General features: G+C 42.4%; 3 protein-coding genes across 3 annotated transcripts; 2 read left to right on the top strand and 1 right to left on the bottom strand.

Annotated features, from left to right (window-relative positions):
- Positions 1-21,954: 21,954 nt before the first annotated feature.
- On the bottom strand, positions 21,955-28,253 carry LOC131333991 (E3 ubiquitin-protein ligase UPL6-like). Its single transcript, XM_058368854.1, has 8 exons — positions 28,146-28,253; positions 27,623-28,007; positions 27,120-27,160; positions 24,502-24,641; positions 24,306-24,402; positions 23,860-24,003; positions 22,879-22,976; positions 21,955-22,192 (listed from the first exon to the last, which is right to left on the bottom strand). Exons 2-8 carry the CDS (start codon positions 27,702-27,704, stop codon positions 22,189-22,191), a joined length of 606 nt encoding a protein of 201 aa, XP_058224837.1. The 5' UTR covers positions 27,705-28,007; positions 28,146-28,253; the 3' UTR covers positions 21,955-22,188.
- Positions 28,254-46,843: 18,590 nt separating this feature from the next.
- LOC131332816 (uncharacterized) lies at positions 46,844-47,735 on the top strand. Its single transcript, XM_058367115.1, has 2 exons — positions 46,844-47,623; positions 47,688-47,735. The coding sequence occupies exons 1-2, from the start codon at positions 46,844-46,846 to the stop codon at positions 47,733-47,735; spliced, it is 828 nt and encodes a 275-aa protein (XP_058223098.1).
- An 11,743-nt stretch (positions 47,736-59,478) lies between these two features.
- Positions 59,479-61,013, top strand: LOC131332815 (uncharacterized). The gene is made up of 2 exons (XM_058367114.1): positions 59,479-60,267; positions 60,360-61,013. Exons 1-2 carry the CDS (start codon positions 59,479-59,481, stop codon positions 61,011-61,013), a joined length of 1,443 nt encoding a protein of 480 aa, XP_058223097.1.
- The last annotated feature ends 11,076 nt before the right edge of the window (positions 61,014-72,089 follow it).

Here is a 72,089-nt window from a genome sequence, read left to right as displayed (position 1 = left end):
TCGATTGTAATCATCAGGGGACTGTAGCCTACGTCAGGGTGGCCACAAAAGTCTTGAGCACGTGGTTGAATAGTGATGATTTGACCGGCTTTGACTGGCATACGCCAACTTTGTACCTGCATGCGCCGGTAAGAGCTGAGTCAACGGTCGATGACTGACACGTGGCAGTTGACCGACGCACGCCAGAAAAGTACCAGCGCAAGCAAGTATGGTTTTTTGAGGCCTTTTGGTTCTGGCTTGAATGGTCTGGACAGGGCTTGACAAAGGTTTTGAGTGAGGTTCAGGACGCTCAAAGCTCAAACACACCATTAGCCTCGGGGTGTTCTTGACCGTAATAATCATTGGGGAATCAAAAGACTGTAAATAAGCTGGTTTGGACAATCCAAAATAGGGTGTCTACAGTAGCCCCCCTTTGACGGCACTTGAAACACCATTGATTTGGTACAAGTAACGTCAAAGGTTTCCTAGACACCCTCTTCCAGGCTATCCAGAACAAGACAAAGAAGACATAAATGTTTAAAGAACCTGAGTAATTAAGCTTGGCCGAGCGAATCACTGAGAAAAGTCGCCGTTACTGGGGATAATATAGATGGGTGGACCGCCGCTTATTTGCATTGAAAGGGCAGCACAGGGCTCTATAAAAAGGCGGACTTTTCCCGGGGAGAAGCCCTCTGCAAGAGCATCGACTCTGTTGGGGAAAGAAGATATTTGGACGGATGGACCGTCGTTGATTTGAATTTGGACGGATGGACCGTCATTGATTTGAAATTGGACGGATAGATCGTCGTTGATTTAAAATTGGACGGATGGATCGTCGTTGATTTGAAATTGGACAGATAGATCATCGTTGATTTGAAATTGGACGGATGGACAGTCGTTGATTTGAATGTGGACGGATGGATCGTCGTTGATTTGAAATTGGACGGATAGATCGTCGTTCATTTGAAATTGGACGGATAGATCGTCGTTGATTTGAAATTGGACGGATAGATGGTCGTTGATTTGAAATTGGACAGATGGACCGTCGTTGATTTGAAATTGGACGGATGGACCGTCGTTGATTTGAAATTGGACGGATAGATCGTCGTTGATTTGAAATTGGATGGATGGATCGTCGTTGATTTGAAATTGGACGGACTCTGCTTGGGGAAAATTTCCCCACGGGTTTTAAGACAGTCCAGGGCGACTTGGGCCCTTCTTTTGATCATGAGCTTCAACGCAAGGCATAAATTGGGCCTGAGGCCCAGAAATTACAGGCGTGCGGCACCCCGTGACTGGCGTACGTCATGTTTTGAAAAGATCCGAGCCCAGATCTGGCCCAGATCCGGCCTAGTTACTTCCCCACGTCGTATAGACTTCCAAAACATGAAGGGAAATGTCACTCTTCGGTTTCAAACTTTCGAAGCTCAAAGATCTCTCTCAAATCCCTCCACCTTACTCCTATTCTTCCATTCCTCTTAAAACCCACCTACCCACATTCATCCATGGCGAAATCCGAAAGCGGCGACGGTGGCGGTGGTGACGAGGCTCGGTCGAGGAGTGGAGCCGAGACCATGGGCGCTCAAATCGACGATCCATCGTCTGCAGAGGCTTCGTCGGCCATCGGTGCAGCGGTTACAGGTGTGGCTGGTGGTGGCGACAGCCATGCAACGGTGGTGATTGGCGACGGTGACGGGCGTACGCCAAGAGAGATGGGGCGTACGCTTGTAATGGTGGGATCAGAGGGCCCGCGGGTAAGCCGACTGGACTTCCAAAGCGGTGTAGAAGGCTTGGTAGTCACTGGTTTGGGCTTGGTTGGGGCCGGCGGCAGCGGCAGCGGCAGCAGTGTTAAGGGCGGTGATGACCGACCGGAGACACCACCGAGAGACCCGGCAAGGGGTAAGGACCCGATGGTTGAGGAAGGGATATCCAGGGAGGTACCAGTAGAGGAGGTTGAGTTTAGGCCTATAGTGGGGTCTTCGACGCACATCCCTGTTACGCGCGGAGACTTTGTAGAGTTTGTGACTGAGGAGGAGCTTGGCCGTTTGCTCCGAGAGAACCACGGGGTTGTGACTGCAGTGATAGCAGCGCGAGAGGATCGACAAAGACAGGTTGAGATGGCCCAGGAGGAGGAGCGCTTGAGGGCGGAGACTGAGAGAGCCAGGGCCGAGGAGGAGGCCTTTGCGCGCGAGACCGAGTTAGCCGAGGAGGCTCAGGGGGAGGTATGGTCCTTTGAGCATGCAGTGACACTTGCTGAGTCCTTACGACAGGCACCCCGTGCTAGGTTTGTCGTGGACACGTATGTTTTGCCAGAGCCGCACTTGTTCATACCATCCGGGGTTGAGAGCCTCGCACCTCTGCGGGATAACTACGATGCAGAGCTCATATTGAGAGACCCACAGAGACACCTATCCGTGGATTGGGAGCAGGTATATTTTTGGACTTACTTCGATATTCATGTTTTGTCATTGTAACAGTACGTAGCTTGAACTGGCATAGCATAGCTTGCAATGCACGTAGGTTAAAACCTTGAACTGTAACTCGACTTAGAAAGTAGAATTTGGGTGGTATACCTCGACTTTGGAACTTGATTTGACTGATAAAACACTCGACATAGCTGAATTGACATGCAGAGCACCAATAACTTCGACGAAAACTGCTAAGGCCAAGCTTGAATCAATCATAAGCTGCCTCGACCGATAACATAGTCCTTTGAATCGACTAGGTAGACCGCCATGACATGATAAGTGCCAGGATAGTGTGCCCACTAGTTTGAATCGGTCGGTTGATAAACAGAATACCTTTGAAATCGACTGAGAAGTGTACCCTGACGAAAGTAACGCCTCCTAGTCCGGGGCTTGACTGAAAGATGCCTTTGATTTGATTCGACCGATAGCAGAATTGGATAAAGTAATACGAGCACCGAGTAGCTTTGATCGACCTCTGTAATGCTTGTTTCGACCGTAGAGTTACTTTTGAGACTCTGAATTAGACTGACTATTGGACTTGAGTTGCATTTGCTGATGAATCTCTTTTGGTTGTCTGTCTTTGTATATAGAGAGCAACAGTCAGCACTCGGGGTCACGGCAGTCCTGCGAGCTCGCTTGAGTTGTATAGAGGGCTATTGGAGCGAGTCAGGTCTTTGGTAGATGCTGCAGGGTTTTGGCCGTTCATCCTCACGTTAACGGCAGTGAAAAGTGATCATGCCCTGCTTACTGCACTGGCTGAGAGGTGGTGGGATTCCTCAGATACCTTCCACTTTCCGATCAGGGAGATGACAGTGACTCCGTCAGACTTTGCAGCTCTCATTGGCTTGAGGGTAGGAGGAGAGCCTATCCCGTTTGACTCAGAGATTTATAGAGATACCGGGGCACTGGAGTGGTTCTTAGGGCAGGCACTGGTAGGCGAAGCGGAGACCATCGATTACGACCAGTTCAAGCGGTATTTGCAGGGGAGGGCACCAGACTCAGAGCAGATGGCGAGGGCCTACTTGTTGTACTTGTTTGGGGCTACACTGTACCAGAACAAGCGATCCATAGTGCACCTGTCTTACTTGCCGGCCCTCCGCGACTTACGCACAGCTTCGCACTTTGACAGGGGAGGAGCAGCTTTGGGAACGTGCTATGGCTTTATGGGGGAGTTCTCGCGGGGGAAGAAGGCGACTGCCAGTTACTGGAGAGTGTGGGAGGTAAGAAACGAAGCTTGCAATTCATTTCCTATTTTCCTTTCTTGCACTTGTCTTTGATTTGCATATGAACTGTATCTTGATGCTTTGATTGTCTGAAAACTTACAGCTATGGGCCTACGAAGTGCTGAAGATGTACCCGCCAAAGAATAAGTGCCCAAACTTGAGGATACTCCCACGTGCCATGATCTGGGGGCCTTTGCACAGAGGAAAGAAGAAAGTCAAGATGGAGCCTCCTAGCCTTCAGGTCATACCTTGACGAGCTGTCAGGTACTCAGGTAAGCATCACGCCAAATTGACCATTCTGCTCTTAGAACTGCTTTAATGTTGTCGCTGATGCCCATCTGACTCTGAATCTTTGCACTTGTTTCGCAAGTGGAGTGGGACCCATGGAGTAATGCAGAGCCTGAGCCTGAGTACTTGGCGAGGAGCAGAGTGGTGACAGCGAGTCGGGTGCTATTGGAGTCAGCCTTTGGGTGGTGGTGGTATTTAGGTGACCAGGTGACACGACAGTCACTGGGCTTTCTTGAGTACCAGGTTCCTGGGCCACTTCCACCTCACGCTTCACATACGGACAGGTACATTCTGGCTGAGCTGCGACACTTCACTGTTCCGGCTGGCCTTGCTGCTTTCATGAGGCCTGAGCGTGACTATGTAGTTTACCGGAGACAATGCCTGGCGAGGCCACTTGGGGTTTTGGAGCACATTGCCGTGCAGGGCGAGGCACTAGAGGCTGGCGAGGAGAGGTGGAGCCGGGGGAGCAGGGCAGCTCGCTCGAGAGAGAGGAGCGACTACGCCACAGCGACTGGGCTACCTCGGCTTTATTGGACCCTAGCAGTGCGGGACGCGCAGGGGGATGCTGCCACAGTTCGGTTTGAGCCTGCCAGGACAAAGCCAGCGGCTATCACAGGACCGGTATGATTTGCTTTCTGCTATGCTTGTTATCCTCATACTATGCTTGAACTGCTTTCGAAACTGACTTGATCTTGGTTTCCAAAATGAAACACAGGCGCCAATGGAATGGGTGCGAGAAGCCGTTCGCCTGATGCTGGCCATGGAGAAGGAATTCCACAAGATAGCAGGCAGCGCTTCTCTGCAGTTGCACTATCCACCGACGGATCCGACTCCTGCTATACAACCCCAGGTATATCCCAAATTCAGCTCTGTCTTGCTTTCGGTATTTAGATAGATAATACACCTGATAGAGCTTTGCTTTCTGATATTTCCTGCATTTAGCATTTCAATATACACAATATGCACAATGTATGCTAATCATTTAACGACTATGACCATGCAGGGACAAGCTAGGGCGGCTCCTAGGAGAAAGAGCGTGCGGCCTCTTCCACAGAAGAAGACAGCTGGATCCTCCTTCGCTCCTGCCACTACACTCAGGCAGGCCAGCTCTACATGGCCAGGGACTAAAGGAGTCGAGATTGCTTCTGGGAGCGACGAGCCATAGTTCCACAGAGAGCTGAGGAAGAGGCCTGCAGAGAAGAGGCCAGCCGAGGGGCCATCACAGAAGAGAAGAAGAGAAGAGGAGGAAGAGGAAGAGGAGGAGTCACCCTTCAGCAGCGGCTCTGACGACACTGTCGATGATCCTGGGTTCAGGATAGACCCGAGAGAGAGAGATGACGACAAGGAGGACGACGACGACGAGGACCTCTTCGACGACTGAGGGCTACCACTGAGCTTCAGTTACTTTGTTGTCTTTTGACTTTGATATTTTGATACCTTATTTTGGAGATGGGGGCCTGTGTGCCTTTTGACTTTCGGGCGGATGTGCCTAGTTCATATTAGCTCTGCTTTGCTTGGGCCGTTGTGCTGTTTCAGTACATTCCCACCTTTTGCTTTGTAGATATCAGCTTACTAGTATATAATAACTGCGTTTTCCGTTTATTGATCTCCTTTTGATGGGCATTTGGCAGAAGAAAGACTAAACAATCCACTAACACCTAACATGCATTGATAAATGATCTGAATCAACATAAAGACACTCGCACACGCACATGATTGACCTAGCTCGAAAGAAAAAGGATGGGAAAGCCTTAGGATACGACACGTATCCTAAAACACACGAAAGACACGAAAACTTGGACCTTAACGGGCCAAAACTCAAAATGCTCCCGAAATAGGGCAAATGATACTTTGATGAGACTCTATAGGTGCCCCATGACTGGCACGAATTGACAAAACCGGCTAGGATGCTCCGAGGCGAGGGATACGCCGAAAAAAAATGCTAAAAATGTCACAAAAACGGACATAAGACACAAGAGATGACTCAATTTAGTCCGGGACCAAAATCGACACCCCCGTACAGTCACATTAGACTCACATGACACGCACGGCATGACAAGACTCGGCAAAAGCCCCTGGAATGGATTTTGGCTTCCCGAAACCTTGATCTGAGCTTGAAACGAGCCGCTGGACGCCCGAAATCTTTGTTGGACTCAACGTTTGGTATCAGGCTCTTTGACATAGTCCCATATGCCATTCTTGACTTGTGTGAGCCACCAAACTTGCAAAACAGACCCTGGAATCGAAAATGCACACTCGACGACAGTAGCTGCTTTAGCACCTGTTTCTGGTACTTTGACTGGCGTGCGCCACAATATGAATGGCGTACGCCAAGATCGAGGGACACGTATACGCCAGTAAATAACTGGAGTGCGCTGGTCAGGTCTAAAGCAGATCCACTTGTCTAACCAACTGTCCTTTTTCTGGGAGGCCCTTGTCTTCATTTCCACACGTTTTGAACACGGTTTCTGGGCTTTCAGGAGGCAGAGTCCTTGCTTGTAAGGATGTTTAAACCTTTAGTGGTTGGCTTTGAATATGTCACAGGAAACAAGATGATTCATTGGCCAATAAAGAGGAAATGAACGCATTGCCCCATCTTCATACCATTTTCATTTCAACACTCTGCAACCCATTACATTTCCAACATGGAAAACCCACTCCCAACCTTGCTCAGGCTTTAGCTAGCACAATTTTTGAGCATTGACTGGCTAAACTTCCAATACCACGGCCTAGCCTCGTTTCGGTATCTTCGACACGTACCACTATGGCCAGCACTTCTGAGGGCTGCTCTCTGGTTCTGGGACCCTGACGTCCATGTCTTACGAGGCCGGCAAGGCTAAGAAGGCATTTGGAGGGCCATATGGCTGTCTGGGATCGTCGGGTGCCAATACAAGGCCAAAACCTGGAGGCTACGGGAAAACGAGGCGGTATCAATAGGGGCATGTTTGCCGTATCGATACCATAAGGAAACAGAGCAGTTGGAAGGGATACGTAGTGATGCTGTATCGATACGGGTATTTTTGCCGTATTGATACGAGTGCTTTTCCGTAGATCTTTTCTGCTTTTTGGACTTTCCATTTCTGGAATGTTTTTTATTTTTGGGATATTTTCAAATATTTGGCTGAGAGAGGGAGGTCACCTTGTATAAATAGCTCCACCCTCTATCTTCCTTAAGGATATTCAATACACCTTTAAGGCTTTTAATTTCCTAGCTTCCTCCATTAAAGCTCTTTAAGCTTTCCAAGCTAATTTCTTTCAAGAACACCTTAAGGTATTTGTTGTTTATTGTTTTCCCGTTTATTAAAGTTGCTTGTATGGACTAGATCCTTCTTAATATCAAGTTTATTTTCATTTTCATCGGTTAAAAGTCATGTCTCATTTTTATGCTTTCTTTTGTGCTTTAGCTATAAGTGAGTAGTTGCTTGGGTAAGTCTTAGGGTAATCTTTCTAGAGGACTTAGGTGGTTATTTGGTTCTCAAACTTTTGGGCTTAAAATTATGATTTTCGGAATCGAACTAACCTAGCACTTTCGGTGTAAGCAAGGGGTGCTAACTCATTAGTATGTCGTTTAGTTAAGCGATCTTGGCAAGTGACATGCTGAGGGCTCGCGGCCGCCTCCTACATGTTAGATACATTAGTAAAAATAGGTTGGTTTAGTTCTGTTTAATCACATCTTTCGATAAACGTAGTCTGTAAAGATAAATCTTTCGAGCATGAGCACGCGGTCGTGACTCTCGTTTGAGTTATAATCGAGAACTAGTAACAGCCTTTGTCATGGGATAGACAATCCTTAGACTTACCTTTTTTAAGTTCAAAGCTCATTTCTAATCTTTCTAATTAGCACTTCCACCGGTTAAAACAAAACAAAGTTGGCCGTCTTAAATGCCAAAATCCATCTTACAAAACCTACAATCTGATTAAGCTATATTCAATTCTCTATGGGTACGATCCCGGACTTCCGAAAATTTTGCTATCGACGATCTAGGCTTACGCTTGGGGTTTTCAACCTTATATTGAAGGCAAAGGTCTTTTTGGTTTAAGCATTTGGCGCCGTTGCTGAGGATTTTTTATATAGCTTATTTGAAGGATCGACAAACCATTGTAAGTATTCCATTTGTTTTCTTCTTTGTGTAATCTGAACTCAGCTTAGCGGATACCTCTAACTGAGCCACCAATTTGACTTGAGGTTTAACGACTCTAATTTGAGTATCAATTGCCTTTTTATTGCTTTTATAGCCGTAGAGGTGGCATAACCCCACGAGACTGTGTTGAGAACAAGGTGGCGGCATAGCCCCTCTAGTCTGTTAACTAGATTTGTGCAGGTCGTATGCTCAACGTGTATCGTAGCCCTTTTTGAAATCGGCGGCATAGGTCTGCTTCTCCTTCGAGGGTACGTAGTATCATTCAGGCCTATTCTCCACCGCACAAGTTATCTCCTCTTTTGAGGCCAATGGCAGATCTACCGGTTCAAGCTTTACGAGATTATCTAACTCCGGAAAGGGCTCCGCACGTTTCACCGATAGTAGTTTCAAACACCACAGCTGCCAATGCATTTGCTTTCAAGCTAGAATATCACCGAGTCATACCTAAGTTTCGGGGGCGTGAACTTAAGGATCCTTATGCTCATATTCGGGAATTCGAGACTATTGTTGGTACATTTGTTATTGGCCCGGGGCAGTTAGATCAAGCATGGCTAAAGTTGTTCCCTTTCTTGCTCAAAGATAAGGCCAAGCAATGGTTCCATTCTTTGAAGCCCTGATCTTTGAGAAACTTGGAGGGAAGTCCAGGATGTGTTTACCACGAAGTTTTTCCCGGTCAGCCGAACAAAGCTTCTCATGGACCAAATTTAGAATTTTAAACAATGGGATGAGGAGGCCTTTTACAAGTATTGGAAACGCTACAAGCATTTACTTGCAACTATTCCACATCATAATTTCCCCATGTCCCATTTGATTAACTATTTCTATTTGGGTTGCTCTAGAGACAGCAAGCAGCTCCTTGACACGATGGGAGGTGGTGATTTTATGGGAAAGAATCCCGATGATGCGTGGGAGTTCTTGGACTCTTTGGCAGAGAGAACTTAGACTTGGCAATACATAGACCCGGGTGAGCAATTAATGAGAAACCAAGGCCTGAGTGGCTCCAGGAAGTTCTCGGTGAGCGAGCATAATGTTTTTGAGACGAAGTTGGAAGAGTTGTCGTCAAAGTTGGACAAGATGAAGTTGGACGCAGTCCAAGTGAAAAAGGTCAAGGAAGTGCAACAAGTGGAGGAAATGTGTGTGATTTGTGAAACGGTGGGTCATTCGACCGACAATTGCCTTACTATTCCCTCCCTCCGGCACCGCTTTAGTCAACTTCCCGCGGAAGAGGTATGTGCATTGAACCTACTTACAATCCAGGGTTGCGTTCCAATCTTCATTCATTTGGAATAATCAAAATGAGGTAGGAGGCTTGTCGGCTTCGCAAGCTCCTCCCGTTCAAAATCAGACTTGGCGGCAACCTCTGCTTCAAGGTTCACCACGTTTCCCAGTAATTCAAGGACCGCCGGGATTTATTCCATCTGGTCAGTTTCAAGGGCAAAATTAGTTTCAGCAACAACAAGCACCACCTCCACGACGATCTTTGGAGGACACTATGAATGCGTTTTGCCAAATGCAAGCCACTACCAATGAGTAGACTGCTCAAGCTATGAACGATATTAGAAATCAAGTGGGCAAATTGACTACTGCAATTGGTGTCTTGCAACAAGAGAAAGGGAAGTTCCCATCTCAACCTTAACCAAACCCACAAGGTCAACATTTGATTGGTAGCTCTTCGGTGACTATCCCCAAGCAAGCCAAGGAAATTATATCTTTGAGAAGCGGGAAGACGATTGACAATGCTCAAGTGGAGCCGCCAGTTACGCCAATCTTGCTACCATTTCCAGCATCGTCACAACCATCTATACCAAATGGGGAATCTCCCAAGCAAGCTCCTACGGAATAGGAGAAAGGAAAGTCAAAGGGAAGAGACTCTCCACAAGTATTCACTATTCCCGCACCATACCCTAACCATTTAAGGATGCGGGCTAAACCAAATTTGAACACCAACATCTATGAAATGCTCAAGCAAGTGACAGTTAACCTTCCCTTGCTCGATGCTATCAAACAGATTCTGTCATATGCCAAATTTTTTAAGGACTTGTGTCCTCATAAACGTAAGCTCCAAGTTCAAAAGAAGGTGTTCTTGATCGAGCAAGTGAGCTCCCTCTTTCAGTCGGCCCTACCGCCCAAGTATAACGATCCGGGGTGTCCTACCATATCCATCACTATTGGGGGCAAGGTCGTGGAAAAAGCTCTTATTGATTTGGGAGCAAGCGTGAATCTCCTACCGTTCTCGGTGTATGAGCAACTTGGCTTGGGAGAGATGAAGCCAACCAGAGTGACACTACAATTGGCGGACAGGAGTATTTGAGTTCCTAAGGGGATGGTTGAAGATGTACTTGTTCAAGTCGGCAATTTGTATATCCGGTTGACTTTGTGGTTTTTTTTTTTTTTTGGTAATTTAGCTTGAAATTAAAAAAAGGTTAATCGAATATACAGCCTACAAGGGGCATACCCCAGGAGAAAAAAAAAAGAACAAGAAGAAGAATGAAAAAAGTGCAATAATCCATGCACAACCCGCAGAGAGAGTAGAGTAGAGTAATGTAACCTAACAACATGCAATGTGATTTGGTATCCTACCCCCGTTGCACTGTCCTCCTAAGAAGTCAGATAGAGTAACGGGGGTGTAGGACACAGGATGATACAATTGTGCATTGTAATGCAAATAATAACAAATAGTGATAGCAACCTATTACTTGGCACATCCTACCAGACTAGGATATAACATAAATAGTCTCGGTCTGAAACGACCATATAATGAACCATCATGGAGGAAAAGCAGAACATAGCAGCTTGGCATCAAGGGAAGGTTGAACAGGTACAACAGAGGAACATGGCACTGAAAAGAGGCTCAAACCTGAGACGTCAACATTCGACAAGAGGCCCTGCCCTGCACACCACGTCCAATCTGTCCAGACTACTACTCCTTCAACCAAATTCCCTAGGCTCGACTGAAAACAACCCGCTCACAACCAACTACCAAACAGCATAAACTCCTAAGATGGGATATACAAACCAAGATACTAATAATCCAACCAAACCCAGAGTAACAAGCATAATACTCACTTCTAGTAGAACAGCCACTACAGAGGGACAAGGCACTGAGAAGAGGCTCGAAATGGAGATGACGGCATCTGACAAGGCTACCCTCCCAAGTACCCTACACACCACGCCCATTCCATCTAGACTACTACACCCTCAACCTAATCCCCTAGGCTCGCTATAATCTAAAAGAGAGACAGTTCAAGCACCAATAAGAGTGAAACCATCAAATTGTGGCCACTCAAACCGCAGGTGAAACTAAGCTGCCCTTTTCAATCCGCGCACAACCACCAATCTAATCAATGACAGCCTCCGAAGCTACCTTTTTTAAACAGTGAATGCACCAATCTAATCAATGATAGCCCTCAAAGCTACCTCTTTCGACTAATGCACGACCACCAATCTAGTCGACAATAGCCCCAGTCATACCACACTACGCTAAAGAACCAAGCTAGAGAATCTGTAGAGACCCGTAATTTATTTAATTACTGAAAATGATAAATTATATGCCTAATCGAGAAAATATGGATTAGTTGGTGGATATTTGGATTGAGGACTAGAGTGAAGGAATAGAGAATTGAGGGAGTGTGGTGTAATAAAAAGATACATGAGTATATATAGGGGTGTGTGAGGAGTAGGAGAACATTTTTTATCTCCATTCTCTCTCTCTCATCCGTTCTCCCTCTCTCTCCACTAGCTATCTCTCTCTCTCCTCTCCTCTCCTCTCACTCAAAACTCCACTCAATCTCGCAAAATCTTCAAGAATCAACCTCCTTTAAGCCTTCCATTCGCGTTCTTGAGGTCGGAGATCCGTGGGTCAAGCTTGAAACGAAGTTTCGGAGTTTTAAAGGTTAGGGCTCGTTCAAATATGTTTGAATCTCAACATTGTAGTGAGGTAGGGACTTCTTTACCTCTTCTATGTGTTTATATGTTGATTTGGTGAAGATTCGTGCCTTGGGTTGTTGGATTTTGGTTATTGAGCATGCCTTGAAAATCTGTTGAAATCGCTACCCGAAGCCCCATGGTATCGATACGGATTATGTGGCATATCGATACAGTAAGCTTATCTTTTTGGACAGTTAGTGTTGTATCGATACGGATTATGCGCGTATCGATACCAGGAGCTTAACTCCAGTTTTACTCTTGCTACTCTTCCGTCGATTGTTTTGACCCCCAATCACTTCTAAATCCTTTTGGACACCTCCTAACCTATCTTAAGCTTGTCTAATTGACTTCCTTTGTCTTCTCGATGTGATCCTTGTTCCGTTGGTCTTCCCGTTAATAAGAACCGAATGAGGAATTTATTTAGTTAATACATCGTTAAAGTGTATTTTGTACATTGTTGGCATTTGTGATCGTTCTTGGTGCATTTATGATGACGTTAGTATAACGTAAGATGTTTCATCTATGAATGTGTTCATGGGGAAGTCCTAGCTTGCATATTGTATTGGACTATAGCTGATTGGGGTCGGAAGTAGATTTAGGGAGACCCGTAAAACAATGGGTGGTAATACAGAGACTTCGAGGGGTGGTAATACAATAACCCGAGTTGTTGGGGATCATCGTGACGCAAGGGGTGGTATCACGGTAATCCTTGTGGAGTGATGCGGTAACGCAAGGGGTGGAAATACCGATGGTGGGAGTTTGGGTTAGTGAGTTGAGTTGGGATTGTTGGAGTCATCATGTCATGTGACTTACGCACTTAATCTAGATAAAGGTTCATTGACAAATTGATTGGTCATTATCTGTCGAACTGCATTTCCTTATCCTCTTTCATTTGCACTTATCAACATATTAGCATATAGAGTTGGTAAAGGTTTTCCTACTGGGCTAGTGTAGCTCAACAAAATCCTTCTTTTCAGGTTCAAATGCTGGACAATAGATTGCATGCTATGGTGTGCTTGGACATGAAGATTTGTTTTGGAAGCTAATTTCATTTAGTTACTTATTCATCTTTGTAACAGACTTGCTTTTGACCAAAGATGGCTTTGTAACTAATTTGCTCTTGAATTATCTTTTGACTAAAGTTTGTAACATTCTGAACATGTCATATTGTATCTAAGTTAATTTGGGCCGTGGTGCCAAGGTTGTATTCCTTTAATCATGGGGACTTGTTTGTAAATTAAACAGGTGGGAAACTCTTTTGGGTAATATGTATGATACGTGAGGTTCCTTTATCAAAAAGTATTATTTATTTATGTTGAAAATCGAGGGCATGACAAATTGGTGTCAGAGCATCTAGGTTTGAATACTTTGAGACCGTGGGGAGACTTCCAATCTCATGGGTTCAAAATGTCACGCCTTTTGCATAACATATGTGTGCTTGTGTGCATTGATATGACATGACTTATGTGGCTTTACGTTTTGATATAATAAAGTGGCGTGGAGTTGTTTTAACCCGTGATGGGATAGTTCGGGGCTTAAACCTCATGAAATGATGTTGTCATTGATGAACCTTCTCTTTCTTATAACTTGTAGTAAGATGCCTCCGAGAATGCGTGCTAGGGTAGGTGAGGCCGAAAGTAGGGGTGGTCGTGGCCATGGCTGAGGTCGTGGTCGTGGCCGAGAAGCGCTAGTCGAGGATGAGGTTAGCCATCAATGGGAATCCGAGGGAAGGGACCGGACACGGTCAGGGAGAAGAGGTACCAATTGTTCAAAATCCTTTTGCTAGAGATTTCGTTGCGGCTCTTGCGGCTGCAAACCTTTTAAATCCTGCTCCTAGGGAAAGCGCGGATAGTCGTGCTATGATAGCAATGAGGGAGTTCAGCCGTAGAAATCCACCTACGTTTGATGGGTCGAGCAGTGACCCTCTTGTGGCCGATCATTGGCTAGCTCAAATTTGAAAACTTTTCAGGGCTCTTCAGATAATGGAGGATGACTTGCGGGTGAATATCGTAGCCATTCAGCTTACCGGGGAAGCAAATGAGTGGTGGGAGTTAGTCTTAGAATCAAGGAAAGACGCAAGGAGAGCAGCAAGGACCGTGGCTCAAGTGAATGAGTCAGATGTTGAGAACTTAACTTGGGCAGAGTTTGAGATGCTCTTCGAGGAGCAATACTTTTCGGAAATGAGTCGTGACCACTTGAGAGACGAGTTTGAGAAACTAGGGCAAGGGGATATTACCGTATCGGAATATGCATTGAAGTTTCAATCTTTGTCCCATTTTGCACCGGAATTGGTGGCCACCGAAGAGAGAAAATGTAGGCGGTTTGAAAGAGACTTGCACGATGCCGTGAAGAAGTTTGTTATGGCACAACGCAAAGGGAGATTCTCTGAAGTTGTTGAGTGTGCAAGAAGCATCGAGACACCGAGGGAGGCACCCAAAAATACTAGGGTTTGGGAACCAAGGCAACCAATGTGGGGTATGAGCTCTTCGTCGGGAAGTTTCGGCAGTCAAGGGAGAAAGAGACAAAGAGATCAAATGTTGACTTCGCAGGGTCCGTCAAACTTTAGGCCTCCACCATCGTCTTTGTTCGGGACTCAGGGAGTCTCCAATAGACCTCTGATCTTATGCCATGAGTGTGGTCAAGCAGGGCACATTCGTGCCCAGTGTTCACGACTTTTGGGGACGTGCTTCACTTGTGGGAAAGGTGGTCACTTTGCTAGAAATTATCCGCGTGGGGATGGGGCACGTAGCGAATCTGGTTCAGTGCAGCAGCCGACGGGTGGACAGGGTTCTAGTCGGCAATCGTTTCGGGGTTCACAAAGGCAGCAACAGCCTCACTTCCATCAGACCATTTTAGTTCAGGGATCTCAGGTTGAGAGAGGAGCTAGTTCGTCCATGCCAACGCAGGGCTCCGGTCATCGGGGTGGACATGCTCAGGGTCAGACTACTCAAGGGAGGGTTTTTGCTATCACTTCTGCTTTTCCGCCTCCACCACCTCCTGTTACTTCTCAGGCCCCGGAGACTTCGGTTGTGAGGGGTACATTTCTCTTGTTTAACTCTTTCGCTAGAGTATTATTTGATTCTGAAGCATCGCATTCATTCATTGCTGCATCTTTTGCTTGTGCTTTGGAATTGGAAATTGAGAGTATCAGTCCTCCATTGTTTGTTGACACACCTATAGAAGGTAGATCGCCATTAGATCGCATTTGCCGGGATTGTGAGCTTATTATTCAAGATTGTCGTTTTACTTTTGACTTTATCATGCTGAATATGTCGGGGTTCGACCTTATTTTGGGAATGGATTGGCTATCGACGTTCCATGCTACTATAGATTGCTTCAAGCGTCGGGTCCGTATTTGTCCGCCTGGGGGTTCTTGTTTCAAGTTCTTCGGGGAGCGTCGGGAACCGATAGAACCATATATGTGTGAGTCTCAGGAGCGTGAGTCAATGTATGCCTTATTAGCGAGTTTGGCGTTAGATGAGGATGTGTCCATGCGTGGGGAGCTACCTTTTGTTGTTTGTGATTTTCTAGACGTATTTCCAAAGGAGTTACCCGATTTACCACCCGAGAGAGAGATTGAATTCACTATTGACTTACTTCCTGGTACCGCTCCTATCTCCATACCTCCTTATCGCTTTTCACCCACCGAATTGAGGGAATTGAAGGTTCAGTTGCAAGAATTGGAGGATTTGGGGTTTATTCGTCCGAGTACGAAACCATGGGGAGCACCGGCTTTGTTCGCTCAAAAGAAGGATGGGTCGCTTCGTTTATGTATCGATTACCGTAAGTTAAACCGCATAACCGTTAAGAACAAGTATCCAATGCCTAGAATCGACGACTTGTTTGACCAACTTCGAGGCGCCACTTGTTTTTCCAAGATCGATTTGAGGTTCGGTTACCACCAGTTGAGGGTTCGGAGGGAAGACATTCCAAAGACCGCTTGTCCTACCCGGTATGGCCACTACGAGTTCGTTGTTATGCCCTTTGGGTTGACGAATGCACCTGCAACCTTCATGGATCTGATGAACCGTATCTTTCGTGCCTATCTTGACAGTTTCGTTGTTGTTTTCGTGGAACATCCTTATTTATTCGTCTTCGGAGGAGGAACACCAATCTCACCTATCTATTGTTCTTGAACTCTTGAGAGAGCACCATTTATATGCTAAGCTTAGTAAGTGCGAATTTTGGTTATCCGAAGTCAAATTTTTGGGTCACATTGTGTCAAGGGATGGGGTGTCCGTTGATCCGGGAAAGATAGAGTCCGTAATGAATTGGCAACGACCGAAGAATGTATTCGAGATTCGTAGTTTCTTGGGCTTTGCCGGGTATTATCGTCGTTTCGTACTTGATTTCTCTCGCCTAGCGGCTCTATTGACTAAATTGACTCGTAAGGGGACTCGTTTCGTTTGGAGTGACGTGTGTGAGAAAGCCTTTGAAGAATTGAAGAGAAGATTGACTACCGCGCCCGTTCTGATCGTGCCCGAACGGGGAGTTGGCTACTCCGTGTATTGCGATGCTTCGAAAGAGGGGTTGGGGTGTGTTTTGATGCAGTTGGGGCGAGTGGTAGCATATGGATCGCGGCAATTAAAGACTCACGAGCGGAACTACCCTATGCATGACTTAGAACTTGCGGCCGTCGTCTTTGCATTAAAGAGTTGGCGTCACTATCTTTACGGTGAGAGGTTCGAAGTCTTTTCTGATCATAAGAGTCTAAAATACTTGTTCTATCAAAAGAAGCTTAATTTGCGACAACGCCGATGGATGGAACATCTAGAAGACTACGATTTTGAGTTGCAATATCATTCGAGAAAGGCGAACGTGGTAGCAGACACGTTAAGTAGAAAATCAACGCACCTTGCAAGTTTAGCCATCCATGAGTGGAAAACGATGAATGACTTAGGCCCGTATGCATTGCATTTTGAGGAAGTTCAGGATGGAGTCACTTTGTGCAATTTAACCGTTCAATCGACTTTATCGACTCGAGTGGTTGAGGCCCAACAGCATGATGAAGAAGCGGAGGAGTTTCGTACCAAGTTTCTTAGTGGAGATGCTCAAGAAGGATGGATGATTCATGCCGATCAAGGTTTGCGATACCAAGGAAAATTGTTCGTACCCATTTCGTGTCGGGAGGAAGTTTTGATAGAATTTCACCAGTCGCCGTTAGCCGTGCATCCGGGGGGAAGAAAAATGTATCACGACTTGCGTAGACAGTTTTGGTGGCCGGGAATGAAGAGGGATGTCGTTATCTTCGTGTCCAGGTGCCTTACGTGCCAACAGGTGAAAGCCGAACATCAACGACGCATAGGGGAGTTACAACCATTGCCAGTGGCCGAATGGAAGTGGGAGAACGTGACAATGGATTTCATTACCGGTTTACCGCGATCGCCGAGGGGGCACGATGCCATTTGGGTGATAGTCGATCGATTGACCAAGTCTGCGCATTTCTTACCGATTCTGGTTATCGATTCGATTGATACGCTTAGTCGTTTGTACATCCGCGAGATTATCCGTCTTCGTGGGATACCCATTTCTATCGTGTCAGATCGAGATCCAAGGTTTACCGCGCACTTTTGGCAGAGCCTGCAGGCCGCTCTTGGCACCAACTTGTTGTTTAGAACCGCGTATCACCCTCAAACAGATGGACAATCCGAGAGAACGATCCAAATTCTAGAAGACATGCTTCGGGCTTGCGTTATGGACTTTCGGGGTAATTGGGAGGATCACCTACCGTTAGTCGAATTCGTGTACAACAATAGTTACCAGTCTAGTATCGAGATGGCACCGTATGAAGCTTTGTATGGGAGACCGTGTCGATCACCCGTTTGTTGGACCGAGTTGGGCGAGGCTACGTTGGTCGGGCCGGAATTGATCCAAGAAACTTCTGAGAGCATGAAAGCGATACGTCGACGTCTTCTTGAAGCACAAAGGAGAACCACCGAGCAAGTTAAATTGATTCGCCAACGGTTGATAACCGCGCAAAGTATACAAAAGAGTTATGCCGACCATCGTCGCCGACCGTTATCATTTCAAGTGGGGGATCACGTGTTTCTTAAGGTGTCGCCGCGTCAGGAACTATCTCGTTTTGGGCAAAAGGGAAAACTTTCACCGCGTATCGACTAGGTCTTGTCAAAAATTGCCACTTCGCCATTTCTGTCAGAGCCCATGTTTAGTTTTTCCGTTTACTGTGATACAATCCTTCTATTTACTCTGAACTATATCCAATTTGTCTTGTATCACATTAATCTTGTTGGTTGTAACTTGAATAGCTTTCAAATGTAATTGATTGCTTTTACTTCTTAGACTTCCTTTCAATATGCAGTAGTTTAATAGCTTTCTTCATATAGAACTTCACGTAATATCGCTTCAACGATATTCTGATAACTTCCAGAATCCGTATAGTATACTTCGGCTGCTTATCAATAGGAATGGCAGCGGGGCAGGGCGGGTTTATGCGTACCCTGACCCCGCCCCAAAAATTATTACACGGACCCAACCCTGCCCGGGTATTTTTTGGGTACTCCCATTCTTGCTCCGATCGGGGAACGTGTTTACCTGCCCCACTCTGTAAGAAATTAAAAATTTTAATAACCTAAAAACAAAATAAAACAAAATAATTATAAATAAATTGATGCGCCCCACTCCATAAGAAATTAAAAAATTTAATAACCTAAAAACAAAACAAAATAATTATAAATAAATTGATATTTTAGTATAATGGTGAAATATAAAGGTAAGAATAGAAGGTTTTTTTTAGTAAAATGATAAAAATATGAGGGTAAAAATATAAAAAAATTAGTATAGTAATTACTTTCACCCCGAATCCTACCCAAACCCGGCCGGGTTTTTGATTTTTTACCCTGACCCCAACCCTATACCCGAAAATGAGGTGAAAACCCTGCCATGAATGGGGCAGGGAGGAGCAGGTCCAATTGCCAAGCCTACTTATCAATTTGAAAATAAAGAATAGTTTTGAATTCCAGAGAAGTTCCCACAATATATCGCATCTAGGCCATAATTTAAAAATAAATCTCAGAGCTCCATCCCGATAAGTAAAGAATAAATAGATTCGGTAGACCATTGTCGATCACTCAAACAAGATCATCTCAGATAAAGTAAGATTGATTTGTCCATAGCGATATGTTCCTTCCTTTACTCTGTTTCATTCTGTAATTACCCTAACCCTAGTTATGGTTTAAACTTTGTATTTTAGTTAAACTACATTAATTGTGCTTGAATAACCTTAAAAAGGCTTGTTTTATAAAAGGGAGTTACATGACAACATGGGGACATGCACACACTGAATAATCTTCCTTGTGCCTAACAAAACAAAAGAGGGGAAATCGTTCTTCCCTGTCATTCTTATCGTTTCCACCGTTTCAACAAGAGAACGACACACACACACAAATCAGCAAAGAGAGAAAGAGGGAGAGATAGACAAAGAACACTGGAGAAATCTAGAGGAGGAAGAAGAAGAATTGGGGGAAGCTTACTTGGAGTAAAATTGAAGCCTTACCTGGTAAGTGTTGCAATCCTTCATCCTTAGAACTCCTGATTGGGTTTGAGGGCGTTCATGGGATACTCAAATCGGTGGATGGCTCTAGATAGCTGTTAAGCAACGAAGCAGTAAATCCAGATCTCGGTTGTTACGTTACCATTGTGGGTCAATACTCGCCATCAGAGTTCTCACCACGATGCACGGGGAGAACTGCTTGTGTGGGTAGAGTTCTGCGTAGGTGATGCGCCGGCCACGCTAAGGAGTTTATCCTCAGATCTGTTGGTGTCAACGGTCGTTCTGGGCTCGTACTTCAGTTGGGCATTCAGCTGTTGCATCGCAAACTGTTGGGATTTGTCTCACATCGATTAATTATCTCCTCCAAAACTAGTATATGAGCATGGCCGGCCTCTTCACTCTTTGCCAATTGGTTTGGAGTTGGATGCTTTAACATGGTATCAGAGCTAGGCTTACGGAGGCTTTTTCCCTTTGTTTGTGCCATAGTTGCACTTTGTTTTATTGTGATCCGTGTGTTCCGGATCCTGTGTTGACATCTCCACGTGCGAATCGAGGTCGCAGGTGCGGGGGAGTGTTTGGATTTATCCCACATCGGTTAATTATCTCCTCCAAAACTAGTATATGAGCTTGGGCAGCATCTTCACTCTTTGCCAATTGATTTGGAGTTGAATGCTTTAACACAAAGTGATAACTCCATGGCTCGAGTACTGTGTTACCCTTGTGGTCCAATGCTCACTTTTTCATAATTGCTTGAGTAGGTGTTTGGTTCTATGTGTGAGGGAGATGCAGTGGTTAAGCTTCGAGATGATATATTTGTGGGTCAGATTCAGTATCCAAAATTGTCCAAAAAGAAGAAGTGGGATACCCCACGCTGCTCCTTAATCATGAAGGTAATTGCATTTCAATTATTAGAATATTCAATCTAGTTTGCTGACTTGGCATTTCAAAGCTGAATTTTGAAATGCCTTTGACATATAAATCCAACGTGAGAAACTCGAATGGGCAATCATTGTTTGGACTGAGATTGGATTAATCGGTTTGGATCTATTTCATTAATACTTGTATTAGCTAGATGTTCCAGGTGTCGCCGGTACTATTGGTTGCCTAATTCTAGAGCTAAGGTTTTAGCATTTATGTTGGGCTTGTTCACAATCCAAGTTTCTTTGCTTCTTTGGACCGTATGTTCTAGTGTAGTATGGCTGTGACCATGCCTATCCTTATTAGATTAGTGGTGATGCACTGATTGAAAGGGATTGTTTATGGTTCCTTCTGCAATTTTGTGTGCCTCAGTTTGTGACCAGATGATTCAGTGGTAATGCATTGTTGATGGGTTGCCAGATGATTTGGTGGTAATGCACTGTTAATGGCGGACAGATTCGAAGCCCTTGTACTGTCCCTCTTTTAGGTTATAGTGAGCCTTGTGTACTAGGTTGAGGGAGTATTAGACCAGTTAGAATGAGCATGGTGTACAAGGTACTTGGGGAGGTAGCCTTGTCGGATGTCGTCATCTCTGGTTCGAACCTCTTCTCGAAGCCTGTTCCTCTGTAGTAACTGTTCCTTAGAAGTGGGTACTATGCTTGATGCTACTGTGTTAGGATGGAGTATTAGAATCTTGGTCTGCTTATCCCATCTATGGAGACTAGTGGCTATGGGTTTTGGCTGAGGGCGGGTTTTTTTTTGGGTGAGCATTGAGACTTTGGATGAGAGTGTATTAGACTAGATGGAATGGGTGTGGTGTGCAGGGTTGGGCCTCCTATCGGATGCCATCATCTCTGGATCGAGCCTCTTCTCGGTGCCTAGTTCCTCTGTAGTAGCAGTTCAACCTCCCTTTGATGCCAAGGTGCTATGTAGCTGCAATTATTCAGTGATGGTTCAGCATCCACTACAACAAAAAACACATTCGGTGACATGTAAAAATGTCACCAAAAGTCCAAATTTTGTCACCTATTATCTTTGGTGACACAAGAAGAGGTGTCATTGTATCCATGACACTGAAAGTCAAGGGTGACAAAATTGTGTAGCTGTCACGGAATGTTGACAACAGTGACAAAAATTTGATGTCACAGAAGACAGATTTTCCGTGCACAATTGTCACCGAAAGTAACAGTGACAACAATATGGTGTCACGAAAGAGAGATTTTCTAAAACAAAGGTGATTATGTCACAGAAAGTAACGATAGCACCATGTTGTCACAAAAGAGAGATTTTTCTGTGACAAAGGTTGTCACCAAAAATACCTACCATGATAACCAATTGTGTGTCACCAATAACCTATCGTAGTGGTAGTACACACAGCCGTGACAATCTCTTTTGTCACCAAAAATAAGAATATTGTTTTCACCTGCTTACAAAGTTTGAGATTTTTTTGTATCTTATGATTCAACTTAGAAAAACTTAAATTACGAAGAAGCAAAATATCATTCAAATCAAATATCCAATAAGTCAACATTCATCATCCAACTTTACACCCCTTCAAAACATTCATCCTACAACAATAACCACTTCAAACTTAACAGCATTACCGAAACTACAAAACATCCATAGCCATAGTGTGTCCAATGACAAAAAGAACTCAAAACAAGTGTTCCATTTAACTACCAAAAAGTCTTCAACTCCATCTTGGTAAATTGCCAAAAAGCAACTCCATCTCCTTACCTGTACAAATTGCAAAAAAAAAATAAAGAAGCAATTATGTAACATGTCAAGCCTACGAAAGGTTCTAAAAAAGAATGTGATTTTGCTCCAAGTTGTTATATAACAAATTATGGCATGACTCATGAGTGACTAAGCGAGCTACCCAACCTAGATTTTGATGTCATTCTACATAATATCGATGATATGCAACCTACGTAGCAGCAAAACTTTGCTAGAATCGAAGTGTCGGTGTCGGAAACGTATAAGACATGGACAAGCTCCGGACACACTTTAGACGCGTATCTGACACATGAACAACATTAATTCAAGCTTTATCACACTTTCAAAACTATCAGAAAATTCAATGGTAGCATCCAGCCAGCTTAGGCCGGGTCATTCTCTTTTACAAAAATTAAGCACATGGAGAATATACCTTCTCATTTCTTCATTTCATGTGACATCTGTCCCAGTTCATGGAAAATGCAAGAAACTAGTAACGTGACAGCTATTGAAGAATGTTCTACTTGTACTGCATTATCACAATAGGTACTGGCCAAAAGGTAAATGAAGAAAAGGAAGCTTAATCATGAAAACCATAATTTAAGACAAAAGTCAGTTCATGAAGGTGACATTGCAATTGTTCTATAATTTTTGTGATGTAGCATTCTAGGTAAATAGTAGATAGAAGGGGAAATTCCACTCTGTACCTTTGCAAGAACAGTTCCAAGAAATGAAAATACTGGAGATGATGTTCATGCACCATCAGTGATCCAGGATTGGGGTAGAGCAGGTGGTTCATTGTCTCCTAGATTATCAGGTCAAGCATATTCAGTAAAACATAAAGTAGGCAAAAGGAGATAGCAAGGAAGGTTAAGTATACCTACCTAACTATAGCAAGTGCTAAACGAATACTTTAGAGAGAAAAACAACAGCATTTCCTTCACAATAAGAGCTAATCATATGCATATTATCAGTTTGCACTTTGCAATAGTACAAATAAGGTGTGAACCAAATACCATAAGAAGATCCCTTTCCACCACCCATAACTTTAACCAGTCTATTTCCTAGGTACCCAGATAGCCTCAATTAAAACTGTTCTGGATTGAGGCCAAACTGTTGTTACAAGGATCGTGATAAGATGCAACTTGCTGTTATGCACATATTATAACCAAAAAAGATTCATAGTACATACTACAGACAAGCACAAACCCAACCTTGGATTACTATAGACTGCCCTCAAATGGTATAGATTGGCCCCAAAAACTTTATCCAATTATCACCCACTCAATCTAATTCCTACTTATTTATTTTTTCAATAACCGAAAAAAAAAATCGTTAACTTGTTAAACCCTTGACAATGTTTTGAAAACCCAGCAAGCTGCTAACTTTTAATATCAAAAGAAAATCTTTCCTTCAAAAACAAACCTGACAGCTATTCATTTTCAAACATTAATATCTTAGCTCTTCTGTTGATTCACATAATAACCCACCACAAACCACTTGTAGGAAGCCTAGGGTCAAGGTTCATTAGTTGTTCTACATAATGGGCAAGGGAGTTAGTGAACCAATAACTGTTATACTGTCTAGCGGCTTCATAGATTTAAAAAAAAAATCCATTTTTTTTGCTAAGCAAGCAATACTCCATCTATGAAAAGCAAACCAACAATTACCAGGATGAGATCATATACCTGTGATAGAAGATCGGAAGCTACAATACTAACTCTATGCTGAAAAAATTCAAGGGGGTGCCTCTTAAGAGAAAAGACATTAGCAGTAGACTTGGATACATTTGGGGAAGCAACAGGATTCACCCACAGGAGCTGCCATAAGGCCTACAGAAATGAGCTACCAAAATGTTAAATGGCAACTGGACATCCATCTTTATAGCCCGTCAGGAAATAAAAATGCCACTGAGCATAATGTAAACTTCACTGGTGATATACTACCAACAAATGATCAACAGTATAGGTCAAAAACTCCTCAGATGAGAAATAACAATAGTACAATGCTTTCTTTTTCACCTTGCCATGATATATAGTGACCTAAATCTTCGGGGAAAGAACTATCAAATACTGCAGAGAGCCATTTTCTCTAAAATACATTGACCTAAAGATTCTACAACTACAAATATTACCTGTCTTAAGATAACAATCAAGCATTTGACATCTTTTAAAGACAGTGGCTTCTCTTGCTCGTCGAACTCCCCATTAACAACTATCATAAGCATATGCCTGGTCCATAAAAAAAGGATGTTCATACACATACCAAATCAATTTAGACGACTACATGAAAATCAAGATAAAGAATATTCGTTGAAGCAAAGTTCTTACTTATATACAGGGCAGAAAACTGTCAAAGGTAATAGCCAGCCAGGTGCATCTGCCGGCAGATATGTTAAATGCCCAGACAAGGCTGACCACTTCTGATTCTCGTGGCATTGCTTCATAAATTTCCATAGTACAGGAACAAGCTCTGGTAATATGCAAAAGACAGCAAACATAACTGCTTGAGTAGTAGACATATCTCTGGTAATATGCAAAAGACAGCAAATGGGACAAATCACCAACATGGTTTACAACTAGACTAGAAAAAACTAAAGTTTTACATCAATCTAGTGGTTAAACAGCCCCGAGTTGCTACCAGCTGAAGAACGACACCACCAAATGGGACTGAAAGTAACATGGAGCAAAGACCAAAAAATGAACATAATGAACACACTTTTTAAGGAGTAAACCATGCACAAAATGGAGCAAAGTAGACTGAAAAAGTAACTCCAAGTCTCCTACACATATCAGATGGGGGCACACTTGGAACCAGAAACAACATAATAGGTGGAGGCACACTTAGAACCAAAACCATTCTGAAATATGGACGCGACATCAACAATATTCGTAGTATACTTGATAGTACACAGTAAAACCATTCCAAAATGACACACACCCCAACAAACATCACAGCTGGTACCCCTAATGGTATAAAATATAGACACAGCAGCAACAACAATTCATCATCAGCAAACAATGTCAATATCCAGACATCCAATGTCATAAATGAAAAACAAGATATGGAAAAATCAAGCGAAATAGAAAAATCAATCTGTAGAAGATGCACCTTAGGTCTGAAAGGTTCCCTTATGTGGAAAAGATGGACACAACAGCAGCTGCAAAACAGCATATCACATGGAGGCACACTTGGAACTAGAAACAACATATCAGGTCGAGGCATACTTAGATCCAAAACCATTTCGAAATATGGACACAAAGTCAAGAAACAAGTTCCTAGATAGATATTTATTCATTGGTTGGCCATCCTAGGTAGACCATCAACTAAAGACAGATTGGCCACTCGGGGATCATACAGAAGCTGTGTTTCATGCCAAAGGGTATGGAAACCCATGGCCATTTGTTTTTTACTTGCCCATCTGCAGCTCAGGTATGGCAAATTGCTAGGCTGAAATGTGGTGTGGTCCATCATAGATGGGGGGCGCTAGTATGTGTTTTTTTAGGGGAATCCCAACTTTGCAAATAATCACAGGGTGTGTCTGGACTGGGGCAGCCCTTTGTATGTCTTAAAGTATGCTTTGTAAGCCCATTACAGGTATGCTTGGTTGTGCCTTATTTTATGAGCAGAGGTAGTTTTGTTCAGCTAGTTTTTTCTAAACATGTGGAAAGCTACAGGAAACAACAACAGCAAAATAACACCAACTGAAGCAACCACCAGCAGCAGAAAACCAGAAACAGAATAACACCAAAGTAGCAGATATTAAGGACTATATTTTAATACATGACATCAACCAATTTCCTCCTTTAGTAGTATTGTACTCGGAAAAAATTACCTGACATCAACCAAAAAATAAGTTAACAGATCATGCTATACTAAGGACTATATTTTGAAGGAAAATTGAAAGTGATGGATAATTGTTAGCTATCACAACATCCAGAAAAAGCTAATACCCAATGAAATACTAAGGAGTAAGGACTAAATTTTGAAGCTCATCAACTGATCAAAGAGATAAAGTCATTTTTTTTCCCACCTAATCAAAATGAAATGAAAATAGTCATACTTAATCCTTACAAATATGGGAATAGTGTGGGAATTTAGGATTATCACTTAAGATTCTACATGATCCTCAAGATTAGTAAAGGACAAATTAATAGGACAGAGACGAATGTTCTAATACCAAGTGAGGTACAAATATGCAAAACTCATAATGAAAAAGGAAGTGGCCAAACATGCCCTAGTCCTTTTATTTGTTTGTTTATGTTTATGTCTTGGGGGAATAATAATCTTCCTTATTGTTCTGCACATCATGCGACAATACACATCTAAACATGAGTGTGTAAGGTACCAACTAGTCGACTATGCACAAGAGATAATGGTGCGGAATAAGATATAAGCATTTAGCAAACACAATGCATATAAATATGGCAACAATAGAACTAACCAAACAAACAAGACTGTAGGTCCTATGGTTAATTGCCCCTAACTGAACAAAACCGTAGAACACAATTCACCCTTACAGGCGATACTTATATATTTGTTCAAGGAGGAGGTCTGAAAACATGCAAAAATGGTAGTCATTTTGAAGTGGGAAGCTAAATGGCAATGCAATAAGTGCCCTCCTTTACAAGACTCCAAAGGGTGGATAGATTGGGATCAATCATCTCTCTTCATCTGGAAAGTTTGAATACCCTTATATTAAGATGAGATATAGCACAAATTAATGGGATTCTAGTGGCAGATTGTTTTTAATCCAAATGCACTTCAATTGAAAATCTCATTAGTCGTCCTACAAATTTGGTTCCTTTCAAATTCTCGGTGGATCCACAAATTTAAGACATCAATTTGACTTCCATGTATTCATAGGCAAAAAAAGTTCTCTACTGCTCAAATTATCAAAATCACCAAAGGCGAACATAGCTAGTCCAAGACAAAATCAAGTACTTACAGGTGCATACCTAGGCAGCATTGGCAGCATTGTTTGTTGTCCTGTAAAAGAAAGTGGAGTCCTGGTCATTAGTATTGGCAAAAGTTGTTTCTACCTCTTATTTCTAGTTCATTTCTTGTTTTGGCAACAAAAAAAACCTACTGATTCTATGTTCTAAATCAATAGGGCCATATTCTTATGCAACTTAAGACTCATTTATCAGCATGTCATGACATCTATTTCCTCTCAGGAATTAAATCAAACAAGTGGTAGGATGAAAGAATTGTACTCTCTAAAGAGTTAGCTTTGCGAACAATAATGAGAAAGGATATAATTGCACTTGCCCAGAAAATAAGCAAACACAAATAATCTCACAAACCATGAACTGTGAAAGAATATCACAACGTGAAGATTGAATATACCTATAAAAAAGTAGGGACATGTGCATCACGAAATTTGAGCTCAACAAGTAAAGATCGCATGTGCAGACAAAAAATTATGGAAATCAAAACATTTCCCATTACCTGTGGAGAAGAAGATTTGGGATGGAAATAGCTTGGGGGCAGGGGGAGTGTCCCCATGACGCACGGAAACAATATTTTTCATCTCCAATTTCTTGAGCTCGTTATCCGAATGAGTCAGTCAACCTAAAAGCCCCAATATGTTATCCAAATGAAAACCGATACCTCGACAAATGTAAATCCAAATCCTACAAGTGCAAAATTTGTGTAAATCCTAACTGATTATAAAATTCTAATGGTCTTCGATTAAAACCCTACCTTTGTATTTGGGAAAGAATTAAGGAAAAAAATCAAATCAAACCTGGTGAATACCAGAAATCACAGAGTGTGGTGGTGGTGCTGGCGAGTTCTGGCCGGCGAGGAAGGGGGCTGAGATGAAGTGTCCTATCTTTTCAGTGAAGATAGAATCAAAAAAAAAAAAAGTTTAGCTGGACGAAGTCAACAGAGAGATCGAGAGAGACAGAGACAAATTTTGTGATCAAAAGAGAGAATGAGAGGGGAGATACTTAGAGGGACAGAAAAAGACCTGGGCTGATCGGAGCGACAGCCGCCGGTTTGTGGTCGGGGTCACCGTCGCAACTGATGGAAGTCTTCAGCGTGAATGGAGCATGGCTGCAGGAGTGGAGAGAGGCAGTGTGAGAAGTGTAAAATTAGGGCTAGGGCTTGTTTTTGGTACAAGCAAAATCGTATTGAATTAAAAAAAAATTATTTTACTTTTTATATGCGCGCGCCTAAATGAATTGGAGCCCGGAAAGAGCGAAAATTTCAGATCTTTCGGTGACAATCTATACTTGTCACCGAAATTTGTCTTTAGTGACAAATTTTTTGTCACCAAATCTCCTCATTATTTAGCTAGGTCACCTAAAGGTTTTCGGTGACAAGCAGTAAAATTGTTAGTCACCGTTGAGTATATTCGGTGTCAACACCAATTTTTTGTCACCAAAGGACACCAAAGGATGTCACCATTGGTGTTTTTTGTTGTAGTGATCGGCTCCTTATTCGACAATGGCTATTTATCTTTTTTCCTAGTTTGGCGAGATGTGCTAGGATATAGTTAGTTTTCTTGTCATTTTCTATTCGCTTCATTTCATGTCATACCCCATTGTGCTATCTTTCCTTACAGATGGTTAGTGCAATGGGGTATGATATCAAAACACAATGCACGTTTGTTGCATACCTTACTCTATCCTACTCTCCATGCGGGTTGTGCATGGGTTATTGCACTTTTTTTAATCTTCTTCTTTTTCTTTTTTCTTCCTCCTAGTGTATGCCCCTTGTAGGCTATACATTCAGTTAATCTTTTTTAATTTCAAGGCAATTTACCCCAAAAAAAATCCTTCATCCTTAGATTTCATATTTTACAAGTTTAAACTCCTTGAATTAGTAGGTTAATTTCTGGGTTTTAGACCTTAGGGTTATAAATCTTTTGTTCATAGAGGTTTCAATAGAGTTCTAGATAGACCCTTGTGGGATTCTTGAAAACCTATAGCTAGGATAATGTTTCAAAAAAAAATCAGGTTGAATCATTAGTGCTGACTGTTTTTCTTGCCTTCGGTTATTGGTTGGTGAAGTGGAGATTGATAATAAGAGTTTTGAAGAGTTTAAGGTTTGAATTTTAGAGGAAAATCGCTGAATAAGACAGATTGACTGTCTGAACTTCGGAATGGCATATCTTTGTCGGCCGGACTCCAATTCGAGTAAATTTTATATCGAAATTGATGCCCATAAAGTCTACTTTTCAATGGTGGTAGTCCCAGCATCTAATTTTGAACCTATACTATTTTTTATCCAAAATTGTAATGCCCCCAAATTCTGGGTACGTTAATAAGATATTTTATTACAAAAACAAAGTGAGTCTGGCTCATTATTACATTACAAAGTCTTACAAGAGTACTTTTCCAACAAGGGAGGGAACTAGGGTTCCTAACTACTGCTCCGCCTGCTCTTCCATCCTAGCAAGCTCCTCGGCTTCGAAGGCCTCCAATGTATATAGCTCACCATGTTCATCTATGAAGTCTGACACATTATACCGGCGTCGCCACCAATATAATATGTCAGAGTCACCAAAAGGTAACACCATGAGCTACAACGCTCAATAGAATAATCCATACCCACTAACTCTTATATTATGAACATTAGATCATAAATACTAACGATTTCCACATAGAACAGGCATACCTAACACGACAATTAACAATGACACATCTGCAATCACTATTCAACTAACGTTGGTGTCCATGATTTTTCGAGTTTCTCCTACGCGACTCCTCGTAGACCGTGTCACCATTTTCCACATTTCATAACCATATCACATTTTCAAAATTGTTTTTAACACACCCAACCTCGGTTCCGCTGTTCCGATCTCCCGAGTATCCTCACAATGGTTCCACCGCACCGGGTTCCCATTGGCACACTTTGCATTGGCTCCTCTCCGCGGATAACCAAGCCACACACCCAACCTCGGTTCCGCCGTTCCGGTCTCCCGAGTATCCTCACAATGGTTCCGCCGTCCCGGGTTCCCATTGGCACACAAAACACACACCACACAATGGGCTACCATGTCCGGCCACATTGCAGTTTCCAAAACATTTCACCTTTTCAAAACACGCCTTTTCTTTAACCACACCCTAGGTGTCATGTTTCTACTTTCTTGATTTCCATGTCTCATTTTCATTCAACGACTCCGCGGTAGGACATTTCACATACGTACTCATAATGCATTCATTTGTAATCTTGAAACTAAACTAGCAAAATCATTCGGCCATATATTACAAATCATGCTCAAAACCATTCTAAAGATCAAATTACAAATGCTTTTAATCAAACGGTAAATACATATCCTTCAAAATCCATTCTTTCTTCTTTTGTGAAAAGTTCAAATAAACATATGTTTACTAAGGTAATAAAAACGTTTATTCAACATGTTCATACCACCAAAACAAGTTTGTTGACTATCATGCATTCCAACATTTTAAACGATAGATAACCTTATCTACTTAAGGAAAAATGGTAAAGGATATTTATACTTCAAACTAAGGATGTTCTACTTTCCAACATATGGCTCTATGCTATACGTAGGTTTAAAGGACTAGGGACTCTATGTATACTTAGAGATAGCGTATATGGGACTCTACTTTTCTTCTTGGCGGTTGGTCGATTTTTGAGAGGTTGTTGGTTTACGAATCGGCGGCGTAACGGCTCCGGTTTGCTTTGAAAGAAAGAGAGATGGATTTTCTCTTCCTAGAAACAACTTTACTAACTAAACTAAGCTACTTTAAAGATCTAGAGGTGGTTTTTGGAGTGGTTTGGTGGTAGCTCTCAAGAACTTCAAGAAAACTCAAGAAACTTGAACTTTGGAATTTGGAAAGCTTAGAAATTCTAGAGAGAAGTTGGAGCAAGGAGTGAAGGTGTGAGTTTAAGCTTGAATGAGCTTGCTATTTATTGGCCAAACATGCCCTCTCTCTCCCTCTCACCCGAATCTCTCTTTCTCTCTCCTATCTTGGATTTTTGTCATGCTTTGATTGAAAGATCAAGGGTTTGCTTGCACTTTTCTACCTAGTTCTAGGCTTGCATGGCCAGATTTAGTACTTTGGATTTGATTTTGGAAAGATTTGTGGAGAAAAAAGAGAATGGTACAAGGTTTTATATTGGCAATTGTACATATAAGGAAAATGGAGGATAGATTTTTGCTTGAAAGAATATATAATCATAGATTGAAAGGATGTAAGAAGATCATGGAAGTCAAGTCAAGGTACAACCAAATCTCTCTCTCTCTCTCTCTCTCTCTCTCTCTCTCTCTCTCTCTCTCTCTCTCTCTCCCTTAGCACTAGTATATATATATATATATATATATACATAAGTGTGTACCACGCAATCTAGGTAGATTTCCAAATCAAAATTCCTTACTAAAATAGTCCAAATTGGCACATGTTCTTATTATAATATTGTACTAGTGTACCTAGGAAATCTAGGGTATTAAATCTGTAAGGTACATACACACACACACACACACACACACACACATATATATATATATATATATAAGTATATCATCACATGGGCAATCTAAGAAATGATTTATTTAATAAACCCTAGTACTTGTTGGTAAGACTAACTCTATTATCCAATGGGTAATAATTTTCCTAGTAGTTATTGACCAATGGATAAAAGGGTGGGGTACTAAATATACTAGAATAATACCATATGTCCTTTAGGCATGTGTATATAATTATGTATAACTATATATGGGTACTTAAACAAAATCTAGTAGGTACTTTTGGTAGAAAATCTAGGTTTTTTATTGTCCAATGGATAAAGATTTCCCTAACATTTATTGTTTAATGGGTAATGGTTAAAAGGTAACCAAATGGATTAGTAGATAAGTTTCTCCAACTAATTGGTTAGAATCTAACTATACTTGCCAAGAAGAATCTATAGCCAATAAATATAATTTAGCATTCTCAAATCTAATTATGACGGATTACTAGAAATTAACAAGAAAATTATAAAGCCATCCAAGAGAAATTAAGGAATTTAGAATAAACAACGAGGTTTTTATTTTCTAAAAATCGGAGTTGTTACAAAAATACTAGAGGTTGGTTATAGGACTCCATACCATTTTGGCGTTTTAGTTAGGTTCTGACTTCTCCACTAGATTGGACTTTAAGTTGAGCTACTACTACCAAGGAGTACTAGGGAGATCTAATGAGAGTATTGAATTAGAAGTTTAATTGTGCTTCATTGAATCTTAATCGTCTTATATGTTTATGTAGGGAACGTGGTTTAGAAGCTTGGATTTGAGGTGAGTGACTCTTACCTAAATTAATTGAATTTTATAAAAGGTTTCAGTTCAAGGCTTTATTGGGCATGTTTGTACAATGATATGATCTCCATGGAAATCAATGAAAGGTGAAATATTTTCCTATCTAGCAAAGACATTCCTACAAGGTGACACAAAACGCTAGGTTATCCACTACTGGGGACGCCTGGTAGATCCACTAACAATGGGGAATGTGCTTTATATATCAAGACTATATTTCTGTGATTCGTATCTCATTGAAATGTTTGTTTTATCAATGTCCATGGAGAGCATGTAAATTATGTACTGGTGGTCACTCATACGAGCGTTAGCTTATGTGTTTTCTCCACCTTTCAAGATGTGAAGTGAAGAATAGATTGATATGGTTTCCTTTGTGTGGACTTAAAGCTTATGTGAGGAGCTATACCACTATTGTTTATAGGGATGTTGTGTTTAAGATACTCTTTTTTGTCATTCTTGTTATAACTAGTGACATTTGTAAAGTTTTAGGTTATGCACAGCTCTGGGGTGTTATTGGGAGTTATAATTCTTTTGTAACATAAGTTGTCGCTACATTGGACTTTATAGGATATGCTTCCATTGGTTGTACTATCGTCCCTTTTAGTTATATGATTATGTTTGAAATGGCCTTGGTGAAGGTTTCACCAGCGCTTTGTGGTGACTAAGACCTATAGGGACGCGTCAGGGTCGTTACACATTCAACTTGCAGCAACGTTCACATAAATACGATACAACTTTATATTGCCCGTTGCATAACATATACCGAATGATAAAAGAGAGTATCTTAAACACAACATCTTCTTTTGATAGCAAGGTCTGATCGAACACCCTCTTCTATTTTAATTCTATCAGTCATAAATCTTATTTCCTAGTCTTGCGGGATGTGCCAAGATATAGTTAGTTTTTGGTCATTTTCTATTCGCTTCATTTCATATCATACCCCGTTGTGCTATCTTTTACAGATGGATAGTGCAATGGGGTATGATATCAAAACACAATGCACGTTGGTTGCATACCTTACTCTATCCTATTCTCTATGCGGGTTGTGCATGGGTTATCGCACTTTTTTCACTCTTCTTTTTTTTTTTTCCTCCTAGGGTATGCCTCTTGTAGGCTATACATTCGGCTAACTTTTTTTAATTTCAAGCTAATTTACCCAAAAAAAAAAAAAGAGATACATCACTATAGATCATATACCTTCCATTTTTCAGAAGAAATAGTCAACGCAGACACCAGGACCAATCTATTCCTTGAATCTCATAAATTCTTTTTATAATAATAATCTGTTCAATTGAAATTTTCCTTCTTCCTAATCAATTCAGCCGATAACATAGAAATAATTGAAAGAAAACTTTTCACAGAGGAATAATAACATCCAGCTATAATAAAAGGGAATCCTGCACAGAATGACGATAGTACCTGGACATATTCGAAAGAAACTCTGCCCCAAAGCAATAATATTATCCAGCTAAATTCAAAAAACTTCGAACTTCAGTAACGATGGTTGACCCTTTCCCAGTTTACAATAGCCCAACTCTATTAGGATCTACCAAATACCTTTACCCCAACGATGTAGCCCAAAATTATCTTTCGGTCTAACCAAAACTCAAACTCATTCAATTTTCCCATATGGCTTCTTTCCTCTCAACATTTTTTTTGGGTAAATTAGCTTAAAGTTAAAAAAGGCTAACCGAATATACAGCCTACAAGGGGTATACCCCAGGAGGAAAAGGAAACATAAGAAAGAAAAAAAATGCCAAGTGGCTACATTAGTATGGATACTAGTAACCTAAAGTTTCCAACCCATCTAACTAGAGGAGAAGAAAACAAAAGAACAACATATGAGCTAAAGAAAATCTTGAGACTTGAAGTTTTGAACCTTTAAACTTGAATCTTGGAGCCTGGAATCTCCCATCCAAGCCTAGTTCCTAATATGGATCATTGTGGGAAAAAACATAAGGAGTGGACTTACAACAACCAACCTGCTACAAATAGGTATTGTGAACCCGTACGCCACAACAAAACAAGTAATGTGAACCTAGAGGCACAAATAAGTCTAAGGGACATCCCCCCAAAGATAGGCAATAAAGATAATAACTGAACTAATACGGTGGCCCAATATGGAATGAACTAGCCTGGACCTACATAGTGAGCTTTTCTTGCATTGCAACTAGTAAAGGAAGGAATGGAAAAAAGAAAATAAGTTCTAGAGACAACCCCCCATGAATAGGTCAAAATGGGTCTAAGGAACAAACCCTTTACAATTCGCTAATATAGCTAACACCACTAGTAACCAAACCGAATAGCATGAATCCAAAACCATGGTAATCGAAACAGTAGTAATCTATAGATGCACCATCAGTAAACAAAACCAAAGCCTAAGTTGCTGGAAATGCTCAATAGATGCACCAATTCTCACTAACCAATAGCCCAAACGTATTGCAATAACCCAAATGCAGCCACGAGAGTTGGTGTGGATCCAACTTGCCAAGGGCTGAACCAACACTGTATGATAGATAAAATGGGGCCAATTCACTACATGAACACAGTCCAACCAAAACCGAACTGCATCCATAGAGTATATCCATGGTCCTCCAAGCCTTACAAGAACATTTGCACAAATTTATGCTAAAGAAAGGTAGCATATAGTTAGATCATTAGGAGAATTAGAATGGAGCAATGTAGAACCTATTGCACTATATGCTCTCTCTACAACTCCCTCGTATCCTACTCCTCCAACAAACTAGTAGCAATAGGTTGTGGGTCCTCAACTCCATCCACTTTTCCTCACAATATTCCCCCGCTAATTACTATCTCCTCTCTCAAGAAAATGATGGAGCACAAGCACAGAACTCACATTGTAAAACACATATACTGGCACACACAATTGAAGAGCAGCCAACAACATAGAATAAATTTACCCCAAAAAAAAAAAACAACATAGAATAAGAATGCACTCCAATCCATGAACCCTTATATGTGTGCAACACGATAACTATAGACTGAGGAATCATCGATAGAAGTTATAGCGAAGAAATCAAGATAGAGTTGATGCAAAGATAATCATAGAGATCATCATCGAATCACATAGCACCATCCTTCTTTCTAATAAATGACTTTGATGTTCCCCAAGAAAAAAAATAGATCTGAAGAATCCTCTATCAAATAAATCCCGATAGTAATTTAGTAATGAACTCCATTTCTCTTGTCGTTTAGTAAATAGTAACTCATCTAATAACAGATCCAAAATTCTCAAATTCCTAATAGTTGGTTGACTGTCACCGAAATCCTTGCATTAATGACATATGCCAAGTAAACCCAACACCCTTTCCTCGATAATTTTCCTTGCCTCTAAAATAAAGAATAAGATTGTTGATCTTGATGGTAAAAATACTATCCCCTTACGAAAGTAATTAATAGCAGCACGATAAGAGAGTAACCAATCCATCCCAGTACGACATCAAAATGACCCATATTTTAAGGAATTAGATTAACTAGCAAATGCACATTTCCAACTAAAACGTTATATGCCTTGTCAATAATAGAACACATGATACCACCACTTTTATGCATTAACGTATGTAATTCAGGTTCAAATGGTCAAATGACTTAGTCAGTTTATCAGCAAGCAGTGCATAAATAAGCAACTACGTAGTTCTTGAATCAATAAGTATTTAAGCTAAGTTACCGCAAATCTGAATGATACCTGACACCACCAAGTCCACATTTTGAGGTTCCTCTAGCACCAAAACAAGTACACCATCCTGCCTTCACCCTGGATCCAGTTTTGTTCCCGAACTCTGCCCTTGATTAGTAGTAATGTCGATCTTGATGTAAATCCCAAACTTGTAACAACCCTGATTTTTAGTAAGTAAAAATTTCGTTAAAAATTTGAATTTTATTCCAAAAATTCCTTTTGTATTTCTAAAAATCTGTCATAATTAGATTTTAGTCTTTTAAAAATTATATTTCTTGGCAAGTATAGTTAGATTCTAACCAATTAGTTGGAGAACCTAACCCTAGATGAACCTTTACCCATTGGTCGATAAATGTTAGGAAAATCCTTATCCATTGGATGATAAAAGTTAGGGAAACTTTTATCCATTGGACGATAGAGTAAATCTAGATTTCTACCAAGAGTACTTTACTAGATTTGTTAAAGGTACATATATATAGTTATATATTGTTATATATACACATGCTTAAAAGGACATATAAGCATTATTTGAGTAGATATTACTTCACCTTTTTATCCATTGGTCAATAATCGCTAGGAAAATTATTACCCATTGGATAATAGAATTAGCAAGTACTAGGGTTTTATTTAATAATCATTTCCTAGATTTCCCATGTGTATAAATATATATGTGTGTACTTTATAATACACCCTAGATTTCCTTAAGATACTCTAGGTACAAAATCTAATTTTATAATAAGAACATGTGCCAATTTGGACTATTTTAATAAAGAATTTTGATCTTATAATTTTTTTATTGGATATTGGAAAATCTACCTAGATTGTATGGTACACACTTTTATATATATACACATATGTACTTGGACTTATATATATACATATATATATATATATATACTTATATTTTTACAAAAGTACACATGTGTGTATTAGAATAGTTTAATAAGAAAATCTTGGCCATATATTTCATTTGATACTTGAAAATCTTGATAGATTATATGGTACCTAATAGTACCTACATATATATTTGATTAAAAGGACATATAGTCATTCAAGTCTTATTCAAGTATTATCTTTTTTTTAACCATTGGTCAATACATGCTAGGGTAAATATTACCCCTTGGATAATAAGGTTAGTCTACCAACAAGTACTAGGATTTTATTAAATAGTCATTTCCTAGATTTTTCATGTGATTATATCTTTAAAAATATGTATATGTACCTTATAAATCTATTGCCCTAGATTTTCTAAAGATATTGTTATATATAAATATGTGTACTAAAGTACTCTAATATAATAATATAATAGGAACATGTGCTTATTAGATTAGTTTATTAGGAAAATCTTGGCCTAGGAATTCTTAAAAGATTATATAGTACCTTGTAAAGTATTTTACTAGATTTTCTAAGTACACAAATATATTTATATATGGGCACATGTACCTTTTGGCCTATTATTTTTCTAGAAAAATCTTTACCCATTGGACAATAATTGCTAGGGAAAATTTTATCCCTTGGGTAATAGCCAAGACTTTTGCTATAAATAGCACCCCATTCTTGCCATTTAACTCACACCTTCCAACCTTTCAACTTCTCTCTCTAGAAATTCTTGAGTTCTTACTTTGTTCTTTCTTGTTCTTGGTGTTCTTGAGTTTTTCTTGAAGTTCTTCTTGAAACTCATCCTAAGCCGCCACTAAACCGCCACCCGACCGCCCTCTTGATCCAAAAGTTAGTAGTTTTTAGTCAAGAACTAGTTTCAAGAGAAACCTTTCTCTTTCAAAGCTTACCGTAGGAAGTTACTCCGTCCGAGAGCCGACTTACTTTTCCGTAGCCGTCCTACCGCCAAGAAGAACGGTAGATTAATCTTAATCACTATCTCTAAGTATACATGGTTTGTAATGCTTGTAGATTATTCTTATCCCCTATCTCTAGGTATATGTAGAACACCTCTACTTACCTACTCTACGTATATTGTATGTTGTTTGTATATCGAAATGCATGGAAGTATTCGTATTTTGATCTTTAAGATGGATATGAACATGTCTTATGAATTGTTTGTATTACTTGCCTTGTTGTAAAGCATAAGTGATCTTCACTCCAAAGGCGTCCGTACATGTGGCATTATGCTTTAAGTTGTGGTTTGAGCATGATGATTAATATAGAGTTGAATGATCTTACTAGTTTAGCTTCAAGATTTCAATGATTGATTTATGATCAAGTATGTGAAAAGTCCAACCGCAGAGTCGATGCATGAAAACGAGACACGTAAATCGAGAAAGTAGAAACATGACACCTAGGGTGTGGTTAATGAAAAGATGTGTTTCGATACCGCAATGTGGCTGGACATGGTAGCCCATTGTGTGTAAGGATTTTGAAAAACCGCAATGTGGACGGACTTGGTAGCCCATTGTGTGGTGTGTGTTGCCATGGGACCGGACGTGGTAGTCTCATTGGAGGTAATTTAATGTTTGTGAAAACCGCAATGTGGCCGGACATGGTAGCCCATTGTGAAGATTGCCAATGGGGCCGGACGTGGTAGCTTCATTGGTAATGTGGCTTGGTTATCCGCGGAGAGGAGCCAATGCAAGTTTTGTGTGCCAATGGGAACCCTGTGCGGCGGAGCCATTGTGAGGATACTCGGGAGACCGAAACAGTGGAATCGAGGTTGGGTGTGTTAAAAATGATTTTGAAAATATTGATTTGGTAAGTGATAAATGGAGACACGGTCCACGACGAGTCGCGTAGGAGAAACTCAAAAAATCATGGACACAAACGATAGTTGATTAGCGAATGTGGATGTGTCATTGTGAACTATTTTGTTAAATATGCATGTATTATGTGGAAACCGTTAGTATTACGATCTACTGCTTGTAAGTTAAGGGTTAGTGGGTATGGATTATTCTATTGAGCTCTCGTAGCTCAAGGTGTTACCTTTGGTGACTCTGACATATTATACTGGTGGCGACGCTAGTATAATGTGTTAGACTTTGTAGATGATCAAGATGAGTTGTACACCTTGGAGGCCTTTGGTGCTGAGGAGCTGGCTAGGAGGAAGGAGCAAGCAGAGCTGTAGTTAGGAACCCTAGTTTCCCTCCCTTATGTAATGAAAGTACTCTTATGGAGGTTGTGATGTAATAATGAGCCAGACTCTATTTTGAAGTTGCAATAAAATTGTCTATTTAACGTACCCAAAATTCGGGGCGTTACAAAACTATTTGTAGTTGCCGAGCTTTTCACAAACCCTAGTCTCGATTTCTTCATACAATCCCTCATAAAATGCCCAATTTCACCACATTTGTAGCATGCCCCCGTCTCACGGTAACACATACATCCTTCCACATTTTGGACATGGTTGGAACCTGCTACTATTGTTATTACTTCCACCCTAACTCCATCCAGATGTTCTCACATTCTGCCTTTTAAAAGGATTATTCTGAGCCTGTTGATTCACCACATGAAGTAACCCCTCAAGTATCCATTCTATCCTTTCCATTCTATCCACTGAATGCTGTGAAGGCTGTGCCCCCTTTGGCTCATCCCCATGCTCCATTCGCTAACTTCAAAGGAAGAAATCCATATTGTATAGACCAATAAAACTCACATAAGATGTGCATATCCACACATATAACAACATGTTAGAATTCACAAAGCAAGGCATTTGGCATTTAACTCACTTAGCGCATAGATTTCACTTGTCCTATGGCTCTGAGGGTATGTATGTGTCATCATTGCTAGATGTGTATTCCATTATCCTAGCACATTGCTCTGATACCAAAAAACTTTGTCACGGCCCTAGCCCGTCCTTAAAGATGTTAGTCATAACAAAGTGCCAGTGAACTAATCACTAAGGCCATTTCACATGGTTAACCTGATATAAGCAAATGACTAAGAGAGACTCAATTAGCGAATAGCGGAAGTACAAACCATTTTATTATATTAATCAATAAACATGTCTTATACGAGGATCTACAAGCCATAACTCCTCAGAGTTGTGCGTATTACTCATGTACAAGCAGTTCATAAACCAAAGTAAGGCTAAGATATAAATTTCTAGCTTTTCTAGCTAGTTAACTATTCACAGATCTTTGCATACATAGCACGTCGACAAAAGATCCCATGGCATCACACTATTCGTCTTTACCTGAAAGGTGAAAAAATAACATAAGCCAAAACTCGTATGAATGACCAATACATAAATTACACGCTGATAAGCACCCAATAACGTAGTTCTTGGTGCTTAAAGTTTGTTAGTTTGTTGCATTATTTAGAATAAAATGCCATTTTTAGTCGATATTGCACGTAAGGTAGTTTCTTTAGTTTTGCAGGAAAACCGTTGAATAAAGCATGTTTTTGAAGCTTGGAATAAGCGTGGAGGTGTCCAAGACCCAAGGCTGCATGAACGAAGCCGCAAAAAGCTCGAAAACAAAGGAACAAAGAACTATCGGGTGGCTGGGGCCGTTGGATGCCAAGACGAGGACCAAAGCTGAAGCACCAACAATAACAAAGGCGGTATCGATACAAATTACAAGCATATTCCAATGGGCTCGTAGCCATTAGGTATCGATATAACTCTTTTGGTTGTATCGTTACTAAGATGCTATGGTGGCCAAGAGGAGTGCTGGAAAGCTACTTAGTATCGATACAACCAAAAGGGATTGTATCGATACCGAGGTCTTATGTGGCAGCTTTTAGTTCGTTTTTTAGATATTTGTTGAGAGAGAAGGACATGTGTATAAATATCTCTCACCTCACAAATATCTAGTCTCCCTCCGTCCCAATTTGTTCCGCCCTTATTTCTTTTTGGGATGTCCCCAAATGATACGCTTGTTTCAAAACTTTCCATTTTTAGATGTCTAGATTACCATTTTACCCCTCACTTAAGGATAAATTTTCTCCCTCCCAAATTCAAATTTTAAACATGATTAAAGGAAAATGGAACAAATGGCAGGCCAGCAAAACTGAAGTTGGCCCCAGTCTCTTCATGACATGACAGGAGAGTGCCTTTGAATTTGGTGGGTTCAATATTTTTTTTACAAAATTTTAGTAATATTTTCTCAAAAGGGTAAAATGATAAAATTGATCAAAAGTCAATGTAAGTACAATGTTTCCTTAAATTTTGTGAAAGTCAAAGTGGGTGGAACAAATTGGGACGGAGGGAGTACGTTTTTTCTAGATCTAGATTACATTTGCCGTTAGATTTGTTTCTTGTTGCTTACTCTAGTATTGTTCTTCAAGTGTTCTTAGTTAATTTCTGCAAAAACTCCCATAGATAATTGTAGTTTGTAATTTTTTCATTGATTAAAGTTATAGCTATGCTCTCGATCTTTACTAATCTCAAGTTTATTTCAATTTTCGTTGGTTAAATATGCTTTGCATAATTAGCTTTGTTCTTTACCTTTCTAGCATGAGTGAGTAGCTAATTAGGCTTGGCCATGGGGTGAATAGTACTCCATGGTTTGGATTGATCATGTTTTTCTCTTAATAAATCTTCATGTTTAGTTTGAAAATCAAGTTAGTTCATTTTGTCTATCAAAACTTTGCAGTTTTAACCTCTTTGATCATGTGTAGGCAAAAGTGTGCTACTTGCCACACATGATACTTGGAGCTATATCACCCCTTGAATTTGCTAAATGAACTCTAGAACTTGCTTGGTATTCAAACTCCATTTCTAGTCTAAAATTGTTTTAACGCTAAATCCTCCAGTTTGAGAACCTTTGCCGCGTATCTCAAACTGAGTAAATTCAAAGAGAAAAGCTGATTGATTTAAGCCATGATGTGTTAGGACCCCCTAGACCTAGCCACTCGTTTAAATAGTTTAAAACCTCGTTTTATCGCCGTTTATTTTCTTCCGTTTAAAAGCATCTAAAAGTTGGTCGTCTTAACACCACGACTCTCACATCTACAAATTCATTCAAGCCGTGATTGATATTCCCTTGGGTACGATACCCGGACTTTTGGATTATTATGCTTCTATCAACATATTAGCCCTACGCTTGGGGAGTTCTTATATTGACGACCAAGCACACGCCTTCCATGGACAATGGTAAAAACATTTCATAGATATTCAATCATAGAAAATAGCCTTGATATATAAAGTACATTCCCCTTGCCATGTGTAGCTACCAGGCGTCCCCGGTAATGGATAAGCTTAGACGTCTTAGCATTACCCCTAGCATTTTATGTGTCATCTGTTGGAATGTCTTTACTAGATAGGAAAACGTATCCACCTTTCATTGATTTCCATGGAGTTCATATCATAGTACAAAACATGTTCGGTAAAGCATTGAAGTAGAAAACTTGTATAAAACCATGTAATTTAGGTATTAGGTCACTCATGTCGATTCATGTGATGACTCGAACTTCCTGTAATATTCAGTCAAATGGAGATATGTTTAGACAATGCTCAATGATCCTACTTATGCTCAATATAATGTCCTGGAAGTGTTTAAGTTCAATTCAATCCAAATAAATCATAACTTATTTTTTTGGGTAATTTAGCTTGAAATTAAAAAAAGGCTAATCGAATGTACAGCCTACAAGGGTCATACCGTAGGAGGAAAAAAATCGAAAGAGAAGAAGAATGAAAAAAGTGCGATAATCCATGCACAACCCGCATGGAGAGTAGAGTAGAGTAATGTAACCTAACAACATGCAATGTGATTTGGTATCCTACACCCGTTGCACTGTCCGCCTGAAAAGTCAGATAGAGTAACGGGGGTAGGACACAGGATGATACAATTGTGCAATGTAATGCAAATAATAACAAATAGTGATAGCAACCTATTGCCTGGCACATCCCGCCAGACTAGGATATAACATAAATAGTCACGGTCTGAAACGACCAGATAATGAACCATCACGGAGGAAAAGCAGAACATAGCAACTCAGCATCAAGGGAAGGTTGAATAGCTACTACAAAGGAACATGGCACTGAAAAGAGGCTCGAACCAGAGACGTCGACATCCGACAGGGGGCCCTGCCCTGCACACCACGTCCAATCAGTTCGAACTACTAGTCCTTCAACCAAATTCCCTTGGCTCGACAGAAAACAACCCGCTCACAACTACCAAACACCACAAACTCCAGAGATGGGATATGCAAACCAAAATACTAATAATCCAACCAAACCCAGAGTAACAAGCATAATACTCACTTCTAGTAGAACAGCTACTGCAGAGGGACAAAGCACTAAGAAGAGGCTCGAATTAGAGATGACGGCATCTGACAAGGCTACCCTCCCAAGTACCCTGCACACCACACCCATTCCATCCAGACTACTACACCCTCAACCTTATCCCCTAGGCTTGCTATAATCTAAAAGAGAGACAGTTCAAGCACCAATAACAGTGAAACCACCGAATTGTGGCCACTCAAACTGCAGGTGAAACCAAACTGCCCTTTTCAATACGCGCACAACCACCAATCTAATCAATGACATCTTGCGAAGCTACCTCTTTCAAACAGTGAACACACCAATCTAATCAATGATAGCCCTCAAAGCTACCTCTTTCGACTAATGCACAACCACCAATCTAGTCGACGATAGCCCCAGTCACACCACACTACGCTAAAGAACCAGGCCATAGAATCAAAGAATCAAGGAATTTTAAAAAGCTCCACAACAAGTTGCACAACAATTAAGCCCCAAATTGGGCAATGTGCCCAGTAACTAAACTAGGCATGACAAGGCAAGCATAAACACTAAAACCTGAGCTCTAGAATTTGGTAAATATAACCCGCACGCGCCCCTCTACCACCAACATGCGCCACAACAAAACAACACCTGTTATGTTCAATTTTGGCCAAACCAATCTACTGCATGAAATAGATCCATAAATATTAACCCAATCTCAGTCCAAACAGATGACTGCCCATCGAGTTTCTCAATATGAATCTGTAGATTGTAATGATTTTGCAGACAATTTAGACTGCCCAATACATAGACGTACCATTGATCATACCTTCACTGTATTGCAGATCTCGATGAAGGTTAACCCCTACTGTCGTGCCAATGATCGAGTACACCCATCATCACCGGCGAGCCCGATAGAGCAGAACCAAGCTCTGCTTCATTAGGCTCCGAACCTAGGAATGATGGTTGCCCACCCATTGTGTCCAGCAAGCCACTGCCGACAGTTCAAATCTACGGCCGTGGCTGACCCTCTGCAGCTCCAACTTGGGAATGATAGCCCATTCGGCATACTGAGCAAGCCACCATCCTCCGCCGTGTACCCCAACCGAGTAGCCTGGGACCGGATATGTTGAGTAAGAGGACCCACCACCACAGTCATGGATAATTAGATGACACCCCACCACCGTGCCACTGGAGCTAATCCATCCGACTGGGTGTAGACAGGTTCCGTACCTTCGATTGGTACAACCAATTGGAGCCTTGAGTGAGCCACCAGAATAATCGGTGGGTTTTGCATAAATCCGAAAAGTACACCACCATTTCTGGCGAGTAGCTACCCTCCGCCATGCGCAGCTACAGATGTAGACATGTAAACTTTACAGCCAATCACAAGTTGCCACATGTTGTGGACCTGATAAATAGGGCACAATAAATGGCCAATTAAATATTGCCAAGTGTCTTTAGGTCAAAAGTTAAAATGATGCGAAAGGACCAATCAGATGGCGCCATGTGTCTAAGTGATGCAATTATTATTTTTATTAAGTCCAGACAATCAAATTAAGCCACTTAGTAAAATTATAATTATATAATTATCTTTCTTAAAATAAAGAAAGAAGGATAATTATCAAATTATATAATTGTTTCTTTTACATGGAACAAAGAAATAATCAAGAGGATAAATATGAAGGAAGTAGAGATTGGTCGTGACTCTCCATCCTACGTCTCTATAAATAGAGGTGCTCCTTCTCATATTTTTCCATCTAGATATTCAAGCATACAAGCTCCAGAGCTCTGAAGTTCAAAGCCCTCAAGCCCTTCAGAATTCTTCAAGTCTGCATCCAACAAGAAGGTTCTTTGAATCGAAGCCTCGAAGAACATTCAACCCAAGTCATCATCTTCTTCACAAATCTTGGAGAAGATTCCGCCGTTTGATTCGGGATCAAGCATCAAGCCCTCATTTCAACATCCGAAGAGAAGAATCAGAAGACTTTATTTTCTTTGATTAGAAAATATATCAGAGATTGTAAACCCTAATTTTCTCAATCAATAAAATTGACTCTTGTTCTACATTTTTCCGTCTTTTTCGTAGACTCAAAATTTGTGTTCAACAGATTTTGGCATGCCTGGTGGGACCATCTCTCCCTCTCATCTCTTCTTTTCAACAAATAAACAAACTCTCGATGGCTCCTAAAACTGCCCATTCAAAAGCTCCTCAAGCTCCGATTACACGCTCCAAGTTTTCAACCGCTGCAAAAACTGGCTCTGGATTTCATGCTAAAGGTGTTGGTGCAACACTTCGAAGCAAGGTGAAGGTTGCCACTACCAAATCTGGCTCTGGATCTCACACTAAAAGTGCTGGTCCAACAACTTGAAGCAAGGTGAAAGTTGCCACTGCGGATACTGCCCAAGCCTCGCTTCTATTTAAATTAAATCCCACGTACAAGGCTGATCTACCAAAGGCACCACCAAGCTCACCAAAATTAAATCCCGAGTCTGAGGTTGATCTACCAAAAGCGCCGCCAAGCTCACCAGAAGGAAGGAATGTCATTTCGACCATAGAAGCCATGAAGGATGTGGCAACCGACATTGAAAATCCTTCTATGCCCCAGGAGTTTGGTTCAGAAATTTAGAAGAATTTAGAAGATGGCTATTTAAGCGGTTGGAGTTCTGACTCCGACTCTTCTAAAAGCACTCCTCAATCAAAATTTAACGCCCCCACCAAGACTACCAGTTCTTCAGTCATGGATGTTATGACAACAAATGCAGTCAGCCTAGAAGAACAAGTCGCTAACCTGGCCAAAGTGGTTGAGGGAATGTCCAAAACCCTAGAAGAACGTGATGTTGAAATCGCCTACCTCAAAAGCAAAGTAGAAAGTAAAGGGGATTAAAGCCGAGTTGAGTCCTCAGGCAAACAAAATGAGGTACCTGAAATGTTCATGCTTTCTAGTGAAGGTTCGATTTGAGGCAAGTGTTTGAACGGCTACGAAGGTACCAACTTAGGATGAATCCCTTGAAGTGCGCTTTTGGGGTTACATCTGGAAAATTTCTTGGGTTCATTGTGTGCCACCGCAGCATAGAAATTGAACAAGCAAAAATCGACGCTATCCGAAAAATGCCTAAACCTCGGAATATTCATGAGCTAAAGAGTCTTCAAGGACGATTGGCTTACCTCCGCCGTTTTATATCAAATTTGGCTGGTCGATGTCAACCATTCAGCCATCTCATGAAGAAAGGGGCTCCATTTGAATGGAATGAAGCATGCAACAATGCTTTCAAAAGTATTAAATCCTATCTAACGAGCCCTCCAGTTCTCACTGCCCCTATACCTGGACGACCACTAATCTTGTACATTGCTGCGCAAGAGCGTTCGGTTGGAGCTCTTCTCGCTCAAGAGAATGATAAAGGGAAAGAAAGTGCCTTAGATTATTTGAGCAGAATGATGTTGCCGCATGAGTTAAACTATTCCGTGATTGAGAAGATGTGCCTCGCCCTCGTCTTCGCAATCGAAAAGATGTAGCACTATTTCAAGCTCATACAGTGCATCTCATCTCCAAGGCTAATCCAATCAAATATGTCATGTCAAAGCCAGTCCTCTCTGATCGATTGGCAAGATGGTCACTCATTTTCCAACAATATGAGATCATCTATGTGCCGCAAAAAGCTGTTAAAGGGCAAGCTCTGGCCGACTTCTTGGCAGACCATCCTATACCAGCCGAATGGGAATTGTCCGAAGAATTGCCAGATGAGGAAGTTATGGTAGTAGAAGTTCATCCCCCTTGGACAATGTACTTTGATGGTGCGTCTCATCAAAGTGGAGTAGGTGCTGGTGTGGTATTTGTTTCCCCAGAAGGAGATGTCTTGCCCTATGCTTTCACTCTCACACAAAATTGTTCAAACAACGAGGCTGAATACCAAGCTCTCATTCTTGGGCTGGAGATGGCCGTTGAAGCAAAGCACTTGCAACTCAAGGTATATGGAGATTCAATGTTGATAAAAAACCAACTTCTTGACATCTATGAGGTGAGGAAGCCTGAGCTCGTGCCTTTCAATAATTACGCTCGTCGCCTGATCGCATGGCTTGGTGATGTTACTCTACAACACGTGCCGTGTGGTGAAAATAAGCAGGCAGATGCACTTGCAAAGCTTGCTTCTACCCTTGCTCTTCCTCACCATGAGATGCATGTCTCGATATGCCGAAGTTGGGTCATACCACCTATCTTTGAAAGTGAAGATGGTGGTGAAAGGGAAGTGAACGTCGTCTCAGTTTTGGAAATTGAAATTGAGGATTGGCGTCAACCACTCATTGAGCATCTGCAACAAGGAAAATTGCCTGATGATCCACATAAAAGAACGGATGTGAAGCGTCGCGCCCCTCGATTCTTTTACTACAAGGATACGCTTTACCGCCGATCTTTTGAAGGGTTATTTCTTCGTTGCCTTGGAGAAAGTGAAGCAAAGCAAGCTCTAGAAGAAGTTCATTCTGGAATATGCGGCGCTCATCAATCTGGCCCCAAGCTTCATTTTCGAATCAAAAGAATGGGCTACTACTGGCTGACAATGGTCAAGGATTGCATGGAGTATGCCAAGAGATGTCATGCTTGCCAAGTCCACGCCAATTGTATACATCAACTGCCCAAACTGCTCCATCTAACTGTCACTTCTTGACCTTTTGATGCATGGGGGATGGATGTCGTGGGGCCCTTGCCAAAGTCTTCTGATGGTCAGTTGTACGTCTTGGCTGCAACTGACTACTTCTCCAAATGGGCGGAGGCAATCGCGCTGAAAGAGGTAAAGAAGGAAAATGTCGTCAACTTCATCCGTACTCACCTCATCTTTAGATATGGCGTACCGCGTTGCATCATCACGGACAACGGAAAGAATTTCTACAACAGTGCCATGACCAGACTTTGCCAAAAATTTGGCTTCAAGTAGCATACCTCTACTATGTACAACCCGCCTACAAATGGTCTTGCAGAAGCATTCAATAAGACTATTGGGAACTTATTGAAGAAAGTGGTTGCCAAAGCAAATAGGGATTGGCCTGAGAGAATGGAAGAAGCTCTTTGGGCATATCGAACCGCATATCGAACACCTACACAAGCCACTCCATATGCACTAGTGCGTGTGGAAGTTGTTTTGCCGCTCGAACGTCAAATCCCATCTTTAAGGAGGGCCGTTCAAGAAGGTCTCACTCTTGAAGATAATGCACACTTGCGCTTTGAAGAATTAGAAGCACTTGATGAAAAGAGACTTGAGGCATAACAACGTTTTGAGTGTTTTCAAGCCCTCATGTCAAAGTCATTTAACAAGGTTCGTCTTCGTTCTTTTTAGAAAGGAGACTTGGTTCTTGGTGTAAGAAGGCCCATTAATACCACCCATAAAATCGGTGGCAAATTCATTTCCAAATGGGATGGACCATATGTGGTGCAAGAAGTTTACTCAAGTGGCGCCTACAAAGTGGGTGCTGAAGACGGCTTAAGAGTTGGCCCCATAAACGACAAATTCTTGAAGCGCTACTACCCTTGAAGAGCAAGCGTTACTCCATGACGCATGAGCCTAAACTGCTTGTTGCTCCTGGCTTGCATGAGTTAAAACTGTGCACGGCCTAAAAAATAAAAAATATTCGTCTTACCTTTGAACTACGTTTTGACTTGATCCCCTTCCAAAGGTACATAGGCAACTTGAGAATTTTTCTTAAGTTCAGTTAATCCATCAAAAAAAAAAACATTCAACCACAACTACGCTACTCATGGCTCACAAGAGATTTAACTATGAATGGCTAAAAGTATGAGAAAAACTTTATTTAAAAAAAATAAATAAAGTGATTGTCTTATGCTAAAACATCATAAATACAAAGGCATGGTTTGCTAAAAATGAAACATCCATTTAGTAAACTAAACAAGCCTAAATAAAAGAAATACGATAAAGGAAAGCGGAATAAGCACCAGTCCAGCCAAGTCAAGTTTTGGATCTCATCCAGCTCAAACTTCAGAAGTTGCTCCAAATTGTTAGCCACTTCCATGTCCGCCGGCTCCATCACCTCAGTCGCTTCTATATTGGCTCGCTCTGCTTGTAAAGTTCAGACAACATCCTGCTTTTGAGCTCTTTGTGCATCAATCTCTTCAAGCGATTCTCTGAGCTTTTTCGCCTCTAAGTCCAACTGCTCTAGCTCCTCCATCAGTTGACCTCTCTTGGTATCCACCATCTGCCAATCGTCGCTCCTTCGCCTCTGAAGTCAGCCCGCTAGCAAAATTCGATCTCATGGAAACATAGTTGGTGGTATTATGTATATATTTCTCTACCTGAGTTTGGAGTGGGGAATAATCCAATTCAAGCTTCAAAAATTTAGCATAAATCACTTGCAGTTTTGGTCTTAAGGATGGCAGTTTCTCAAAAGGAGTTTTTTCCAAAATACTCTTAATTTTGCTATCATAAATCTTCGCGGCCGAACGACGACCGCAGTTGATCACACTCTCCGTATCAAATGCAGTAATAGTCGATGGCGCCACACAGCCTAACGTAGGAGGCTTAGAAGTAAGAGACTTGGAAGTAGATGGAAGATGGACCCCAGATACAAAATTATGCTTTGATCGCAATGCAAGATCAAAAGGGTCTGGACCATCAACAGAACCTTCACGCTCATCTGATGCAAACTGGTTTCCCAACTGTAGAAGGAAATGACTCATTAAGAAATTTGATGAAAAGTCCAAACTTCTTTAAAGAGTTAATAAAATAAAGAACAAAAGAATGCGGTGATTAAAGCTTACTCTTTTACCCAATACCTCAAGGTGGTTTGAAGTGTCTGGCAAATCATCAAGGACGCCATCCAAATTAAAGTCCAATTTTGCCAAATCAGAAACCATCACTTTCTCTTTGGGCCGCAAATCAGAATCTGCTGCTTTCTTTTTCAAACGCTTCCAATGGCGCTCACCTTGGTCAGAACTACTACCTTCCGAAAGAACTACGGTAGCCCTCTTCCTTTCACCCATTGGTTCTGAAGTCTTGGTAACGGTAGGCTTTGGCTTAGAAGCTGGAATACTCAAAGGAGTTTTTGGCCTGACTGCCACGACAACTGCTGCTTCCTTGGCCATTGCTTTGGTCACTTCCTTCTCCTTAGGTTTGAAAGAGGCTGAGTAACTTCTGAAGCCAATTTTGACTTCGTAGTGGGTATTTTGATAAGAATCTTCCCTTTTAGAGCAGTGGGAGATGAATCTGGCTTCGCACATGCAAGCTTATATTTGCAGAAGCCACTTAAAGATTTTTCCCACCACTTAACATACTCTTTGGTGGCAAGGCCTCTAGATGAATGCGACGGAATCATAAAATCAGCCCTCGTGTTTAATCTCATGCAAAACTCCCAAAGTGCCGGTTGAGAGCTCTTCTCTTAACTTTCTAGGAATGTCTTGACAAAATCGAAATTGTCTAGCAAATCGGTAAGGGCTGTATTGCTCAACAATATGCTCATTACCACGGCGGAGAGTCAAATAGCTTGATCTAAGATTGATGAGTAGTCATTCCAAGAGTCCAAATGCTTTCCATGGTCGGTGACAATTCCTTGTTTTGGTTTAATCACGGCTAAGAGCGACAGAGTCGATGGCATGATGCCCTTCAAAAGATCGCAAGCTTCTTAGGAACTAAAATGTTTAGCCTTCTTTTCCCCGGCAAGTCTCACCATTCGGGCACCACAATTAAATTTTGAGGAAGCAGACAAGAGGTAACTATCATAGTAACAACTAAGCCATCCATAAACATAATGGATGGGAAATGGTGCGCCACATTTGCTTGGATTAGGTGAAGATGTAATCTCTTTCAAACCATGGTATATGCTCGCAAGGACAGGTACTGCCAAAGAAAACCTCTTTCCTTGAGCCATCATACTTGCCACTTTGAAGATGCCTGGACGAATCTGGTCCACTTGCTTGTTAGGCAGTACAAACACACATAGCCAACAAGATAGAAGAGCAGCCAAGTTGGTTTCTACTTTCACGTCCTTCTCAATTCCCAAGTCATCAAAGACCTTTTCTGTATCTTCAGAGTGCGACTTTTGCCCATCAATGAAGCCAGTTGGATTGTTGGATGTTCTGGGCTCACCTGTCCTTTTCTTCTGAACCCTAGGGGGGGCTCTTTATAACGAGATGTCTCCTTAAACCAAAACTTTACCCAGTCATGGGTAATAACATTTGAAATCTCGCTTGCACAATAAATTTTGCTATACACCAAGAATAAGTACTTGGAACTTGGAGGAAGGTGTGGCACATCCTTTTTATCAACACTGGTGAGTTCTCTAGCAGAAGGCACAGCCTCGTCATAGAAGATTCTGTCAATTGAAAGTCCCCCAGTTAGACATAGGTCCCATAAGGAAATAGACGCTTCTCCGATTGGTACGTGAAGACTATTTGTTGAGGGACACCAAAGCTCACAAAATGAGCGGATAAGGTTAGTATTGCGAACATAAGTGAATAAGGATGCAAAGACAGCGTCATATATCTTCGCAGAGGTTAGCACATCTTTGTTCCGTGCGAGCACATCTTCTAACCAATCCCAATATCCATCAATGAAAGAAATTTCCCCAAATAGAGGAGTCGTGTTACCCCATTTAGCATCTCCATTGGCGATTCGATCGCCCAACAAGAGGAAGCGCTCGGAATCATTGTACTTCTTATGTAGAGATGATCATAGTAATAATGTATCGCCAGAGACAAAAGTAGACTTCCCATGGTCATATAGTTCTCGAGATGATTTAGTATACCATCTTGAGAGGTGGTGTGAATCAGGAGAAAGATCCCAGTCTTGTGCAAGAGCTCCAATGGCTGGATCATGAACCCAGAGGTCAACTTGAGTGGTTGGGGTAGCACCTTCGTAACTAATGGATAGAATTTGATGATCATCTACCGAACGATAGTTGAACAAGGCCATCTATTCGCGGAGTAGAGCTCGAAGAGGCTGAGGAGCAGAGCTCGAAGAAGTTACGGAGCAGAGCTCGAAGAAAAGGCTGAGCAGAGCTCGAAGAGGCTGCAGAGTAGAGCTCGAAGATGCTGCGGAGCAGAGCTCGAAGAAGCGGTGGAGCCTTAAAGCTCGTAGAAGCTACGGAGCAAAAATTGAAGATGCTGCGGAGCAAAGCTCTATGAAGCTGCGGAGCAGAGCTTGAAGATGCTGCGGAGCATAGCTCGAAGAAGTGGCGGAGCCTTAAAGCTCGTAGAAGCTGCGGAGCAAAACTCGAAGAAGCTGCGGAGCAGAGCTCGAAGAAATAACAGCAGCAGAGCCTTAAAGCTCGAAGAGGCAAAAGCTGCGGAGCTTAAAACTCGAAGAGGCAATGGCCACGGAGCTTAAAGCTCAAAAAAAAAAAAAAGCAAAGCACCAAATCTGCGCAAACAAAATGAGACTTCAGAACATAAGAGCAAAATTTAAAGCATCTCTATTAAACAGAAGGTTATAGTACGGTTCAAAATTTTGAGACAAACTCTATTGAGTATCAGTGCTAGAGATCCACAGATTTTGTGCTAGCTGGTACTGCAAAACAGGAAAGAGGAAACATTAGCATGTCCATCAAAAAAAGGAAGACAGTGCACTTGATAGCCGCACCGTAGTGCACTACTGGCAGATTCATTCGAAGCAAATAAAAGTGGTCCACCGCTTGCTTGATGTAATTTCGTCATATTTTAATCCATGCATGTTTAAGAAAATCATAAGATTCATGATGAATCAGTTTTGGATCTGGCCCCGACCTGTTCCTGTAAAGACAACGTGAGAGCTTATGTCACCGATGTGGTGGCTTGCCAACCACCCTCCGATGCCTAAGTCAGTAGTATACTTGAGAGTATTTTTGTTCTCTGTTTAGGATTGCGTACCTTTTATCGGAGTTCTACTGTCATATTTAAAGGCATCTTTGTTTGGGAGGTGGAGTCCTTATAGGACCGTATTCCGGATCACCCGCTTGGGTGAGGAGGAGTCCTGCCTTAGCTAGGAGTCCATGTACATCTGGGATGGCTAGTGCTTATCTCATTTTATAGCATTCCTTATCCTGTAGGGTTTCAATTGTAGTTTATTCCATCCGGGCATCTTTGGTTAGGATAAATAATATCCAAAGAGTACTATTTATCCCGTTCTACCCAAGTGCCAAAGCAAGTCCTTGGACCTCATGCCAGCTCCGTCTTATAGGCAGAGCCGGCATCCCCTAACCTTGTCATGGGCTATGTCTCCTTGGAAATTGTGGGCGAAGCTGGCCGCTATCTCCCAGGTCCGTATAACGTATAGTGCTGACCTTGACAGGTTTTTCCTTACTTATCAGGTACTCCCCTGTTTCCATGCTCAAGTTTATTCTCTGGAGGTTGGGAACATTGGTAAGACCTAAGTGGCGGTTACCGCCTTTTTCCTTTACCTGGAAGTTTTAAATGCGTGGATCATATCATGGGGACAGGTGGCGAGATCTTGATTCTCCCCGTGCTGGGAGTTGGCTGACATGTATCGAGAAACCGTTCTCGGGATTGATGCTCATCACTTTATCCTCTCCCTTGCTTTGATCGGTTTCAAGCCAGAGAAGTACTCGACTCTACCCAGGCGTTCTTCTTTGTGAGACTTCCCTTGTGATTTCTCCTTCGTCGTTGTGCTTAGAGCCCGTCCCTCTTAGGTACGTTCTCCTTCCTTTGCTGTTCTTTCTTTGTTTTTCATGCTGGATTCTCCTCCTAGTGTAGAGTTTTTAGACCCGAAGTGGGTCGTTCCAGGCGAGTTTATTTTGTCTCGATTAATAGGTTTTTCTTGCATCGATCTTTACTCCCCGATTATAGAAGACTTTGCCCCTACTCTCTTTCCCTCCAAAATAGGGTTTTTCGCGACCTTTTCTGTTGGAACCCTAATGTCAAAGGGTTTTATCAATTTCTCCTCGATCCTTCAAGTCGAGGAATCGACCGCTGAGGAAGAAGTCTCGATGCATCGTAGCAGCATTATGAGGGCGTCGTCCGATATTGGATAGCCGAGTGACTTTAGAACTTCCTTGCCTCCTGTGTCTTCGTCGAGGGACCCCTGTAGGGTTCCCACTTTTTCTGCCTCCAACATCCCATCCACAATCACGAACGAGGAGTTGGCTGTTCTTAGGTTTAGGAATTTGATCTCATCCTCAGTTCCCCTTAGGAAGCCTTCAGGGTCCGAACGAGCTTGTGACCCTGTCAAAAATGAGATTTGTATTTACGTTGGTGCTTTAGAAGGGGGTTTGCGCCTACCCTAGCCCACCGTAGTGAGGGATGTTTTGAGTTTTCTTGGTCTGGCAACTGGCCAAATTGTGCCAAACTCTTGGCGTCTGTTAACGGCGCTTTGGGGCGCGATGTCAGATGGGGAGATTTCTTTGACAAATGGCCCTTTTTCAACCACTTTTCTTTGAAGGAAGCCCCAGGAGGGGTTGGCTGGTATTACTTTACCAAAAGGCCTGGTGAGGGGGAGCTAGTTACAGAGCTCCCTGCTGTGAGTAAAAACTGGAAAGATAAGTTTTTCTTTGTTGGGGGTGATGGTTGGGAATTCCCTAACTAAGAAGTTGGAATGTATGCCCCCAAGATTCCCCGTAGGTGGGGGGTCCCTATCACAAGTTGTAAGCTAACTGAACTTTTCTCTATCCTTGCAATTTTATGAATCATTCCCTTAGGAATTCTGTTTTGTCTGTACAGCTATGATTCTTGGATTATTCCCTTAGGAATTTAATTATGTTTGTGCAGCTCGAGCTCCTTATCCTTCGAGTCCTGCTATTGAGGCCGAGCTTAAATAGGCCAGGAGTTACACAGTCCATAGCTGGGAGTTGCTTGTAACTCCATATTCTTTAGCCGCTTATTTGCTTGGTCCAGAAACTTCTTGTGAGGCCTTAGCTCTCTCTCGGGGTATCTTTCTGTTTTTATTTAGTGTTTTAGTGTCAGCTGATTCCCTCATTTGTTTGATCTCTCTTCAGGGGAAGAAAGTAAGAGTCAGGAAATGGCACCAAAGATGGATAAAGCCTTGCTGACCAGACTGAAAGCTGAGAGGGCAAAGCAACCGTCCGAGACCGCAGCAGGAAAAAGGAAGAGCTCTCGTCTCCAAAAGAGCTAAATGTGGACAGCTTCCTGGATGCTGATCTTCTTAATAACCCCGCACTTGACTTAGTGGTTGAGCCGCTGGTTGAGGAGGAAGTTGAAAAATCTAGAAAAAAGCCAAAAGGTGTAGCTGGGGAGGGTACCCCTCTTGCGAAGAAGATGAAACTTCCTGGCAGCCCTTCGGTGCTGGGCAATTACAACGATGCTCTTGAGCATGTTTCTAGGTTGCTTTATGCAGCCAATAAAGTGCTGATGGCTGAAATGTCTCTTCAGGCAGTAGGAGAGCAAATGTTGGTAGAGTTGGCCATGGTATGCTCTTCCATTTTCTGAAATTTAATCATTGCTTTATTGTTCCTTTGGTTAACTTCTTGCTTCTATCTTGGCAGGCTACGGCTCGTGGTCGATACCTTACTTCCCAAAGCCATAGCTTAGGAAAACAAGTGGTCACGCTGACAGAGGCCAATCTGAATCTCACAAAGCAGGGTGCCTCCATGTCTGCTGAGCTTCGGAAGGCGACCAGCGAGAGGGATGCTACTCTTAATTCAAAGAGAGGTTTGGAGGAGGAGAGAGACATGGCCGTATCTACTGCTCGTTGTTTGGACCAGAAACTTTCTGAATGGGGTAAGAAGATAGAGAAGTACAAGACCATGAGCGCGGGGATGCCTGAGAAAGTGAAGAACGCTCGCAAAGAAGCTATTGAACTCTTCCTTTAGTCCCCTGAGTATCGTCAAGACATCACCCAACAGTACTTTGATGGGTTTGAAGCCATGAGGAGCCAAGCAGCCTTAGCTTTTCCAAATTTGGATTTTTCCAAATTTGAAGTTGATGACGAAGAAGGGCCCTCATGTTTTGACAGGGGGCAGAAGGAGGAGGATGAAGCTGATGACGCGGTTTCTAAAGATACATCTGCCCCGAGCTCTTCCCTTGCATCTCTTCTCCAAACTCCAGAAAAGGTTTCTCTGCCCCTTGAAACTCCGATCCCAGCCATAACACCTCCTGGCCTATCATCTGGTGATGGGCAGGCTATTGATGGTTCTACCCTGGGCCCCTGAGTGGCCTTTCAGAAACTTTTGATTCATTTTTTGGTCTGTAACTAAATACTTTTTCGTACTTTTTAACCGTGTTGGGGTGGCCTTAATCTTGGCCCTTGAATGGTTTGGAAACTTTACTTTCTTGATCGTTGAGGATGATCTCATTGAGATCATGTTTTGGGATTCTTGTAAATGCTTGTTGATGATCATGACAGGTGCAGATGACAGCGTGCTTTCAGTTTGAGCCAAATTCTGTGGCAACTTCCATCAGTCTTTGTGATTGATATAACTTTGTATGTTGTCTTTCATAGATTTATTTCTTGTCTTTATCTCAGTTTTGCCAAACACTTGTGCTTGGTCTGGTTCTTATTTTTTGTTTTAAAGCTAGATATTTTCATTCTGAGCTTTGTGTTTGTGGTTTATACCACGCCCTATACCCCTAAGTGTGTGAATTGTTTGTATGCAAACAATTGAGACACTTTATTGATTTTCCCTTGGGACATCTTTTTGGGTAAGTCACGACTTTGTAGAGCGTATAGCTGTGCTACGTCTGTTGAGCTAGGAAATCTTTCCAAAGCTGCTTTATTATGCATAGCCTTGGCTACATCTTTCCAGCTTGGAAATTTTTCCAAAGCTGATTAATTATGCATAGCCTTGGCTATGTCTTTCCAGCTTGGGATTTTTTCCAAAGCTGCATAGCCGTGGCTATGTCTTTCCAGCTTGGATTTTTTTCCAAAGCTGCATAGCCTTGGCTACGTCTTTCCAGCTTGGAAATTTTTCCAAAGCTGATTAATTATGCATAGCCTTGGCTACGTCTTTCCAGCTTGGAAATTTTTCCAAAGCTAATTAATTAATTATGCATAGCCTTGGCTACGTCTTTCTAGCTTGGAAATTTTTCCAAGAGTAGTTCTAGGACCACACCCATTTTACACACCCAAATGCACAACTACACACACAAGTGTGTGGGCTCCACACACACTAGAGTGTCTAATGTGTGTGGAGCCCACACACTTGTATGTGTGGGTGTGCATTTGGGTGTGTAAAATAGGTGTGGTTGTAGAATTATTGTTTTTCCAAAGCTGCTTTATTATGCATAGCCTTGGCTACGTCTTTCCGGCTTGGAAATTTTTCCAAAGCTGATTATGTATAGGTGTGCTATGTCTATCTTGTAACCTTACTCCCCTGAGCATAAAAATTTTCTGTGGCATGTAATTAATTAATACGCTTTTATAGGTTCTGGTAGGATGTGATATAAGTTTTGTTAAAGCTTTAACAGGTATCAACCTTGCAACTGCCCAAGGTAATCGCTAGTGCAACTTCCCATTATACTAAGCGGTTGAGGTGGTGGCTTTAATTGTGCCTTGATTATGGTCATGCTGATTGGTTTAGCATGCGGTTAATGAACCGTCAGATATGTGCTATAAAAAGCGGTAGCTGTGATGGATTACTTCCTATTCCATACACATTTCTCAAATCGTAATGGCGAACGAGCGTATCTCAGAGCTGTGCCAAGAGTTGCAGAATTTGAAGGCTGCCATTAATGGGCTGTCTGTGAAGATGGATGCCATGGCGGACTCACTGTTTGTCATGGAGAAGACCGTCCGCATGGTGCTGATCGCTAACTGGGATCAGCTTGAAGCTTTCCGTGGGCAACCGGCGCCCCCAGTTCCTTCCCTTCCGAGGAAGGGAGGTAGCGTTTAGGTTGCAACTTTGTGGGTTTTTCCCACAAATTACTTTATGTAATAACTGTCCGCACCTCGTTAGAGGTGTGGATTATAATAAAAAAATTTAAGAATTTTATTATTGTTGTTTGTTCTTCCCTATCATCTAAACAGGAAAAATAGACCATATCATGCTCCACAGGAAGTTTCAACAACCGTCCCGCGTGGGGAGTTTTATGGGCCACTTTGGCTAACAGAAAGAACTCGTGGTGCTCATGAAAGCAACTTTATTGCCAATAACAATTTCCTAAAAACAGAAATAAACTTCCTAAAAACTTAAACAAATTTCCATTACAAGTACCTTGATAAGTAAGGAAAAACTTGTCAAGGTCAGCACTATACGTTATACGGACCTGGGAGATAGCGGCCAGCTTCGCCCACAATTTCCAAGGAGACATAGCCCATGACAAGGTCAGGGGATGCCGGCTCCACCTATAAGACGGAGCTGGCATGAGGTCCAAGGACCAGCTTTGGCACTTGGTTAGAACAGGATAAATAGTATTCTTTGGATATTATTTATCCTAACCAAAGATGCCCGAATGGAATAAACTACAATTGAAACTCTACAGGATAAGGAATGCTATAAAATGAGATAAGCACTAGCCATCCCAGATGTACATGGACTCCTAGCTAAGGCAGGACTCCTCCTCACCCCAAGCAGGTGATCCGGAATACAGTCCTATAAGGACTCCACCTCCCAAACAAAGATGCCTATAAATATGACGGTAGAACTTCGATAAAAGGTATGCAATCCTAAACAGAGAACAAAAATACTCTGAAGTATACTACTGACTTAGGCATCGGAGGGTGGTTGGCAAGCCACCTCACCGGTGACATAAGCTCTCACGTTGTCTTTGCAGGTACAGGTCGGGGCCAGATCCAAAGCTGATTCATCAGCTGGCGCCGTCTGTGGGAAACGACTTCTTCCTTACAGTGAATAGTTTTGTATGGTGGACACCCGATCAAGCAGAACAACAATGGCTTCAAACCCCCCACAAATGGGTGTCGACGACGCCACAAAGGCCGCAGATGCAGCCAAGGCGGCTAAGGCTGCCAAAATAGCCAAGGCTACGAAGGCTGCTGCAGCCAAAGCCGCTAAGACGGCAGAGGCGGCCAGAGTTGCTGCAGTGAACAAACCCGGAGGCGACCAGATGACCCCAGAAGCATTCGCCCAAATGCAAGAGCAAATTAAAACGCTAACCCAAGGGCTACAAGCAGCGATGCAGGAGAACGCAGATCTGTGAAAGCAAATCTCAGAGCCAATCATCTTAAACCAACGACATAGCGAAAGTCCAGAAGAAGATGACAGGGAGGATGCCGAATCCAGTGAAAAGGAAAGCCAGAACCGAAGGAAGCACGACAAACCACCTCTAGAAAAGCAACCTCACGAACAGGAAGTGTTGCTTAAGATGCAGGACCAGATCGATGGGTTGATGAAACACATCAAAGCACAAACTCCTGCCATGGTAGAAGAGTTGGTGCAGAATACGGATTCACCCTTCACATCTAAGGTCATGGGGCTGCCACTCCCCAAGAAGTTCAAAATGCCTCAGCTAGAGACATTCAATGGTTCCACGGACCCATTGGATCATCTAGAAACATACAAATCCCTAATGCACCTACAAGCAGTACCAGATGAGGTAATGTGTCGTGCATTCCCTGTCACCCTCAAAGGAAGTGCTCGGGCATGGTTTAACAAACTCCCCCTAGAAAGCATACGTAGTTTCAAAGAGCTTAGCACTAGCTTTATGAGCTACTTTATTGCTGGCCAACGCTATGGCAAACCAGCAATGCACCTCTTGACAGTGAAACAGGGAAGGTGGGAGTCGCTAAGGGAGTATACTACCAGGTTTAACAAAGAGGTGGTTCAGATAGAGGAAGCTGACGACAGCGTGAGCATAACTGCGTATATAGCTGGATTGTATTCAGGAAAGTTTTTATACCTTCTATCTCAAGAACCACTCAACACCCTGGTAGAACTTATGCTTAGGGCACAGAAACACATGAATGCAGAGGAAGCCGTCTACGCAAGGTGTTCCTGTGATAGTTTTGATCCCCATGTAGGGCCATCACAGGTTGGCGAATTTGCCCCATTTGATAGGAAAAGAAGAGAATCCACCCGCAAGACGGGAGGGGAACCAAAAAATAAGAAGATGGACTCCAGATCCTCCCAAAACGAGGAGGAGGACCGCCCCAAGGCAAATACAAGCAGTTTACACCACTCATAGCCATAGTAGAACAAATCCTCAGCAACTTACAAAATGATCCGGACCTTTAATGGCCCGGAAAGCTAAGGACTGATCCTAACAGGAGAGCTAAAGACAAATACTGCAAGTTCCACAGAGACCATGGTCACAACACGGATGACTGTATTGACTTAAAACAACAGATCAAGGAACTGATCCAAAGAGGCAAACTTCAACGTTTCGTAACGAAGAAGCATCAAAAGATATCCATGAGGGATGATACAAGCAAGGAAAGAAAAGACGCCACGGCTCCCCGATCAGGCCCTAATGGAGAGATCAAAGTCATCCATGGAGGACTTGCCGGAGGTGGAGAGTCTAGCAATGCCAGGAAAGCTCACCTTAGGAAATTGAGAACGAAGGAGTATTTGGAGGTCAACACTGTTAGCCGTCCAAGCAAGATCCAAAAGAAAGAGGAAATACCCATCATTTTCTCAGAAGAAGACATTAAGGGAACTCAAGTTCCTCATGATGACCCCCTGGTTATAACCATTGTCATGGCCACCTACATCACAAGAAGAGTATTAATAGACAGTGGAAGCTCGGCCGACATTCTTTACCTCCATGCATATGATCAACTAAGAGTCGGACGAGAAAGACTAAGGCCTTTGATATCACCACTGGTTGGATTTGCAGGTACGCCCGTTTATCCAGCTGGTCAAATAGCCTTATTAGTCACAATGGGGGACGAAGGAAGTTAGATTACGCGAATGATAGATTTCATAGTAGTCGAGATTTCATAGTAGTCGATTGCCCTTCAGCATATAACGCGATACTGGGAAGGACGATCCCTAAATAAAATTGGGGCAATAATCTCCACGTATCATCTAATGATGAAATTCCCAATGCCAGAAGGAATTGGTTGCATCAAGGGAGATCAGAAGGCAACACGAGAATGTTACGTCACCTCACTTAAGGGAGCAAACATCACGATGAGCATAGAAAGCCTCGACACGCAGGACGAAGAAAAACTCCAGCATGGAGAACCTGTGGAAGAGCTCCTAGAAGAACTTTTAGAGCCAGGTCTACAAGAGAAGACTGTGAGGATTGGATCAGGGTTGAGCACAGAGGCAAAGGTAGAACTGTTACAATTCCTAAGGGATAACAAAGACTTCTTTGCATGGTCCCACGAGGATATCCCAGGAATTGACCCAAGGGTCATATCTCACAAATTGAATGTGGACCCCACAATGCGACCTGTTAAGCAAAAGAAAAGGACTTTTGCTCCAGAAAGGAACGAAGCTGCAGCCAAGGAGGTAGATAAGCAAAGTACAAGCAGGATCCATCCACGAAGTTCTCTACCCCGATTGGTTAGCCAACGTGGTTATGGCGAGGAAAGCCAGCGGCAAATGGAGAATGTCTGTGGACTTCACAGACCTCAATAAAGCATGTCCAAAAGACAGCTTTCCTTTGCCACGAATTGATTCCTTGGTCGACTCCACAACTGGGCATGAGCTCCTGAGCTTCATGGATGCATTCTCAGGATATAACCAAATCCAAATGCATGAAGGCGACCAAGAGAAAACCTCGTTCATAACTGACAGGGGATTATATTGCTACAAAGTAATGCCCTTCGGTCTTAAGAATGCTGGGGCGACATACCAAAGGCTGGTCAACAAAATGTTCAAGCAGCAAATATGACGCAATGTAGAAGTATATGTGGACGACATGCTAGTCAAGAGTGCCAAGGCACAAGATCATGTGATTGACTTGAAATAAATCTTCCAAGTCTTGAGGAAATACCAAATGAGGCTTAACTCGACGAAATGTGCCTTCGGGATCTCCTCAGGGAAATTCTTAGGCTTCATGGTTTCTCAAAGAGGAATTGAAGCAAACCCTGAAAAAATCCATACTATCCTCACCATGCACTCGCCCCTGAACATAAAGGACGTCCAAAAACTGACAGGACGTGTCGCAGCACTGAGCAGGTTCATCTCACGATCAACTGATAAATGTCAAACGTTCTTCAAAGTTTTGAAAAAGTCCTTTGAATGGACTGCCACGGTGGAAGCAGCTTTCAACCAACTAAAGGGATATTTAACGTCCCCACCATTGCTGAGTAGGACCCAGATGGAGAGGACCTATATTTATACCTTGCTGTCTCCCCTCACGCCGTCAGTGCAGTTTTGATACAAGAAGAGCAGGGGACACAACTCCCAATATATTATACCAGTAGGGCGTTACGAGGAGCTGAGCAGAGATATCCCAGGGCTGAGAAGATAGCCTTTGCTATGGTAATAGCAGCCAGAAGGCTACGGCCATACTTCCAAGCTCACTCAATCAAAGTATTAATAGACCAACCCCTTTTAAGGATCCTCCATTATACAGAGACATCCGGACGATTAATTCAGTGGTCAATAGAGCTTGGCGAGTTCGATATAGAATACAAGCCCCGGATTGCTCTCAAGGCACAAGTGCTCGCCGACTTCCTCACAGAATACACGTATCCAGAACCGGAAGAACTCCCCAAGGAAGAACTAAAACCTTAGGTCCTTCAGGTTGATGGATCAACAACTAAAGAAGCAAGTGGAGCTGGTCTGATCCTTACGTCCCCAAAAGGACAACGCCTAAGCTACGCACTTAGGTTTGAGTTTCAAGCAACCAACAACGAAGCCGAATACGAAGCTCTCGTTGTAGGTTTGGAGCTGGCTAAGGCCGTAGATGCTAACCACTTGTTGGCCAAAAGTGATTCATAATTGGTCGTGGGACAAGTCCTAGGAGAATACGCTGTAAAGGAGGAGGTGATGAAAAAGTATTTAGATAAAGTGAAGTCCCAAATTGCAAGGCTTCAAAGCTTTAATATCGTCAGAATCCCAAGGGAGGAAAATACTGAAGCCGACTATCTATCAAAATTGGCCATGGCCAAAGATGATGCCATTCCACGGAATGCACCAATACGATATTTGGAGATGCCAAGCATCTTTGCCCCAGGCATACGAGTCCAAGCTATCGACTACAGCAACTCCTGGATGAGTCCCATCGAGTAATACATAAGGAATGGGGCGCTACCAAACGATAAGATCCAGGCTAGGCAGCTTAGGATCAGAGCTGCGAAGTACTTGATGATGGGCGACATATTATACAGAAGGAGATTTTCACTTCCATGCCTTCAAATGTCTAACCACGAGAGAATCTACACGAGCCACGGAGGAGGTCCACCAAGGAGTATGTGGGGACCACCAAGGGGGCCACATGTTAGCCTACAATCTCCTCAGGATGGGATACTACTAGCCGAGCATGCAAAAAGACTGCAAAGCAATGGTCCAAAGGTGTGAGAAATGTCAACGGTTTTTCAACTTCATGCACGGATCACCCATGGTTTTAACCCCAATGAGGGGACCCTGGCCGTTTGCCCAATGGGGAATAGACCTGATCGGCCCACTTCCTATGGCAACAGGCCAGGTCCAGTATGCCATTATAGCTATAGATTACTTCACAAAGTGGGTCGAGGTCGAGGCCAAGGCATTGGCCACAATCACAATGGAAGTAACAATCGACTTCTTATGGAAATTCATCATTAGTTGTTTTGGTCTACCACGAGTGATAGTCACAGATCGAGGAAAGCAATTTGACAATGCTCAGTTTAAAGATTATTGTGTTTCCAAGGGAATACATGTACATATGCATCCAAGGCTCATCCAAAAGCCAACGGACAAGTAGAGGTCACGAACCGAACTATCAAGAAGGGAATCAAGAAAAGGTTGCGAGAGGCCAAAGGAGTTTGGCCAGACAAGCTTTATAATGTGCTGTGGGCATATTGTACGACACCCCGGACTGCAACTGGAGAAACCCCATACTCTCTCGCGTTTGGAGCTGAAGCTGTAGTCCCAATTGAAATTGAACTCCTCAACTACAGAACTGCAAGCATGGACCAACAAAAGAACCAGGAGGATCTTAGGGCTGAGCTAGATCTCTTGGAAGAAAAAAGGGAAACAACAATGGCCAAGGTGGCGGTATACCAACAAAGAATGGTCAAATACCATGAAGCACAGGTTAGGCCAAGAGATTTTCGGGCTGGTGACCTAGTCCTAAGGAAAGTTGATCCAACTGGAAAGAAGGTGGGCAAACTTGGCCCAAACTGGGAAGGACCTTATCTGGTTTTGCATCACATCAAAGCTGGAGCATATAGACTCGCAACCCTAAGGGGAAAGCAGCTACCGAATTCAACGAATGCAGAACATCTCAAAAAATATTACAAGTAGGTACTTGTAATGGAAATTTGTTTCTGTTTTTAGGAAGTTTATTTCTATTTTTAGGAAATTGTTATTGGCAATAAAGTTGCTTTCATGAGCACCATGAGTTCTTTCTGTTAGCCCAAGTGGCCAATAAAACTCCCCACGTGGGACGGTTGTTGAAACTTCCTGTGGAGCATGATATGGTCTATTTTTCCTGTTTAGATGATAGGGAAGAACAAGCAACAATAATAAAATTCTTAAAATTTTATTTATTATAATCCACACCTTTAAGGAGGTGCGGATAGTTATTACATAAAGTACTTTGTGGGAAAAACCCACAAAGTTGCAACCTAAACGCTACCTCCCTCCCTCGGAGGGGAAGGAACTGGGGGCATCGGTTGCCCATGGAAAGCTTCAAGCTGATCCTAGTTAGCGATCAGCACCATGCGGACGGTCTTCTCCATGACAGACAGCGAGTCCGCCATGGCATCCATCTTCACAGACAGCCCATTAATGGCTGCCTTCAAATTCTGCAACTCTTGGCACAGCTATGAGATACGCTCATTGTTCGCCATTACGATTTGAGAAATGTGTATGGAATAGGAAGTAATCCATCATAGCTACTGCTTTTTATAGCACATATCTAACGGTTCATTAATCGCTTGCTAAACCAATCAGCATGACCATAATCAAGGCACAATTAAAGCTGCCACCTCAACCGCTTAGTATAATGGGAAGTTGCACTAGCGATTACCTCGGGCAATTGAAAGGTTGATACCTGTTAAAGCTTTAATAAAACTTATAACACATCCTACCAGAACCTATAAAAGCGTATTAATTAATTACATGCCACAGAAAATTTTTACACTCAGGGGAGTAGGGTTACAAGATAGACATAGCATAGCTATACATAATCAGCTTTGGAAAAATTTCCAAGCTAGAAAGACGTAGCCAAGGCTATGCATAATAAAGCAGCTTTGGAAAAATTTCCAAGCTGGAAAGACGTAGCCAAGGCTATGCATAATTAATCAGCTTTGGAAAAATTTCCAAGCTGGAAAGACGTAGCCACGGATATGCAGCTTTGGAAAAAATTCCAAGCTGGAAAGACGTAGCCAAGGCTATGCATAATTAATCAGCTTTGGAAAAATTTCCAAGCTGGAAAGACGTAGCCAAGGCTATGCATAATAAAGCAGCTTTGGAAAGATTTCCTAGCTCAATAGACATAGCACACCTATACGCTCTACAAAGTCGTGACTTACCCAAAAAGATGTCCCAAGGGAAAATCAATAAAGTGTCTCAATTGTTTGCATACAAACAATTCACACACTTAAGGGAGTAGGGCGCGGTATAAACCACAAACACAAAGCTCAGAATGAAAATATCTAGCTTTAAAACAAAAAACAAGAACCAGACCAAGCACAAGTGTTTGGCAAAACTGAGATAAAGACAGGAAATAAATCTATAAAAGACAGCATACAAAGTTATATCAATCACAAAGACTGATGGAAGTTGCCACAGAATTTGGCTCAAACTGAAAGCACGCTGTCATCTGCACCTGTCATGATCATCAAAAAGCATTTACAAGACTCCCAAAACATGATCTCAATGAGATCATCCTCAACGATCAAAAAAGTAAAGTTTCCAAACCATCCAAGGGCCAAGATTAAGGCCACCCCAACACAGTTAAAACGTACGAAAAAGTATTTAGTTACAGACCAAAAAATGAATCAAAAGTTCCTGAAAGGCCACTCAGGGGCCTAGGATAGAACCATCAATAGTCTGCCCATCACCAGATGATAGGCCAGGAGGTGTTATGGCTAGGATCGGAGTTTCAAGGGGCAGACAAACCTTTTCTAGAGTTTGGAGAAAAGATGCAAGGGAAGAGCTCAGGGTAGATGTATCTTTAGAAACAACATCATCAGCTTCATCCTCCTCCTTCTGCCCCCCGTCAAAACATGAAGGCCATTCTTCGTCATCAACTTCAAATTTGGAAAAATCCAAATTTGGAAAAGCTAAAGCTGCTTGGCTCCTCATGGCTTCAAACCCATCAAAGTACTGCTGGGTGATGTCTTGACGATACTGAGGGGACTGAAGGAAGAGTTCAATAGCTTCTTTGCGAGCATTCTTCACTTTCTCAAGCATCCTCACGCTCATGGTCTTGTACTTCTCTATCTCCTTACCCCATTCAAAAAGTTTCTGCTCCAAACTACGAGCAGTAGCTATGGCCATGTCTCTCTCCTCCACCAAACCTCTCTTTGAATTAAAAGCAGCATCCCTCTCTCTAGTCGCCTTCCGAAGCTCAGCAGACATGGAGGCACCCTGCTTTGTGAGATTCAGATTGGCCTCTATCAGCATGACCACTTGTTTTCCCAAGCTATGGCTTTGGGAAGTAAGGTATCGACCATGAGCCGCAGCCTGCCAAGATAGAAGCAAGAAGTTAACCAAAGGAACAACAAAGCAATGATTAAATTTCAGAAAATGGAAGAGCATACCATGGCCAACTCTACCAACATTTGCTCTCCTACTGCCTGAAGAGACATTTCAGCCATCAGCTCTTTATCGGCTGCATAAAGCAACCCAGAAACATGCTTAAGAGCATCGTTGTAATTGCCCAGCACCGAAGGGCTGCCAGGAAGTTTCATCTTCTTCGCAGGAGGGGTACCCTCCCCAGCTACACCTTTTGGCTTTTTTCTAGATTTTTCAACTTCCCCCTCAACCAGCGGCTCAACAACTAAGTCAAGTGCGGGGTTATTAAAAAGATCAACATCCAGGAAGCTGTCCACATTTAGCTTTTTTTGGAGACTAGAGCTCTTCCTTTTTCCTGCTACGGTCCCGGACGGTTGCTTTGCCCTCTCAGCTTTCAGTCTGGCCAACAAGGCTTTATCCATCTTTGGTGCCATTTCCTGACTCTTACTTTCTTCCTCTGAAGAGAGATAAAACAAATGAGGGAATCAGCTGACACTAAAACACTAAATAAAAACAGAAAGATACCTCGAGAGAGAGCTAAGGCCTCACGAGAAGTTTCTGGACCAAGCAAATAAGCGGCTAAAGAATTTGGAGTTACAAGCAACTCCCAGCTATGGACTGTGTAACTCTTGGCCTGTTTAAGCTCGACCTCAATAGCAGGACTCGAAGGATAAGGAGCTCGAGCTGCACAAACATAATTAAATTCCTAAGGGAATAATCCAAGAATCATAGCTGTACAGACAAAACAGAATTCCAAAGGGAATGATTCATAAAATTGCAAGGATAGAGAAAAGTTCAGTTAGCTTACAACTTATGATAGGGACCCCCCACCTACGGGGAATCTTGGGGGCATACATTCCAACTTCCCAGTTAGGGAATTCCTAACCATCACCAACAAAGAAAAACTTATCTTTCCAGTTTTTACTCACAGTAGGGAGCTCTATTACTAGCTCCCCCTCACCAGGCCTTTTGGTAAAGTAATACCAGCCAACCCCTCCTGGGGCTTCCTTCACAGAAAAGTGGTTGAAAAAAGGTCCCTTTGTCAAAGAAATCTCCCCATCTGACATCGCGCCCCAAAGCGCCGCACAGCCTATTAATAGACGTTAAGAGTTTGGCACAATTTGGCCAGGCGCCAGACCAAGAAAACTCAAAACATCCCTCACTACGGTGGGCAAGGACAGGTGCAAACCCCCTTCTAAAGCACCAACATAAATTCAAATCTCATTTTTGACAGGGTCACAAGCTCACTCGGACCCTGAAGGCTTCCTAAGGGAAACTGAGGATGGGATCGAATACCTAAACCTAAGAATAGCCAACTCCTCGTTCGTGATTGTGGATGGGATGTTGGAGGCAGAAAAAGTGGGAACCCTACGGGAGTCCCTCGACGAAGACATAGGAGGCGAGGAAGTTCTAACGTCACTCGGCTGTCCAATATCGGACGACGCCCTCATACCGCTGCTACGACGCATTGAGACTTCTTCCTCAGCGGTCGATTCCTCGGCTTGAAGGATCGAGGAGAAATTGATAAAACCCTCTGACATTAGGGTTCCAATAGAAAACTTGGGATATAAGCGAACTGACAGGTATAAGAGGTCGTGAAAAACCCCATTTTGGAGGGAAAGAGAGTAGGGGGCAAAGTCTTCTATAATCGGGGAGTAAAGATTGATGCAAGAAAAACCTATTAACCGAGACAAAATAAACTCGCCTGGAACGACCCACTTCGGGTCTGAAAACTCTACACTAGGAGGAGAATCCAGCATGAAAAACAAATAAAGAACAGCAAAGGAAGGAGAACGTACCTAAGAGGGATGGGCTCTAAGCACAACGATGAAGGAGAAATCACAAGGGAAGTCTCACAAAGAAGAACGCCTGGGTAGACTCGGGTACTTCTCTGGCTTGAAACTGATCAAAGCAAGGGAAAGGGTAAAGTGATGAGCATCAATCCCGAGAACGGTTTCTCGATACACGTCAGCCAACTCCCAGCACCGGGAGAATCGAGATCTCGCCACCTGTCCCCATGATATGATCCACGCATTTAAAATTTCCAGGAAAAGGAAAAAGGCGGTAACCGCCAATTAGGTCTTACCAATGTTCCCAACCTCCAGAGAATAAACTGGAGCATGGAAACAGGGGAGTACCTGATAAGTAAGAAAAACCTATCAAGGTCAGCACTATACATTATACGAACCTGGGAGATAGCGGCCAGCTTCGCCCAAAATTTCCAAGGAGACATAGCCCATGACAAGGTCAGGGAATGCCGGCTCCACCTATAAGACGAAGCTGGCATGAGGTCCAAAGACCAGCTTTGGCACTTGGTTAGAACGGGATAAATAGTATTCTTTGGATATTATTTATCCTAACCAAAGATGCCCAGATGGAATAAACTACAATTGAAACCCTACAGGATAAGGAATGCTATAAAATGAGATAAGCACTAGCCATCCCAGATGTACATGGACTCCTAGCTAAGGCAGGACTCCTCCTCACCCCAAGCAAGTGATCCGAAATACAGTCCTATAAGGACTCCACCTCCCAAACAAAGATGCCTATAAATATGACGGTAGAACTCCGATAACAGGTATGCAATCCTAAACAGAGAACAAAAATACTCTGAAGTATACTACTGACTTAGGCATCGGAGGGTGGTTGGCAAGCCACCACACCGGTGACATAAGCTCTCACGTTGTCTTTGCAGGAACAGGTCGGGGCCAGATTCAAAGCTGATTCATCATACCTACTTGTAATATTTTTTGAGATGTTCTGCATTCCATGAATTCAATAGCTACTTTCCCCTTAGGGTTGTGAGTCTATATGCTCCAGCTTTGATGTGATGCAAAACCTGATACGGTCTTTCCCAGTTTGGGCCAAGTTTGCCCGCCTTCTTTCCAGTTGGATCAACTATCCTTAGGACTAGGTCACCAGCCCGGAAATCTTTTGGCCTAACCTGTGCTTCATGGTATTTGACCACTCTTTGTTGGTATACCGCCACCTTGGCCATTGCTGTTTCCCTTTTTTCTTCCAAAAGATCTAGCTCAGCCCTAAGATCCTTCTGATTCTCTTGTTGGTCCATGTTTGCAGTTCTGTAGTTTAGGAGTTCAATTTCAATTGGGACTACAGCTTCAGCTCCAAACGCGAAAGAGTATGGGGTTTCTCCAGTTGTAGTCCGGGTGTCGTACGATATGCCCACAGCACATTATAAAGCTCGTCTGGCCAAACTCCTTTGGCCTCTCGCAGCCTTTTCTTGATTCCCTTCTTGATAGTTCGGTTCGTGACCTCTACTTGTCCGTTGGCTTTTGGATGAGCCTTGGATGCATAGTGTACATGTATTCCCTTGGAAACACAATAATCTTTAAACTGAGCATTATCAAATTGCTTTCCTCGATTTGTGACTATCATTCGTGGTAGACCAAAATGACTAATGATGAATTTCCATAAGAAGTCGATTGTTACTTCCGTTGTGATTGTGGCCAATGCCTTGGCCTCGACCCACTTTGTGAAGTAATCTACAGCTATAATGGCATACTGGACCTGGCTTGTTGCCATAGGAAGTGGACCGATCAGGTCTATTCCCCATTGGGCAAATGGCCAGGGTCCCCTCATTAGGGTTAAAACCTAGGTGATCCGTGTGTGATGTTGGCAAACCGTTGACACTTCTCACACCTTTGGACCATTGCTTTGCAATCCTTTTGCATGCTGGGCCAGTAGTATCCCATCCTGAGGAGCTTGTAGGCTAACATGTGGCCCTCTTGGTGGTCCCCACATGCTCCTTGGTTGACCTCCTCCATGGCTCGTGTAGATTCTATTGTGGTTAGACATCTGAGGCATGGAAGTGAAAAGCTCCTTCTGTATAATACATCGCCCATCATCAAGTACTTCGCAGCTTTGATCCTAAGCTGCCTAGCCTAGATTTTATCGTTTGGCAGTGCCCCATTCCTTATGTATTCAACAATGGGACTCATCCAGGAGTTGCTGTAGTCGATAGCTTGGACTCGTATGCTTGGGGCAAAGATGCTTGGCATCTCCAAATATCGTATTGGTGCATTCTGTGGAATGACATCTTCTTTGGCCGTGGCCAATTTTGATAGATAGTCGGCTTCAGTATTTTCCTCCCTTGGGATTCTGACGATATTAAAGCTTTGAAGCATTGCAATTTGGGACTTCACTTTATCTAAATACTTTTGCATCACCTCCTCCTTTACAGCGTATTCTCCTAGGACTTGTCCCACGACCAATTGTGAATCACTTTTGGCCAACACGTGGTTAGCATCTACGGCCTTAGCTAGCTCCAAACCTACAACGAAAGCTTCGTATTCGGCTTCGTTATTGGTTGCTTGAAACTCAAACCTAAGCGCGTAGCTCAGGCATTGTCCTTTTGAGGACGTAAGGATCAAACCAGCTCCACTTGCTTCTTTAGTTGTTGATCCATCAACCTGAAGGACCTAAGGTTTTAGTTCTTCCTTGGGGAGTTCTTCCGGTTCTGGATGCGTGTATTCTGCGAGGAAGTCGGTGAGCACTTGTGCTTTGATAGCAATCCGGGGCTTGTATTCTATATCAAACTCGCCAAGCTTTATTGACCACTGAATTAATCATCATGATGTCTCTGGACAATGGAAGATCCTTCGAAGTGGTTGGGCTGTTAATACTTTGATTGAGTGAACTTGGAAGTATGGCCGTAGCCTTCTGGCTGCTATTACCATAGCAAAGGCTATCTTCTCAGCCCTGGGATATCTCTGCTCAACTCCTCGTAATGCCCTACTGGTATAATATATTGGGAGTTGTGTCCCCTGCTCTTCTCGTATCAAAACTGCACTGACGGCGTGAGGGGAGACAGTAAGGTATAAATATAGGTCCTTTCCATCTTGGGTCCTACTCAGTAATGGAGGGGACGTTAAATATCCCTTCAGTTTGTTGAAAGCTGCTTCCTCCGTGGCAGTCCATTCAAAGGCCTTTTTCAAAACTTTGAAGAACGTTTGACATTTATCAGTTGCTCGTGAGATGAACCTACTCAGTGCTGTGACACGTCCTGTCAGTTTCTGGACGTCCTTTATGTTTTGGGGTGAGCGCATGGTGAGGATAGCTTGGATTTTTTCAGGGTTTGCTTCAATGCCTCTTTGAGAAACCATGAAGCCTAAGAAT

The sequence above is a fragment of the Rhododendron vialii genome, chromosome 7a (assembly GCF_030253575.1).
Source record: "Rhododendron vialii isolate Sample 1 chromosome 7a, ASM3025357v1".
Lineage (NCBI taxonomy): Eukaryota > Viridiplantae > Streptophyta > Magnoliopsida > Ericales > Ericaceae > Rhododendron > Rhododendron vialii.
This window is presented reverse-complemented; position numbering and strand designations above follow the sequence as displayed.

Bases quoted from the DNA above. Each gene is read 5' to 3' on its own strand.
- LOC131333991 (XM_058368854.1), bottom strand. From the start codon at position 27,704: ATGAAAAATATTGTTTCCGTGCGTCATGGGGACACTCCCCCTGCCCCC. The intron at 24,642-27,119 runs GTAAGTACTTGA...ATATTACCAGAG, and splicing joins TGCTGCCTAGGTATGCACCT to CTTGTTCCTGTACTATGGAA. The intron at 24,403-24,501 runs GTAAGAACTTTG...TTTATGGACCAG, and splicing joins GTTTTCTGCCCTGTATATAA to GCATATGCTTATGATAGTTG.
- LOC131332816 (XM_058367115.1), top strand. From the start codon at position 46,844: ATGTCAAAGCCAGTCCTCTCTGATCGATTGGCAAGATGGTCACTCATT. The intron at 47,624-47,687 runs GTGAAGCGTCGC...GATCTTTTGAAG, and splicing joins ATCCACATAAAAGAACGGAT to GGTTATTTCTTCGTTGCCTT.
- LOC131332815 (XM_058367114.1), top strand. From the start codon at position 59,479: ATGCAGGACCAGATCGATGGGTTGATGAAACACATCAAAGCACAAACT. The intron at 60,268-60,359 runs GCAAATACAAGC...TGGCCCGGAAAG, and splicing joins AGGAGGAGGACCGCCCCAAG to CTAAGGACTGATCCTAACAG.